Source organism: Telmatherina bonti (assembly GCF_933228915.1).
Source record: "Telmatherina bonti genome assembly, chromosome: 2".
NCBI lineage: Eukaryota > Metazoa > Chordata > Actinopteri > Atheriniformes > Telmatherinidae > Telmatherina > Telmatherina bonti.
In genome coordinates, this window is record NC_136620.1 from 7,156,878 (window position 1) to 7,228,305 (window position 71,428).

The 71,428-nt window shown below is 46.0% G+C and overlaps 3 protein-coding genes across 5 annotated transcripts in view; 1 reads left to right on the forward strand and 2 right to left on the reverse strand.

The window, feature by feature from the left end:
* Positions 1–5,191: 5,191 nt before the first annotated feature.
* On the reverse strand, positions 5,192–37,890 carry ckap5 (cytoskeleton associated protein 5). 2 transcript variants are annotated; one of them, XM_079252767.1, is made up of 43 exons: positions 37,787–37,890; positions 34,076–34,183; positions 32,916–33,109; positions 31,248–31,454; positions 30,940–31,111; positions 30,728–30,860; positions 30,553–30,653; positions 29,762–29,875; positions 29,537–29,641; positions 29,350–29,439; positions 27,731–27,895; positions 27,341–27,469; positions 27,085–27,258; positions 26,909–27,010; positions 26,511–26,621; positions 25,078–25,170; positions 24,688–24,873; positions 24,517–24,611; positions 24,224–24,407; positions 23,995–24,146; positions 23,748–23,922; positions 22,544–22,657; positions 22,341–22,469; positions 22,072–22,266; positions 21,712–21,996; positions 21,277–21,381; positions 20,818–20,940; positions 19,679–19,828; positions 19,406–19,609; positions 19,191–19,326; positions 18,598–18,791; positions 18,349–18,521; positions 14,128–14,301; positions 13,933–14,053; positions 13,049–13,228; positions 12,780–12,967; positions 10,146–10,221; positions 9,881–10,069; positions 8,361–8,498; positions 8,205–8,288; positions 7,974–8,133; positions 7,100–7,221; positions 5,192–7,015 (listed from the first exon to the last, which is right to left on the reverse strand). In XM_079252767.1, the coding sequence occupies exons 2-43, from the start codon at positions 34,130–34,132 to the stop codon at positions 6,764–6,766; spliced, it is 6,231 nt and encodes a 2,076-aa protein (XP_079108893.1). In that variant the 5' UTR covers positions 34,133–34,183; positions 37,787–37,890; the 3' UTR covers positions 5,192–6,763. The 2 variants fall into 2 exon arrangements, with proteins under 2 accessions (XP_079108893.1, XP_079108892.1); XM_079252766.1 differs by having other exon boundaries at positions 5,192–7,018.
* Positions 37,891–39,682: 1,792 nt separating this feature from the next.
* On the forward strand, positions 39,683–49,937 carry cstpp1 (centriolar satellite-associated tubulin polyglutamylase complex regulator 1; the record flags this gene model as incomplete). Of its 2 annotated transcripts, none has more annotated exons than XM_079259303.1 (9): positions 39,683–39,820; positions 39,990–40,092; positions 40,525–40,655; positions 42,798–42,882; positions 43,902–43,987; positions 44,660–44,867; positions 44,948–45,057; positions 45,946–46,009; positions 49,769–49,937. In XM_079259303.1, exons 1-9 carry the CDS (start codon positions 39,778–39,780, stop codon positions 49,935–49,937), a joined length of 999 nt encoding a protein of 332 aa, XP_079115429.1. In that variant the 5' UTR covers positions 39,683–39,777. The 2 variants fall into 2 exon arrangements, with proteins under 2 accessions (XP_079115429.1, XP_079115430.1); XM_079259304.1 differs by lacking the exon at positions 49,769–49,937 and adding an exon at positions 46,176–46,207.
* Positions 49,938–67,836: 17,899 nt separating this feature from the next.
* The window catches only part of mapk8ip1a (mitogen-activated protein kinase 8 interacting protein 1a), a gene marked incomplete at both ends in the record, with an annotated part of 30,709 nt that continues 27,117 nt past the window's right edge, over positions 67,837–71,428 (reverse strand). Inside the window, 3 exons of the mRNA XM_079259966.1 lie at positions 67,837–67,909; positions 69,358–69,456; positions 69,589–69,659. Of these exons, the coding sequence (XP_079116092.1) occupies positions 67,837–67,909; positions 69,358–69,456; positions 69,589–69,659 (243 nt within the window). The remainder of the gene's footprint in view (positions 67,910–69,357; positions 69,457–69,588; positions 69,660–71,428) is intronic.

Genomic DNA, 71,428 nt, shown 5'->3' on the forward strand with positions numbered 1-71,428 from the left:
TTAAGTCGGGTTAATGGAACTCATACAGAACCGGCATATCAAAGGTTACCATCCAACACTGGAACAAACTGGACAAACCAGCAGCTTCCCATGACCCAGCTGTACCAGGTCCTGACCTGCTGCTGCTTCTCTTAATGACCTCAATCTGCACTTCAAACCCTCTTGATCCGACACCAGATCCAGACCTACTGTAGGGGAACGATCCAGAGAACTACAGGTTGAACAGAGAAAAACTATCAGTTTTATCTTCTCCTGAACATCTGAAGGAAATACTGAATGTTGTCCTAGCAGAGAGGAGGCAGCATGAGGCCCTACTGGATGCCTGCCGACACCAGGAAGCAGCTACGCTAGCATGTATCACAACGGCTACGCTAGCATGTAGCACAGCAGCGATTCTAGCATGTACCACAGCAGCGATGCTAGCATGTAGCACACCGCCATTACGGGAGAAATTCTGCTCAAAGACTCGACCAAGCGGCATTCAAATTCATACTGTAATCGCTCCTAGAAGTACTGAACTTGTTCTTAGGAGTACTTTGGTTGTTTCTGGGAGTACTTTACTCGCTCCAAGGATTACTTTACTTGTTCTTAGGAGTACTTTACTCACCCTTCGGAGTACTTTGGTTGTTTCTGGGAGAACTTTGTTCGTTCCTAGGATAGCTTCACGTGTTGCTAGAAGTACTTGCTCATAGGAGTACTTTACTCGTTTCTAGGAATACATTACTCGTTCAAAGGAGTAATTTACTTGCAACTAGCAGTACTTTACTTGTTCCTAGAAGTACTTTAATTAATTCTAGGAAGACTTTACTCGTTCCTCAGTGTACTTTAGTTGTTCCAATGAGTACTTTACTCACCCTTAGGAGTACTTTGCACATTTGTAGGAGTACTTTACTCGGTCCTAGGGTACTTTACTCACTGTTAGAAGTACTTTGCTCGTTTCTAGATTTACTTTACTCATTCTTAGGAGTACTTTACTTGTTTCTACGAGTACTTTACTCATTCCTAGGAGTACTTTTCTTGTTTCTAAAATTATTTTACTCGCTGCTAGGATTACTTTACTCGTTCAAAAGAGTACTTTAGTTGTTCTTAGGTGTACTTTGCTGGTTCCTAGCATTGCTTTGCTTGCTCCAAGGAGTACTTGTTCACTCATTCCTAGAAGTAAATTACTCGTTTCTAGGAGTCCTTTACTCGCACCTAGGAGTACTTTATTTTTTCCAGGAGTACATTACTTAATTCTAGGATACTTTAATCGCTCGTAGGAATACTTCACTATCTCCTTCGATTACTTTACTTACCCTTAGGAGTACTTTGCTCGTTTCTAGGATTACATTCCTCAATCCTAGGAGTACTTTATTTGTTCCTAGAAGTTTTTTACTTGCTCATAGAACCACTTTCCTTGATTCTAGGAGTACTTTACTAATTCCAAAAGTACTTTACTTGCTCCCAGGAGTACTTTATTCATATTCCTAGGACTACATTTCTCGCTCCAAGGATTACTTTACTCATACTCCTAGGAAGGGGTCATATCTGAATTTTTTCATCGCTCTTCTGCCTTCTGGTTTTCTCTGTGAAGCTGGGTCGGACAGATTCATCTCCGCTCCATCAGGCTGATTCGGTAAAAGGTTTTATAAACCGCCTCCCTCTGAAACAAAGTTGAACTAAACCTTTACATCTGTGTTTAATGCATCACAATCTGTAAGTCCTCATGGTACAGAAATACAGTAATCTGCTCTGCAGTCAGGAACGATGGTGGATAAAATGTCTTTCAGCAAACGTGGCTCTCAGAGCAGATGTGAGGCAGAGTATGGAGTATGGACGTACAAACATAACTGGACGAACAACGACTCTAAGTGGAGAGGGTCTGGATCCAGTTTGTTCCTCCCTTTTCATGTAGATTATGTGTTGGTGATCTTTTGACCTCGGTGGTGGTCTGGAAACATTTTTGTTTTTACCTTGAACTAGGACTGTTACTTTTATTCATTGTCATTCTAGTTGGTTCCTGTGGCTGTTCTTTATTTTTCTCCTGTACTCACTTGTTTTTCATCAGAACCATCAGTTTGTTTTAACCTGGAAAACAAAATGCTACATAAAAAAAATCCCCATTTGACTCCAACTTAAACATCCATCATGTCACTTTACAACAGATCTGAAGGCTTTCAGATCCTTTAAATGTGATTCTCCTCAGATTTACGCTGCATGTGACAAACTGAACAGATTTATTCCGTTAGACGAAACCGAGGAGGATCTCACTGGTTAGTTTACTGGTTTCTGAGAACAGCTTCATCCTCTGTAATCTTCATTACAGAGGTGTGTTTCCTCAGAACGGCATCCCTTCATGGCCAGCGATGAAGATGAAGAGCTTGTCTGAGATGGGAATGTCGCCACCTGCTGCTCATTCGGCAGAAAGCAGCTTCTTCTGAAGACATTGTGAGGATTTTTCTCTTTAGGCTGCGACTTTCTCCTGGAGCGTGAACAGCTGGCAGGACAGCGATGCTTCCGTCTCATGATGGAGAAACACCTAAAAGAGCTGTATAAATAAAGTTAGACTGACATGAAAGTCTGCAGCCTCTGGCTTGCCGTAGACATCTGGAACACCTGGGGCCTCATTTACGAAGCTGTCGCACGCACAAAACTTGGCGTACGCCGATTATAGTCAATTTTGGGGATTTATCAAAACAGGACTTGGCGGTAAAACGTCCCGACCTCCACGCAAACTCTGACCCTGGCGTACGCACAAAATCTGCAAAAACGGGAAACGGCGACACCAAAGGCAGAAAATAAAACCAAAGAAATTGTGTGAAATTTAATACATTTGTTCAAAATCAAATATAAACCTTTATGCAGAATGCCGTACATTAACAGAATTTGCAAAAAAAAACAACAAAAAAAGCACATTTGATATTACTTCACCACGGAAAACATCAACCACTAAAATCTGTTCTGAAACGAAGCAGTTCTACGTGTTATAAAACCATTTCACACAGTTAAGCCATACAGAAGCAGCCATAATAACAAAAGTCTAAATGAATAATTGCATTAAAATGACGTGGTCGCCATGACAACAGCCCATCATCAGGCTGATCAGGTGTTTTCTCCACCTGCAGATACAAAACATGAAGTGATGGTTGGATATAAAATGCACCCAAATGCGTAAAGGCGCACAGTGGCTTATCTGTCCCTGCGGATGAACATGGCGCATGGAGACCCTGGATTCGAGCCGGCACCTTCCAAAGAGAAGTGACTGACGCGGCTGATCACTCCTTTTCCCAACCCAGAGCAGAGGAACAGAACTATGTTCTCCACAGCCAGACGTGGTGTAGCGGCCATCGGGCAGGTGGAGGCAGGTGGAGGAGCCTCCATGCCCAGGAGGAAACCTGTTGTACAGCTGCAGATGTCTGCAGATAGTGGAGACGCTACATAACATGCTACTAAATGACGTCAGCGCTTCACCTGCGTTCACCTGATCAATCATCCAATCTGAATGATTGTGTTGTCAATCATCCTCTCACGTTGGAACCAAACGCTGCTGCTTTACGTCTAGAAGTGATGCAACACATCAGAGGTGGAGAATTCTCATTTATTCACAAGTTTATCATTAGTGTGGTTTCTGTCAGGGTGGTGTTTATTCCTCTCCATCTCCTGCACCTCCTCCTTCATGGTGAATATTGGATTAGAAATTAGGAGGAGGTGGAACCACTGCCTCCCCTCTCTCCGACCACATCTGCAGCGCTGCAACCCAGCTGGGACACACAGGAACACCAGTATGTTCCCAGTAAATAAACTGGAATCAGAGACGTCTCATTTATGTCCGTTCATTTAATATGAAACATATAATCTGAAACCAAGGAATGAAGCACTTCCAGCATCATCTGGAGCATTTTGTTCCAGCGTATCTCTGGACTCCTTCATTTTCCCGCCAGCTTCTAATCTGTGGGAGTGTGCCACAGATTAGAAGTGGCAGATTATTGTCTGACCACTTTATTTGTCCTTTCTGGAAAAGTCCGGTGGTCTGATGAGACGCTGACAGCATCTGTCCCCTGCTGACCTCCTCTGTCTTTCTGGTGGTGCTGATGTCCATCCCGTCTCCACCAAATAAAATATTTTTTACATTTTACAACATTATCTATTAGAATTTCTTCCTCATTTTCCAAAAATTCCTCTTTTTGGCTTTTTTCCTGCGGAACCGTCATGGAAATGAGATGGATTAATATTAATCAGGGGTGTTCACCTGACCTCTTATGGCCAACACGTGGGCGTGACAAGATGTTCCCTCACGTGCGCAACATTTAGTGTTGATCCTGATTTATGAAGGAAACAGGCGTGGGACGTGCACGCACACCGCTTTGTAAATCGGGAAGTTTTTTTGCGCCATATTTCCTGTTTTCCGTTCGTACGCCGCCTGTAGTCAGCGTTGCTACGTACAGTTTGATAAATGATGCCCCTGATCCGGTTTTTAAGGCCTTTCCAGGATCCTCTGGCTCTGATGGCCGCTCGAGCTGAAACACATCTGTGTTTGTTAAATCAGCAGAAATAAAACTCAACTTAGTGATTTAAAGTAGAAAATGTCAGAAGAGGAGCGGACGTTCGGTTCTTGTCCAATAAAACACCAAGAAGAGATTTCCTGCATCAGAGATGATGTTAGAAAGGACACGACGGACGAACATGATCAGTTTTGATCATTATTAATATGTTAATGATCACCATGACAACAGCAATCACTATGACGACCACGACTGACCGTGATCACAGTGATTGCGGACGATCACAATGAGATCACCATGACAACACCAAGATGATGATTCGGTCCATAAGGAACAAACTCTTCATCAGGAAGCTTCATTCCCAGTCCAGTTACTGGGGAAACTGGAAACAATCTCCTGCAGGTGTTGGACAACCTGGAACCTGATTGATGAACGTATTGATGACTGGTATTGAGCTGCTGAAGGAGGAAGTCTGGAGGGAAACGTAACGACGCCAAATGTGAAGTTTTAACATTTTAACAATAAATCTCTTCAATCCGACTGTAAAAGCAGAAATGTTTTATTTTCTATACACAATATTCAGTTTCTTTGCTTATTTAGCAAACATGAAGCCATCTGGAGGAATCTCTTCTGGACCATCACACGTTAAACTGGTTGAACTGGTGTGAACAAACTGGTCAGTTTTATAAAAATCAACTGGGATGTAAAAAAACAGAAAGACAGACTTTATTGCCATTTCCACGATAGAATCTACACGGAGCCACAATCAGACTAAACGCAGCTTAAATACAAAAACAAAGATATTTTCACTCCACTTACAGACAGAAGGAGCCTTCCTCATCGTCATCGTCCTCTCAGACAACATACCATTAAAACGGTTTTATTAAAGCAAAACTTTATTTACATGAGAACAAAATAAAAACAAAGACTTCATGCTATGTTCTTCAGAAGGACAAACACCGTCGGGAGCCGCTGGAGGCAGAGGCCACGTTGGCGCTGGAGTCAGCCATGTTGGCTCCGCCTCCAGAGCGCCGGTCATGCGGGCTGTTTAACGGGCGAGGTGATGTGTTAAAGAGGACTGAGTACAGTATGTACAGCCTGGGCCTTCGGCGGACCTAAGCTTAGGTAAACCAGGTAACCCAGGTAAACCAGGAACCAGGTAAACCAGGTAACCCAGGAACCAAGTAAACCAGGTAACCCAGGAACCAAGTAACCCAGGTAAACCAGGTAACCCAGGAACCAAGTAACCCAGGTAAACCAGGTAAACCAGGAACCAGGTAAACCAGGTAAACCAGGTAACCCAGGTAAACCAGGTAACCCAGGAACCAAGTAACCCAGGTAACCCAGGAACCAAGTAACCCAGGTAAACCAGGTAACCCAGGTAAACCAGGAACCAAGTAAACCAGGTAACCCAGGAACCAAGTAACCCAGGTAAACCAGGTAACCCAGGAACCAAGTAACCCAGGTAACCCAGGTAAACCAGGAACCAGGTAAACCAGGAACCAGGTAACCCAGGAACCAAGTAACCCAGGTAAACCAGGTAACCCAGGTAAACCAGGAACCAGGTAAACCAGGAAACCCAGGAACCAAGTAAACCAGGTAACCCAGGTAAACCAGGAACCAGGTAACCCAGGTAAACCAGGAACCAGGTAAACCAGGAACCAGGTAACCCAGGAACCAAGTAAACCAGGTAACCCAGGTAAACCAGGAACCAGGTAAACCAGGTAAATCGTTTCTTCGCTTTCTAAAGCGGTGAAATTAGCGGAACGTTTAGCTCGATGTTAATAAAACAGATTTAATGTTTCAGTTGACAGAATTCAACATGAAGGGAGATGAAACGCGTGTTGGACGCCACAGTTCGGGTCAGAAGGAGGGATGTGATGATGCAGAGGGGCGGCTACAGCGTGCGGCGCTACAGCGTGCAGCCACCGGGGGCGCTGCCCTCCACATGGTCACTGCTACAATGGAAACAGGAAGAGCGATGATGTTTCCTGGTGGCGGCCGCCGTCACAGCAGGGAGGTTAGCAACCGACACGGGGTGGGGGGGCAGATAGATGATGATGGTGGTGGAACTCTGATCTTCATCGTCCAGGGTGTGCGCCTTCAGGAAGCCGCCGCCTACAATCTCAGCGTTTTATTTCTATGGATGTACAGGCACGGTGGGCGGAGTCTGGGAGGGGGAGGAGCTTCAGTGTCCATCAGTCTGCAGCAGAACGTGAAGATGGGGGGAGGGGATGTTAGAAGCGTTGGAAGCTGCGGCCGGACTCAATGCGCTCACCGCCTCACTGCCGGTTGCTCTTTATCCGCTCCAGCCGCTTCTTCAGGTCGTCCAGGTTGGCGGCGGGCGAGGCGGAGCGGGTGTGTGTCGGGGAGTGTGTGTTGTGCTCCTGCTGGTACAGCTCTCTGGACTCCTTGAGCTGCGACAGCTTGCTGTGGAGCATGTCTGTGGACGACGCCACCGACGGCTTGGCGGACAGCAGGGAGGAGATGGCGGGTCGCTGCTGCGGTTCGTCCTCGCTGCTCCCGACGCTCTGCTGCTGAGGAAGAGGAGGAAGATTACAGACCGAAGCATAAACGGAGCTGGAGAAGCCACGTTGCCATGACGACAGGGAACTCACTCTGGACGTGTTTTCCAGGCCTTGTCTCTGTCGGAGGATCTTCAGTCTCTCGTAGTAAACGGCTGGTTTCAGCTCCTCATGGCCGCCACCCAGGCTGGAGTCGCCGCCGTGCTGCGGGATCACTGCACACACACACACACACACACACAGAGCTGGTAACACACATACCTGACACCACACCCCACATTGTGATCAGACTGTGTGTAGATGCGGCGAGGCGGCAGCGACTTGTTCACGCCGTTCTCTGTAGTTTGTTCGTGTTTAAAAGGCAGAAAACAGAAGGAAGGCGCCATGACGGCGTTGTGCTGCATGTTAGGACCAAACTGGTCATGAAAACTACTGGAGTTTCAGACTGGTACCAGACCAGTTCCCAGCTGGGGAGCAAAGCAGCGTCCCAGTCAGACTGAATGGAAATGAGACTCCAGTTTCCCGGCAGCCCTGCATCGGACTGAGCGGTGAGCATCATGATCAAGTTTTCATCATGAACCTGAATTATCCGGACAGACTAAGAGAAACTTGTAGCAGAATAATAATGTTGTGAATCGTTTTCCGTAATTAAACTGTTTTCCACTCTGTGATTTCTGTAGAGTTGTTTTTCATTGTCATATTGAATATTTTATGTACATCCTATTGATCTGTTTTGTTTGTCAGTGTTCTGATTTATCCTGACGATGTCGACTCCAGGAAGAGCAGCAACTGCTACGTCAGGAGCTAAACAAACTTCCTGTTCCATTTCAGGCTTCAGGAGAAAACCTGGGAGTTTTTCAAACATCTCAAAGCCTGAAAGTTGGAATTAAAGACATTTTTACACTTTTAAAGACTCCCTGCAGACACACACATATCTGTGGGTTGTGCTGGCGGTGCGGCGGCCTACCTGCAGAGGGCTGGATGCGGGTCTTGCCCTCCCTCTCGGACTCGATGATGCGAAGGCCTCGCTCCACGTAGCTCTGGAAGAACTGCGAGGTGTTCTTCAGGAAGGGCTCCAGGTCCGCGTCCGAGTACTTCAGCTTGTATTCGTAGAGCTCCGTCAGACCCTGGGGGGGGGGGACCAGAGGAACTTAGCGGGGTTTCCGGGCCCTGCTGGGGCGGACAGAGACCAGCTCACCTCTTTAGTGTTCTCCTTGGAGCCAATCTTCTTGAAGATCTCAGACAAAATGTCGCTGACCTTTGCTTTGGACATGCGGTCGTCCTAAAAGCAGAGAAATCCTCCGTGAGACAGAAACATAAAACCAGGTCTGAGGAGGTCTGGCGGGACCCTCACCGCACGCAGTCCTGACTTCTCGTTGCCGCGGTCGCTCTTCATCCCCGACAGGTTCCCGGAGTGCTTCACCACCCGCCGCAGGTGGGCCTCCAAGTCTGACTCGTTACGGTTCTCGATCATGGACAGGTGGTCCAGGATCTGCTCAGACAGGAACAGAAATCAGGACCTGATCCTGCAGGGATCCGGACTCGCTTCCTGGAACTGGTTGAACTGGTTTCAGTCACTTAGATTACTGTGAAGGAGAATGTCCTGCTGGAGCGACGCGTCTTCCAGTTATCGGCAGCAACACGCCCCCCAATGCGGCTGAGCTACTTCCAGGTATCGGCAGCAACACGCCCCCAATGCGGCTGAGCTACTTCCAGGTATCGGCAGCAACACGCCCCCAACGCGACAGAGCTACTTCCAGGTATCGGCAGCAACACGCCCCCCAACGTGGCTGAGCTACTTCCAGGTATCGGCAGCAACACGCCCCCCAACGTGGCTGAGCTACTTCCAGGTATCGGCAGCAACACGCCCCCCAACGCGACTGAGCTACTTCCAGGTATCGGCAGCAACACGCCCCCAATGCGACTGAGCTACTTCCAGGTATCAGCAGCAACACGCCCCCCAACGTGGCTGAGCTACTTCCAGGTATTGGCAGCAACACGCCCCCAATGCGACTGAGCTACTTCCAGGTATTGGCAGCAACACGCCCCCAACGCGACAGAGCTACTTCCAGGTATTGGCAGCAACACGCCCCCAACGCGACAGAGCTACTTCCAGGTATCGGCAGCAACACGCCCCCCAACGTGGCTGAGCTACTTCCAGGTATCGGCAGCAACACGCCCCCCAACGCGACTGAGCTACTTCCAGGTATCGGCAGCAACACGCCCCCAACGCGACAGAGCTACTTCCAGGTATCGGCAGCAACACGCCCCCCAACGTGGCTGAGCTACTTCCAGGTATTGGCAGCAACACGCCCCCAATGCGACTGAGCTACTTCCATCCACCGTTGGGACACAGAGAAGCTAGCTGTAGCCGCCGCGCTGCTAGCAAGATGCCACAAACGCTGCTGATGTGCAGGTCACGTGATCCGCCATGACAGCGGTCTGTTCTAGCCAAGCTTCGCCGTGCGCACCAGTGTTTGACACCCTGTATGACAAACGTTTGGAACGCTAACTGGGATTTCATCGTAATTAAATGTTTTTCCTTCAGTCCAGAGAAAACAAAAAGTTTCTCTTTAAAACGTTTCTTTCCTGTAAAACTGTTTGTTGAATCGAGACGTGTTGAACAACTTTCCCACGTTCCGCTTCCCGATGGTCAGAGCGTGTTGAAGCCAGAGGCTGGGAACCGGGACGTTAGCGTGGTCGTGCATCACGGCCTCCGGAAGGAACAGATTTACGTACCATAAACTCTGATAAAAGTTGTTTCATGTTTAATTTTAAAGAATAAAAAATTAAGCATCATCTGCATGTTAAACTGTTGCTTTGCAGCAGGAACCATCTGGAAATGCAGCTGTGTGTGTGTGTGTGTGTTTTAACCTTGGCTCCAGTCAGCTTGCACAGCGTGTGCAGCAGGGTCTTGAGGGTCCGGTGTGGGACGTCACTCTTCAGCTGCTTGAGCTTCTCTTTGGGGAAAACCTTCATGAAGTTGTGGACGTCCAGCAGGATCCGATCCAGGTTGATGTTGTTGATGGTTTCTGGGAGGAAGCGGATTATCCTCCACAGACACTGAGGACATAAAAACCCACAGAGGGTCAGGACGGGGAGGGGAGGGGTCAGCAGAGGCGTCAGGTTCGGCCTTTACCTTCATCACCAGCTCGGAGACGCTGGGGGATCCGGCGGTGGAGACCAGGGTGTCCTGGAGGAGGACGAGCAGAGCGCTGCAGGAGGAAGGAAGCAGTCAAACCAGCGTACGTTACAGACACGTTTTATCCAGAGAGGAACTGCCGCTCCGCTGTGATGCTTTCATGTCGGGACGTCACGACTTAAACTCATCTTGTCTGATTGATGAATGGAGGTAAACAAAGCCTCCATGTGGGATATAGTATCTAAAGGCAGAAGGACAGCTCACACACCGCCTTTATACCAGGAATAAATAAAGTATCTAAAGGCAGAGCGACGGCTCACACACCGCCTTTATACCAGGAATAAATAAAGTATCTAAAGGCAGAGCGACGGCTCACACAGCACCTTTATACCAGGAATAAATAAAGTATCTAAAGGCAGAGCGACGGCTCACACAGCACCTTTATACCAGGAATAAATAAAGTATCTAAAGGCAGAGCGACGGCTCACACAGCACCTTTATACCAGGAATAAATAAAGTATCTAAAGGCAGAGCGACGGCTCACACAGCACCTTTATACCAGGAATAAATAAAGTATCTAAAGGCAGAGCGACGGCTCACACAGCACCTTTATACCAGGAATAAATAAAGTATCTAAAGGCAGAGCGACGGCTCACACAGCACCTTTATACTAGGAATAAATAAAGTATCTAAAGGCAGAGCGACGGCTCACACAGCACCTTTATACCAGGAATAAATAAAGTATCTAAAGGCAGAGGGACGGCTCACACAGCACCTTTATACCAGGAATAAATAAAGTATCTAAAGGCAGAGCGACGGCTCACACAGCACCTTTATACCAGGAATAAATAAAGTATCTAAAGGCAGAGCGACGGCTCACACAGCACCTTTATACCAGGAATAAATAAAGTATCTAAAGGCAGAGCGACGGCTCACACAGCACCTTTATACCAGGAATAAATAAAGTATCTAAAGGCAGAGCGACGGCTCACACAGCACCTTTATACCAGGAATAAATAAAGTATCTAAAGGCAGAGGGACGGCTCACACAGCACCTTTATACCAGGAATAAATAAAGTATCTAAAGGCAGAGCGACGGCTCACACAGCACCTTTATACCAGGAATAAATAAAGTATCTAAAGGCAGAGCGACGGCTCACACAGCACCTTTATACCAGGAATAAATAAAGTATCTAAAGGCAGAGCGACGGCTCACACAGCACCTTTATACCAGGAATAAATAAAGTATCTAAAGGCAGAGCGACGGCTCACACAGCACCTTTATACCAGGAATAAATAAAGTATCTAAAGGCAGAGCGACGGCTCACACAGCACCTTTATACCAGGAATAAATAAAGTATCTAAAGGCAGAGGGACGGCTCACACAGCACCTTTATACCAGGAATAAATAAAGTATCTAAAGGCAGAGCGACGGCTCACACAGCACCTTTATACCAGGAATAAATAAAGTATCTAAAGGCAGAGGGACGGCTCACACAGCACCTTTATACCAGGAATAAATAAAGTATCTAAAGGCAGAGCGACGGCTCACACAGCACCTTTATACCAGGAATAAATAAAGTATCTAAAGGCAGAGCGACGGCTCACACAGCACCTTTATACCAGGAATAAATAAAGTATCTAAAGGCAGAGGGACGGCTCACACAGCACCTTTATACCAGGAATAAATAAAGTATCTAAAGGCAGAGGGACGGCTCACACAGCACCTTTGTACCAGGAATAAATAAAGTATCTAAAGGCAGAGCGACGGCTCACACAGCACCTTTATACCAGGAATAAATAAAGTATCTAAAGGCAGAGCGACGGCTCACACAGCACCTTTATACCAGGAATAAATAAAGTATCTAAAGGCAGAGCGACGGCTCACACAGCGCCTTTATACCAGGAATAAATAAAGTATCTAAAGGCAGAGCGACGGCTCACACAGCGCCTTTATACCAGGAATAAATAAAGTATCTAAAGGCAGAGCGACGGCTCACACAGCACCTTTATACCAGGAATAAATAAAGTATCTAAAGGCAGAGCGACGGCTCACACAGCGCCTTTATACCAGGAATAAATAAAGTATCTAAAGGCAGAGCGACGGCTCACACAGCACCTTTATACCAGGAATAAATAAAGTATCTAAAGGCAGAGGGACGGCTCACACAGCACCTTTATACCAGGAATAAATAAAGTATCTAAAGGCATCTAAAGCGACAGCCGGATACGTAGAACGGATCATCTCCATGTGTAAATGGCGTCCATGTTTAAAAGGCAGAATAACGCGGCATTTTGCTGCTAACAGGGAAGCGGCTAACGTGGTTAGCCCGTTATGCCGTCTCCGTTTTGCTCTGTTCTGGTCTGAACGTCGATTTTTTTTCTTCAGTGAAGTTTCTAGCTTGACTAAAACAACAAACCAGAAGTCAGATTTTCTACATTTGACCGCCAGGAAACAGAACCTTCAGCGGTTCTGGACCTCCAAGGTCCCATTCGGTGTCAGATCAATGAGGACCCAGCTTCTCAGGGACCAGTTTGACGGCGTGTGTGTGTGTGTGTGTGTGTGTGTGTGTGTGCTCGCTCACGTGGACGTAAACCCGGGAAAAGACTGAACACACACTCCTTGCTGACCTGATGATGTTGGTCTGGTCCGAGTTCTCCAGGACCCGGATCACCAGCAGGTTGACGGATCTGATGACCTGCGTGCCATCCTCCACGTCCTCCATCCTGGTGTCCAGCATCAGCGTGATCAACCCGTGCATCAGATCCTTCAGCACGCCCATGGATGCCTCTCTGGCCAGAGCGTCCATGGAGAAGAGCTGCGCAAGACGAGACGAGGTTCAGGAGGACGTCGGTCCCTCTTCACCTGCTCACCTGTCCCGCCATCGGCGTGGACTCACCGACAGCATGTTCCCTATGATGCAGCTGTACAGCTTGATGATATCCTGCTTGTCCACGCGGTCGTCTGCCAGGTGCGTGCTGTTGATGAGCCTCAGCTGCATGATGGTGGCGATAAGCAGCTGGTCGATGTGACCCGACATCACGTCCGCCTTGTCCTCCTGCCGCAGAACCTCGTCAATCTGCGAGGTCAAAACACAGATGAAGAACGGTAGGTTGACGGTTCGCACGCCGACATCGCTCTGTCACTGTGACAGCGAACCATTCGGTCGGCTACGTGCTGCCGTCAACGTCGACTTAAAGACAAGATTTTTATCTTCGGATTTAGTTTAACATGAAACAGACGTGTCAAAGCAGAGAAACTATCCGTTAACATGATGTCACTTCCTGTCAGACTTTCCACCAATCAGACGGTCACAGTTGAGGCTGAAAACGTCGGGTCTCCGTGGAAACTTCGGGTCTGCATGCTGACTGGGATTAAAAGGCTTCAGCTTCTACGTGTAGCTATGCGACCTGTCCAGGTGTACCCGCCTCGCCTGGAGATTACTGGGAGAGACTCCAGTTTCCCTGCGACCCTTACTGGTCTGAATGAATGTAGTTTCACACAGTTAAAATTTCTCCCCAGTCTGAGTTGATCATTTCCAGTAGGAGCTACAGCTAAACATCACTCCTCTTAAAGCAATTCGTCATGGAAACTTGCTTTTCTAGTCATTTTATAAATGGTTAAACTGGTACGACGTGCAACCTTCTGGTGCTGCCTCTGGTCGGCTCGTCAGTGTCGATGAGAACGTGTTCTCAGCCCGGGTTAAATAAAGGTTAAAGCTGGACAGCGAGGAAACGCCGTCAGACCAACCACACGGTGACGGCGAGCGTCTGTCCAACGTACCTGAGCCAGCGCCTGGATGCTGGTGTTGATGTCGCCGCTCGCCACCTGCGAGATGACGAAGTTGATGGTGGAGGCAGTGCTGTTGTGAAGGTCGTCGAAGTGCGGCGAGACAGAGCGGATCCTTAGACAGGAAGAGATCAGTCAAATTGGTCATTCGTACGTTTGTGGGCGTGCGCGGGCGTAGGCGGAGCTTACTTGGGCTCGGGGATCATGATTGGCTCCAACAGCTCGTCCAGCTTGTGCTGGACCAGGTCAGGAAGCTCGCACACTCGGCTCTGGTCCTTCTCGATCATGTCCAGGTCCAACTGAAACTCCTTGGGGATGGATGGGTGGGAGGGCTCGCTGTGCTGCGCGTTCTGGCGGGCTTGACTGGACGGACAGGAGGAGGACAGGACACCAGTTAGCCCAGTATACCATGGATCAGTGCTGTTCATCGTGCTCCAGTCCCGACCAGACCAGCGCCTCTGTTTCAGTCTCCAGGTAGCTCAGAAAATTTGTGACATTTAGGAGTTTCCGCTACGTAAAATCGTTTTTGACTCGACACGCTGGGTGTGACCAAAGCCGAGGTGAACTGGTCTGAACTGGAGCTGATCGGCACTGATCCCATAACAACGCTTCATGTTTCTGTCCTCTGCAGAGACAGGAAGACGGCATGGAGACGGCGAGGCGGAACTGCATGAAGCGCCTGTTAGAGCTGAGAAACTCTGCGAGCGCTGGCGTTAGCTGCTTCAGCAGAAGGTTGATTAGTAATTTAGCCGATTGACACGAGGGATCGATCACGTTTCCAGAGTTCAGAACCACGGCTGAACTGGGACTTTGTTTCCTGAAGACATGGGAACCAACACCGGCTTGTCAGCATTCAGTCTGGCTCGTCGGTAAAGCGAAGACGCCATGTTGTGCTGGTGGTTGATGGGAGGCTGCAGCTAGAACCATCAACAGGTCTTTCTCTGTAGAAAGAGCGACTTTTCTTCTTCTGGTGCTCCTTCGGCTTGTGGAGTGCCACATGGGTCAGTACGTGGCCCACTGTTTAGCGTCCATGCTGCCTTTACTCGTCACCGAGGTGTCTTTTCAGCGCTTCGCTGATGATGTCCAGGTCAAGGTAAATCCTGACTTACTGGAGACTTCATCCTGCTGCTTGACGTGCTCACTACCACCAGCAAGCAGCTGCATCTTGTCTGAACGGTTACATCCTCAGCAATCAAACAGAGCAATTTATTTTACAGTATTCCTGAACACAAAACAATGATTTACAACAATGGTACGGGGATTTCCTACCAGTCAGGGTGGCTTATCTGTTTTTCCAGAAGGCTCCGGTGTTTAAAAGGCCCGATCCTGCAGTTTTTAGCTTCTATGCTTTGGAATCTTTGTGATAGTGTCAGGAAACGAAGACGTTAAAGATCTCCAGGAGCCGGTCAAAAACTGTTTTTTACTAAAAAGATCCTTAATGTTGCCGATGAACTGAAAGACTTTGCTGCTCTGGTTGGGGATCCCAGGTTTAGACTCTTTGTGGATGTGGTCTGAAGCGGTAAATTCTCCGACCACAGGAACTCTGGAGTCCCACATTCTCACTGGTTTCCTGAAGTCTTCACAAAGCCTCAGGGCCTAAACCCTGAAGACGGCTGAGGTAAACAATGTGGGCATTTCAGGCCACGTTTGAGGATCAATGAGATCCTGCAGAGTCTCTGGTCTGACTGGTGTTAAGCTGGAAACCACCAGGACAGCTGTAGAGGTCTTACAGCTACCATGTGCCTGTTCTGGATTTGTTCTGCAAGGGGGCGTGTTTCTTTGTCTTACCTGCCCCGGGAACACGGAAATTAGCATCCACACTATGTTGCGACTAAACTGTATACATTTAATAAAATTAACCTGGTTTTTCTCTTTAAATGCTGAAAAACACATTAAACGCCACATTTCACCTCATGTTTTAAATCAAATAATTAAATTAGCCTGACAGCCAATCAGCTGCCAGTTAATCCGATTCTCTGGTGATGTCATCATCTACAAGACTCACAAGTAAACGGGGGGGGGGGATGAGGAGGAGGATGGTGGGTGTTCTGAAGGTTAGCGAGGAGCTTCAGTTGCATCATGTGACTGCAGGGAGCCGATGTCACGGCGAGAAGCTCGGCTAAACCTCAAAAGACCTCGGGATGTTTCTCCATTAGTGTCAGGATGAGAGTTAAAACTTGGGAGTTTTACCAGAACGACACTTAGAGGAGGAGGAGGAAGAGGAGGAGTTGTACTCACATCCTATACGTGCGATACATTATTCTGCTCCGGCAAGGAAGGCAGGCAGAGCAGAGAGAGGGGGAGATCACACAGGAAGAAAGATGAAGGGTTAGGAAACAGCAGAGACGACCTGAAAGCAGCTGTGAGAGCAAGCCGACATGCCAGGACCAGATGGAGGACGGACGAGTCCAGAGCAAACATCACACACAGGAATGAAACGGCTGCAGGCGAGGAGACAGGCGAGGCGAAATGTTCATGTCCAGCTCTGAGGTCTGAGGTCGGGATGTCACCATTAATGGATTTCAGATTAAACTGCAGCATCGTTGTTCATAAAAATCTGGTCCATCCAGACCTCCCATGCGGATAGTGTGTAACCATGTGATCAGCTCAGGAAGGAAAACAACGCGTGTTTCTCCCATCGGTGTTCCCTCCAAGCTAACGGATGAACTCATCTTGCTGGGATTTCTCTGCTGTCACGGCGTTTCAGCGGCCCGTAAAGCAGGAGACCCGTCCAGAACGTTTCACCTCCAGCAGTAGAACCAGCGGCTTTGTGGGTAAAAAGTACGATCAGTAAACGTTCGTATTATCCAACTCTGATCATCTCATCTGGAATTTTATGGGATGTGCATGTCGGGACGTTTTTCCAACACTGAGGCTGTTTTCTCACGCCGTGGTGACAAATGACTCCATTTCCGTTCAGCCTCCATTAAGTCAAGTAACCAAACAAACTGATCGGCACCTTTTCTTTTTTTTTTTATGCACGTTGACCGATAAATAAATCCGACATATTTTCATTTAGTCTTTAAATGGCTACGTTTACATCGAGCTTTCCATTCAGAATGAAATAAGTGGATTCTCCTTCGGTTTACACAGAAATAGTGATTCTGAACAGAGGTTAAAAAGGTAAACACGTTTATTCACTTAAATCCACTTTGGATCGGTGGGTCAGGAAGGGTTCCGATTGGACGGATGGGACGTATTTACGTCTACCGGAAATAAACACGCCGCTTCCTGCTTCTCGTCTTCTGGGACATAACGTGGAAAACCACATAAAAAGAATTATTTTCACTTTGATTTAGATCATGTTTCACTTCACTGTTTTGAGCAGCTGAGGAGGAGAAGATGAAGCACCAGAGACAGAAGATGTCATCAGGACGGGATGAAGCAACGAACAGGACGACAGGAATTAACTTAATGCGGGATGAAAGATTACATGACGGGAATTAATCAGATTTAAAATGGGAATATACCAGTTATTCAGGTCACTTTCATTCTGGATTAGGTGTTTACATGGTCAGTTTTCATCTGTTTAAAGCAGATTTAACTCTTGTGTAAACGTGACTGATGTTCCCCTGGTATGGGAACCGTTTTGGGAACAGTCAGGAACAACCAGTTCCTCCAACTGGGCTGAACGGAGCAGCTGTCACGTGTTTGTAGAATCACTGTTGGATTTTATTTTGGCTCTAAACAGCTTCCGTATGCAGGAGGTCCCGTCCAGGTCTCGTCTGTTCTCATGTCCATAACAACCAGAATGTTTCCAAACGCTGCCTTCAGACCCGGTCAGTAAATCTCACGCTTAGTAGCTGTAGCTGCTAGGCTAACTGCTAGGCTAACTGCTAGGCCAGGGGTCACCAACTCCAGTCCTCGAGGGCTACCATCCTGCAGGTTTTAGTGTTTCCCTGGTACAACACATTTGATCCAAGTGAAAAGGTTCTCCAAGAACTTGTTGTCATCTTCTGCACCTGCCTGTTAATGAGCCATTGATTTGGGTCAGGTGTGTTGTACCTGGAAAACACTAAAACCTGCAGGACGGTAGCCCTCGAGGACTGGAGTTGGTGACTCCTGTGCTAGGCTAACTGCTAGCTTCCAGCTAGCTACGTTAACCGTCTGGACACTTTATGTCTCCTTACAAATGGTGACAGCCCGACTGAACTGGTATCAAGAGAAGATAGTCTCTTCTTCTGTGGTGGAAAATTATACAAAAGTCCCTCGTCTCTGCAGGCGATCAAACGCCTTCATTAGCATCATTGTCTCTTTGGGTGTAAAATGAAAGCAAAGTGAGGACATTAGAAACTAGCAGTGAGCTTCTCGGTCTTCATGCTGGGACTTGTTCCTCAGAGAGATTAAGGATCATGTGTTACTGGTTGTTCTGGTTGCTGCACTGGTTTCTGTTTGGCGTCAGGAACCTACTTGAGCTTGTTGGGGTCTTCCTGCGCCGGCTTGCGCAGGAAGGTGGCGTTGGGGTTGGTGGGGTGTTCCCTCTGAGACCGCTCGGCGGCGCTCGGCTTGGCTGGAGCAGCGGGCGCCTTCTTGGCCGAGCGTTTGATCCTCTCCTCCAGCATGCTCAGGTCCTTCTCAGAGAGCTGAAATCAGGAGGAAACGGCAGCGTTGCAGAGCAGCACTTTCCACGTCCACTCAACCACAAGATGCTTCTCTTACATTTCCTATCAGCTTGTAGACCTGGTCCCCGCACACGTTGTAGACGGCCACCACCGTGTTGAGCGCGGCGTTGCGGACGGACGTGTCTCTGTCGCCGATGTGGACGGCGATTTCCTTCAGAGACTTGGCCGGCGTCGGCTGGCAGACGTTCATCCCGTAGCCCTCGATCAAGCTGCCCAGCTCCTCCAGGCACTCTGAAACACAAAGAGGCTGGTTAGAAAAACCACCTGGCCCAGACCGGGCCCAGACCCAGCCTGGACTAAACTAATAATAAGCCTGGATTTAGCTTGGACTAAACCAGTACTGAAGGAGCTAAGTCTAAACTAAGCTACTGAGGAAGCTTGCTCCGAGAGTTGGTTTGACGCGCCGCTTCGCCGTGATAGACTTCCACTCAGATCGCTTGATTTCAGATTCATCCATCTTTATTTCTTTTGCAATAATCTTGTGGCATATACACGTTTAATCGCGCCCTGCGGTCAAAAACCTCCCCAACCAGTGATGCGTTCCCCCTATATGCGTCACCTGCCCAGGTAACAATACAACGCCCTCTAACAGCAGCCGGCTGAGGAGTTGCAGCTTCTGGGAACACCTACCTGCTCTCTGCTTGGAGTTCTTGGACTTCGTTCCTTCCATGAGGAAAGGAAAGACCTTGGACGCGGGGTAAACCTTGCACAGCATGCCGAGGATGGCCCGGACATCCTTGCGGACCACGTCCTTGGACTCGCCGACCTGAACGGAGGCGAAACAGAAACTGAGCGGCTGGCGAGAAGAGAAGCTCTACGGCTGCGGAGCGTGCACCGCCGCTCACCTTCAGGATGAGGTACGGGACAAAGGAGTTGGCCTCGTACTCCGTCAGGTGGTAGTTCTCCCTGTTCAGCATGGCGAACAGCAGCTTCAGGTACTCCAGAACCTTCATCAGAACCGTGGTATTGGTGTCAAAGAAGCGCAGGGTGAACCACTTCAGGATCAGGTCCAGACAGCCGATGGTGGCCTCGCTCTCGCTCTCCAACCTCTGTCAAGCACAAAGTTTAGAAGAGCGCTGAAACACACACGGACCTGCAGCGGCGGTGGCAGCCGGTACCTCCATCATGACGCCAATGGCCTTCACGTGTCTCTGGAAGTCGAAGTGGAAGAGTTCATCCTGCAGCCACCTGGCAAAGCAGCCGGACATCTGCGTCTTCAGCTGCTCCACGTACTCGTCCCGGGGACTGATGAAGTTCCACTTCAGGATCTGCAACACAAACACAGAGTTCACCTCTGCACCGGCACCAGACCGGTCCGGGACCCGCTTCGGGAGCTGGTCCGGGACCCGCTTCGGGAGCTGGTCTGGAGGCTCGCCGATTGGCCAGGGCTGAAAACAGCTGAGTCACAGCAGTAAACAACGACTCAGCAGTAAATGTATTCAGTCCGTTCCAGTTTTTACTCTGCAGCTCGACCCGAAGCGGTTTTCACCAGAGTCCGTCAGAATGAGCAGCAGGTTACATCACTTCCTGTCTTTGGCTCACTGTTTTTCTCTCTCGCCGTCGGTCCTCCTGGTGGCGGGCCGAGACTTCCAGAGTCCAAACAGACCGGTCTTACAGCAGAACCAGCAGCTGTGAGACTTTTAGCGTCCTGCCTCATGCTACAGCTGCATTTCTGTCATTTCATCGTCATAAGACACAAATGGAACGGACGGGCGAGCCGTCCATGTGGCTCCGCCTCTGGCCCGGCGGCTGCTGGCCTGGCCTCCAGCCTCCCGGCAACCCTGAACCAGATCAGCAGTCAGGAGAATCCACGTGTTGCATTGTGGATGGCGGACTCTTATTGGTCACGCTGCGCTTCAACATTCATGATGAATCTCAGAGTGATTTTGTTCTGCGTGACGACAAGACGTCTGCAGGTTGCGTTGCCGTGGAAATGCATTGTTGTCTGGACGACACGGATGTAAAACTAAAGACTAAAGACTTTTATCTCAGTCACATAAAACATTAAATAATTCTGAGTTCAGACAGAAGAAGCACGTTACAAACGTCTGCTTGCTCTCACCCTCTGAATCATATGATATTAAATATAAAAGTATAATAAATGTGACCAAACACTCGTCTTCCAGAGACCCTGGACACCTTTATGTCCACATCGGTGTTAAAATCACCACCACATCCTGAAGCAATATCGTTCTAAACTACCGTTATCTGAACGGTCTGCTACCAGCTGGTCATGCTTGAACCAGCCTTCACACACCTTCAGCTGCTTCTCCTCCTTGATCCTCTGCTCCTTGGCGTTGGGGATGAGGATGAAGATGGGCCCAGACTTATCTTCATCCTCCTTCAGGCCTTTGGCTGCAGGTTTCTTCCCTGCCGGGCCCTGAGGAAGAGGCGATCACAGTCACGGTGCTTTCTGAGACAACTTTACACGTTAGTCAGAAACTGCAGATCAGAGAGGAAACGGCGAGGGGAGAGGAGGTGTTACGCTGGAAAGACCCCAGCAGGTTCTTACACACACACACACACACACACACACACGCTGTGGAGGGACCCGAAGCAGACACGTGACCTCCCAGTGTCGCCTGTGAACATGCTGGACAGGCGACTGGTGTCAGGTTTCACCTCCCAGCTGGATTAATGGTGAGGAAACGGGGTTAGAGCGAGCGGAGAAGCAGGACAGAGGTCAACATCTGGCTGCTGAGGTTCACACATCTACCTGCTGACTGCCAGCTGCAGCCTTTCCTTTGCCGGGGGGCTTTTTACTACCGCTACTCTCCTTGTCCCTGGGGGGGGAGGGAGGATCCTCGGGAGGGGGGGGAGGCTGGATGAGCGGGAAAAACAAAAAAAACAACATCATGGTGGTGAAATGAGTCCGAACGAAGGCAGAGGACGATGATGAGCGGTATCCTGCCGATAACACAGTCCAGTTTCTCGGTTGAGATGAGTTTCTCGGTGTAGACCCCTTCCCCGCATGTTTTATACACCTTCCTCCCCAAAACATCACATGATTGGACTTCCGTTGCAGACTGTTTCATCCAGCTGTGTTCGAGTTGGGCTGCCTATAAAACCTGCAGGGCAGGCGGTTCTGATGACCTGGACTGAGAAACGCTGGAATGACCCAAGCCAGACGAGTCCATCCAGACAGATGTACCTTCTTAGCGGCTGGACCTCCTCTGACCTTCTTGACCTCCGGCTTACTGTCCGTGGTGTCCTCGTTGGCGGCTGCAGACAGAACAGAGAAATAACCGGCGTGAGCGTCTGGACCGCCTCTGCATCGGGAAGCAGCTGGAACCAGCTGGTCTTCACACCAACCTGGAGCCGATCTGCTTGGCGCGGCCGAGCCTTTCCCTCCCGCCTTGGCTGGCGCCGCAGGCTTAGCTGGCATCACCGCTCTGGCCTTCTCCAACATGGCTACCACCTGATCCTTGGAGGCGGGCTGGAGGGAGACGAGGACGTGAGCACATGGGCTGTCTGTCGTGGAAAAGGCAGAAGTCTGCGCGTCGGGGCGTACCTTGAGCTTGGCCGTTGCCTTGTTCATCTTGTCGTAGCCCAAATGCATCATGAAGGTGGGCAGGGCGTCCTGAGCCTTCTTCCTCACGTCTCCGTTCCGGTCCTCCAGGCAGGCATAGAGCTGCGGGACGCACAGCATCAGGTCGCCGGGGACCGTCCTCATGGTGCGCAGCTTCTCCGCCAACCAGCCGAGCACCTGGGGGACGAGAGGGAGGGGGTTACTGCTGCGCTGCGGCACCTGGATGTCGTCCAGAAGAAGAGTTTCTTCACCTCCTGTCGGAGGAAAGGGTTCTCCCTCTTCAGCTCCTCGGAGAGGTCTTCTCCTTCCAGCCACTCCTTCATCCCAGTCTGCTCCACCCAGGCCTGCAGCGTCGTCATGGCAGCCGTCCTCACGTTCAGCTGCAGGTGGACAGACACGTCTTTCCGTGTTCTTACTGGTGTGTTTTCATGCTAGCTAACTGGGAGTGTGTTACCTTGCTGTCTCCCAGTACGGTGATGACAGGCATGCCCAGCGCTTTAACGTGCTGCTTGAGTCCAGGTCCCATGGCCGTCGCCAGCTGCTGCAGGATGCTCAGAGTCTGCTGCACCTGCACAGCAACACGGTGTCAGCCACCTCACAATGGTTTCATGTTTAACCGCAGCTCTAAACGCTACAGAGAGAAAATCGCTAAGAGCCTAAAACACCGTCACGGCTCGGAGACGCTGCTTTTCATGCAGCCGTTATTCTCTTTATTCCAACCTGTCTGCAGGTTTTCACTCCTCCTGTCTGGAGAGGGTTAGGGCCGAAACGATGGCAACGTTTGACACGGAGATGACGTGAAGCGGTCTTTACAAACCGTTTGCTGCATCGTGGTTTTTTACTGTAGCATAAAGCGTGTTTAATCCCAGACATGTGCTTTTGTGTTTCTTTCCATTGTTCCAGGTTTATTAACGCGTCACACAGCAGCTGGAAGTCAAAGCGAGCCGCGTTTTCCTGCTTTCTACAGAAATGTTTAAAACAAGACGCCTTGAGGGTCAGCTGGACGGCGTGGAGCACAGCAGAGCAGATTGACAGGGAAGTTATTAGAGGAGGGAAAATAAAATAAAAAAAATTGGGATTTTTTTGCTTCATAATTTTAAAAATAAATTTTTTTGTTAAATAAATAAAAGTAATCTATTATAAAATTTGTAAAATTTTTATAGTTTTTATTGATCTTTTAACTTGTCTTCTTGGGCATTACAGCAGCAGAATGATGATCTGGCTGCTGGGTCGTTTTTTCCTCACTGAAATCAAGAAAAATGACGAGAAAAAAAAGTTTCATACATTTCTTATGTTTTTAATCTAAAGGGGAAAAAAAACAGCAACATCTAAGAATTGTGAGAATCGCAGTTTAAATTGAATCAGCACCTAAAAAATGGGAATGGAATTGGGACAAAAGCGCATCGTCAGCGCTACAAGTTACCGTCTTCACTCTAAAGGTGGATTTAGGAGCGATTTATCGGCCGCTTCATGACAACGATGTGAAACGATCAGCCGTCTCTGTTTGTCTCTTTGCCGTGTAGTGGCGAGCTTTACCGCTGCGGGGGTAAAGTTGTGCTAGCTTGTGCGAAGCGGCGGCGTGTCTCCAGTTTAAACCAGTGCAAATTCTCCGGAAAGCCCAGTCTGAGCTCCAGCTTGGCTCCTCCTGCACATCTCACCAGGATCTTGTTGGAGTCGTTGAGGCGTCCCTTCAGGGCAAGCGGCAGCTCTCCCACGTTGGCCGTGATGAATTTGGCCTCCGAGACGATGGACGCAGCCTCGTCCAGACCCTCCTTCCTGATCTTCCAGTTCTTGTCTCCGATTTTGGACACCAGGTCGGAGGTGATCTTGTCGCTGAAAGACGATCAGTTAATCGTTTACAGGAGAGGAGAAACTCAGCGTTTAGCGTTCAGAGCATTTAGCTACCTGATATCTGTCCTCGGCAGCAGGTCCATGATGTCCTGTCCCCCCCCTCCTCCTCCTCCATCTTCATCCTGCTCTTCTCCATCGTCTTCCTCCTCGTCTGCTGCCGTCTTCTTGGTGAATCTGACGGGAGCCGGAGGAGACTGACCCTGCATCTGTGAGGGACGTAAACGTCTTACAAACGCCGAGCGAAAGGCGGCGTCGGGATGCGGAGCCTCCCCGGACATCCTACCTTCTCGAACTCTGCGTCGATCTGGACGAGGAGAGCCGGTTTCTCGTCTTCGAAGAACATTCGCAGCGGCGCTCCCATGTACACATACATGACTCCCAGCAGGGTGATGGCCGCTGTCCGCACGGCGGGGTTGGAGGCGCCCAGCGCCGTCTTCACGTTGTTGATGAACGCCTTGACGTTTATCCTGAGAAAGCCAGACATTACGCAACGTCCGTTAAACACCGCCACTGATGCGTGCCGTTGCCGGGACAACCTGGCAGCATCTTTAGAAGGAAGTAAAAACAGGAAGTTACCCTGCGAATCCAAACTCCTTCATGGCGTTCGCCAACCAGTTCAGCGCCTCCGCCTGGTTCTTGGGGTTCTTCTGAGCAAACGCCATGGAAACAACCTGGGATAAAAACAGCAGGTTAACTCTGAACACATCGTAAAACTTGGGTTTGTTCCAGGTTTACGAGCTTCCAGACCTGCTCTGCCGTCCACGGCAGAGAACACGCCTCTCCGATCGCCGTCAGCGCCTCTTTGGCGTTTCCTCCACACTTCACGTCTCCAACCTTGTCCACCAGGCCGTCCAAAACCACCGAGGCCGACGTCTTGGAGAAGTGACCTCTCCGAGCGACCAGAGCCACGATGTGCAGCTTCATCTGCATCACCTACACAGGGTGACACGAGGGGGCAGCGTTACCAAGGCAACGCCCTGCCGGCCGCGTGAGGGGAGTGTTTCAGGCAACATCTGGATGCTGCAACAACTCCCAACAATTTCAGAACCCGGGGAAATAAATTCACCTAAACTTCGCCTCCAAATAAACAACTCATCCTTCGTCTCTGAAAACATCATCATCACCTAAAGCAGTTACCTGGAAGTTTGTCTCCTTCCAGCCGGGTTTCTTGGCCAACATCTTGACCAAAGCCTGGCAGGGCATCACAGTCTTGTCCATGGTCTCCACAGCCTGCAAACACACACACACACACACACACACACACACACACACACACACACACACACACACACACACACACACACACACACACACACACACACATCAGCATCGCCATGTTCCTGCCCGTCTGACAACAGATGGAACCTTTTCCACAACTCCAGCACCGTTTCTTCCTCCTGAAAACTCATTCTCTCCCGTCTGGGCTTTCAGGAGACAAAACACTGGCATTGCTACAAACAGCTACACATGTAAAGAGAATCCACCGACATATTTACACTTCCTGTCAACAGTTTCTGCTAAACGTGAAACTGGAGTTTAGATTAACACGTTTCTGCATCAGAAAACCAGGATTTCATTCAGATTAATAAATTATCCATGCCCCATTTTCCAACATTTTACTCCTACAGACACGTAGAGACACTTTTCCTCATCTTCAAGATTATTTCACTTTTTCATTATTTGATCTATTCTGGAAATATTTATAAACAATTCATTGTCATATTTATAGAACAGAAATATTCTATAAAAACTGTTTTCTTGTCCTGATCATCACCGAGGTAATTATGTGTTATCTATGTAGGAAACTTTACAGTTTATTCTTCAGTGTGTGGCAGTGTGTGTTGGTGACTTCATGTCCACTAAAGTGGAAAAATTGTATGTATTTTCCTCACTTATCCATATGCATGAAAACAGCCGTTACGAGGGCGTCGACTGTGGAGAAAGAAAATGTGGACCGAGTGCAGATCCCTGTGGGACACCTCTGGAAAACTCAAAAGATCATCTAACTTGAAACCTGTTAGCTCTGAAACACACACACACACACACACACAACATACACTGTTTCCATGTTTCCACACGTCTTCCTGCTACTATCTACCTGCTGTCCTCACTGCAGCACCTCCACCTCAGCTGCATCCCAAACGTCTTCTTGGCTTTATTCCAGCCATAGAGGATCATTATTTTCCTGCTTTTCTCATCACTTGTTGATCTTTGGCTGCTCCTGATTGGACGTTACCGTCAGTTTAAGCTCTCTGATTGGTGGAAAGTCTGACAGGAAGTGTCTTCATCATCACTTCTGAGGCCTCATAGAAATAAAAAAAGTAACAGTGGACCTTTTTTATGATGTAAATGTGATAAATAGTGGTGTTTCGATGGTTCATGTAGAGTCTGGACTGTAAACCTCCTGGGTGGAAAATGCTGGAGACCCTCCGGAGACCTGCTGAACGATGAGCTATTCACGACAATTTACCTCACAGAGTCGCAAACAACTGTTCTTGACTCAATTTGGGAGTTTTAAGGGTTAAAATTACTCAATTTATTGAGTTTCTAAACAAGCAGGAAGTCTTTACCCTCTGGAAGTCCTCCATACTGGCCAGTCTCTCCTTCCAGTTGGCCGAGTCCAGCTGCTGCAGACAGGAAGCAGGAAGCACGCCTGCCGCTACGTCCTCACAAGCTTCAGTCTGAAGAGACAAAGGATTTATGTGAGCAGGAAACCAGAACTGGTGACCAGTAGCCTGGCTGCTTACTGCTGGGACGCTCCCAGTCCCTGAAAAACTGACACCTAAATGCAGCTTCACTTGTTTGAATCAACCAGATATTTATTTAAACGCAGATCCTGATCAACATGATGTAGGAGGCCCAGACAACGCGGCGTGTTAGATGTTAGGTGAACATGTGACACCAGCAGGAAACAAACTGGTTTTTTCCCACTGCTGTGTGTTTGTGGTGGATTCTGATCTGTACTTACAGACAGTTCAGCCTCCGTCAGCTCTTTGCTATCAGACGTTTTCTTTGCTTTCCCTCCAGCTGCAGACGCCGCTTTGCCTTTTTTAGCCGGACCCGCCGACACCTGCAGAACCCAGGCGGGACGGTTCAGATCAGCTGGTGGCGAAACAAAACCCCTCAACAATCTGCTCCACTTACTTTGCCGACAGCAGCCGTCTGGCTCTTCTTAGCTGGAGCCGAGGATCTGGAGGGAGCTTCTGCAGGAGGAGCAGCTTTAGCAGCAGGTTTCTTTTCCCCCGCTCCTCCTCCTCCTCCTCCTCCTGCACCCTTCCTCCCTCCAGGGAGCTCCACTTTATCTGCACACTCCTTAATCTGTCAGGAAAAGAGCAACCATGGTGGGAAGTTCATGGCTAAGAACAGAAGCCTTCTTCTGTCCCATCATCCTGGTCCTCACCTTGTCCAGTTTGAGTTTATCCAGATCCGCCAGGAACGGGTTCACCGCCTTCTCCCCCACCACCTTCATGGCCATCCCCAGGGCTTCGAAGGCCGCGTCGCGGACCTCTAGGGCCGAGTCGTTCACTTGCTGGTTACAGAAGGAAAGACGGGAGGTTATACTGGATCTGCTGGAGCAGAGGTCTCCAACTGGGTCTGAAATCCAGCAGGTTTTCCAGGTATTCCTGCTTCAACACTCCTGAATCTAATTAAATGGATCTAAAAGCCAATAGGCTTCTGCAAAACAATCACATGGCATCAGCTGTTGGAGAAAGGACTCATGGAAGACCTGCTGGACAGGTAGGACCAGCTGGAGAAACCTGAAGCTGAAGACGAGTGCTGAGGCGAGTACCTTGATGAGTGCGGCGCAGAGAGGCTTGAGGACGCTTTTCGGCAGCGTGGCCTGCGTGCAGTGTCTGAAGGAGCGAGCCAGGAACAGAGAGGCCTGCTGCTTGATGGAAGGGTTCTTATTGTCCATCACAGCCAGGATGTCCTCCGACAGGTTCTGGAGAGTCGTCTGATGGAGACAAAGCAGACATCAGGAGGCCATTAGAGGAGCAGCATCGGCTGTCAGCTCAGGGACCAGACGTGGGGGTAAACCATTTCCATGATGCAGACGTACAAACGGTTCTGCATCGATGTAGCAACGCAGCATACGGAGTTATAATAATGTGATGCCTACATGCTGCCACGACTCAGCAGATAAAATAATCCCCCCGACAAGATCAGAGGCCGAATCTGTTTTGAAACCTTTACTTAGAAAAGCTACTGAGAAAGAATCTCATTGTCCCGGTGAAACCACACAAACTCCGCAAAGTTAGCTTAAGGCTAAGGCCAATGGAAAATTCCACTGGCAGGCTAGCAGTTAGCAAACCAAAATGATTCAAACTTTGTCCTTCAATGTTTACTGAAATGATATTCTATGTTTAATATAAATCAGCCACAATATTTACAGGAAAATGTTTTCTATCAAAGAAGAACACAAACGTTTGTCCACATGGACTACGGCAAGGCTGAAGGGCCAGAACCATAGACTGTATATAAAAGATGGGCGGAGCCTCCGTGACGTCACCCGTAGGTTTCTGAAGAGCTGAACTGAAGCTCGGTGGGCGGTTCCTACCATCACCATCATGGCAGGGGCATGCGTGTCGTCTCACCCAGAAAATATAAATATGGGCAAAGAGGTGGAGCTGAGAGGGGGGCTGTGAGCGTCATGGTGGATGATTGACATCGAGCGAACTCCGAGCTTTCTGTAGCTAAGAGCTAACCGAGCTAACGAAGGTAAGCGGGCTAAAGCTAAGTCACGTTGTTAACTGGCTAAAAACCACGGTTGTTCTACGTTCTTCTTACTTGAAGCGGGAGATCGGGTACCTGTCAATCAAAAGGACACGCCCCTAAACATGCCTAACTTCGAGATTAAATTACTTTAAAATGGGCGAGTTAGAAAAAAGTCTATGTGGATTTGCTCTGTTTTGCAGCCCCTAGTGGATGAGTGGGGAACTGCAGTTTTATGCACTTCCACATCGGCTTCACTTTTAACCGCTGGCTGCTCCGTCAATCTTTCATATACGGTCTGTGGTCAGAACACACTTCTTGTCTCACAACTGCAGAGCTGCATCGCTTTTTTCCAAAACAATGTCAGGTGTGGTCACAATGTTTATTGTTCCTTCTGGAAAATCAATAAAGTTAAAATTATTGTTTTGTATCAGGACATTAAGGTTGATTTCTGATATATTTTAGAAATACATAAGAAGTTAAACCATCCGACTGCTGGCATTGACTGACGAAGAAAGCAGCGATACAGCAGATACAACATGGTGCTGCATCGTTGAACCGAGTCATTGACCCGATAATCGTAACTAAAAGGAATCCTGAGACACGCAGCCCTGCTGGAATGTACATAAAACCCGGCTCTTCATCTTCATCTTCATCACAACAGCTTGTTTCAGATCTGAGCGGGACTTTACTCACGGTGAGGAAGATGGCATCGATGGCCTCCTGCAGAGCCTGGACCACCTGAGGCTTCTTCTCCTTGAACTTCTCTAGAATAGTTGGAACAACCTAAAACACATGCAAGGAGGATTTGGTTCTTCTGTAGACGATACAGAAACAAACATGCTGCTGTTGAACTAATCGTACGACAAGGAGCTGAACTGACTTGTCCTGCATATGTCCCGAACTTCTTCCTGAGGCCAGCGGCCAGTCCAGCCAGACATTTAGCTGCCATCGACACCAGCATGACGTTGGCATCCTTCCCCACCACCTGGAACACAGACGCAGCAGAATCACCTCAGTAACTCCTCCCAACACCAGCAGCTCAACACCAGCAGCTCATTCTCAGTCCGGGGCAGAGCCAGATCGCCGCCTGTCCACCGTTCTCTACCTTCTTCAGGGCCCGGACCAGGTCTCCGTAGTCTCCGTTCTCCAACTTGGGGTTCTTGGTCAGAGCTTCAACTGCTTCCAGAGCTTCTTTCCTTTCCTGCCACTTTTTAGCTTCCTGCAGACGGCGGAAGGAAAGAGAGAAGCATCAGTCCACCAGTTTCCTGCTCATTTCTTAGTAAAATAATCTGATTTATCTGATGAAACAAGAGGAAAACATGAACCACATGGAAGGAACAGAAAAACAGTAAAAGCCAAAGTAAAACGCTCAGACAGGAGGAAAACCCAGTAAGGACAGGTTTTTTATTTTTCTATGTCCAAAAATACTAACATTGCACCGTTTCAGGATTGTGACAATTCTGCAGCACCCGCTGGTGGTTCTCAACCTTGAGACGACTGACAGACCGTTGGACCGACAGACCAATGGACGGACAAACGAGACAACCGATGGACTGGCAAACTGACCGATGGACTGACGGACCGACCGATGGACTGACGGACAGCCCGATGGACGGAACGATGGACTGACGGACTGATGGACCGACCGATGGACGGAACGATGGATCGACGGACTGATGGACTGACCGACCGACGGACCAATGCACAGACTTATGGACTGACCGACGGCCCTCTGGTAGCTGAATGAAGGGGGTCCTGGGGGAAAACGGGTTAGAAAGCTCTGGTCGGCAGTGAGAACACATAAAAGCATCGGTTCAGCTCCGCGCTCGCTGCAGTGAGAAAAGAACATGTGATCTCCAGGCGGCGCCGTCTTCCACGGCTTCGTGACAAACTCACAATTTTCTCGTAGAAGTCTTTGGGCATCTTGGACAGAATCTCTACAGGCTCCAGCAGCTCGTAAGGATCCACAGCTGCTGCCGTTTCCTCCTCGTCCTCGCCTGCAGGAGGAACATAGAGGAGGTGACTCCTCAGTGGGACAGGAAGCAGCGAAGCTGATGGCGCTCCGACCTACCGTCAGACTGCTCTCCGCCTTGCGCTTGTTGCTGCTCGAACTTCGCCTTCAGGTCTTGCTGGGAGCGCAGGAAGCGGGTCTGCTTGGGAGGGGACGAAGGCAGCTTCACCCACTCCTCCTCCAGCTCTTTCAGCTGTGGAGACAGAGGAAAGACACGGCTGGTTGGCTGAAAGCTCAACCCTGAAGCTGGAGGTTACGGCGGTGCGTCCCACCTGCACAGAGTTGATGCCCTGCAGCGGCGGCCTCAGAGCGTCTCGGATCCATTTGTAGATTTCCACAGCCAGCAGCTTGGCTTCATCTCTCACCGCTTTCTCTCTGGATTCAAACTGCTTGGCTAAGACTTTCACAACCGGCTTCAACGGCACGATTTTGGACCCAAACTCGCTGTGAGAACATGACAAAGATGTGAGTTAGGCTGCATTTTCCTGGGTTTGCATGCAACGAGGACATCCTGCTCCAAACAGCAGAATCGGCTCATCTTCACTTGGATAAAAGACGTTTAACATGAAAGCAAACGGACCTCAGAGCCTTGCGGAGCGTCTCGATGCACGCCACCACGATCTTGGGGTTCTTGTTGTCCAGACCTTTCAGCAGCTCGTCCTGAACCACCTCCGCCTTCTCGATCTCGATGTACATGAGGCAGATGTCCATGCCCAGCTCCTTGGCTCGCGCCTTCGGCTGGTTGAACACTTTGGTCACGACGCCTGACACCACTTCCCCCGTCGTCCTGAAGCAAAGAAAATGGCATCAGATCCTGAACGCACATGAAGCGCCGTCCGCTTCATGTGCGCAGGAACCCCATGGGGGGAGGGAGAACTTGTCATCACTGGTAAAACTTGATGGTTTTACTGGTGATGTCAAAATCAAACCATGAATGCAGACACTGAATGAAGTCAAGAGGTGGTGGGACGCGGTATGAAACTGCCACAGCTACGCTGGTAGCTCCGCGCCTCAGAATGCTGAGAACGAGATTGTTTCACCTGAAAACATGTGTTAGATCTTCACTGCCGCCTCCAGAAGCGCCGCAGCGGCAGGAGACTCTGCCGCCCGACATCTGCACATGAACGTAGCATGCAGAGTGCAGCGACAGGAAGGGGGGGAGGGGTGATGGTTAAACTTTAGTTGCTTATTACGTGTGGAGTCCAGCGTGAGGACAGACGGGTACTGAGAAGTTGACTTTCCGATAAAGATATTATAGCAAACGCGATGCTAATGCTACTGTGGGCTAATGACGTTGACACTGGTTAGCTTAAACGACGCAGCGAGACGTATTAACCAGTAGGACTGCGACGACATGCTTTTGTCCCGATTCAATTTGATTCCGATTTTTTGGGTGTCGATTGAATTTAATTTGCGATTCTCACAATTCTTCAATGTTGCTGATTTTTGTAGATTAAAAACAAAAAATGAACGAAACTTTTTTTTGCTCGTCATTTTTCTTGATTTAAACGAGGAGAAAACAACCCAGCAGCCAGACCATCATTCTGCTGCTATAACGCCCAAAAAAAAAGTAAAAAGATCAATAAAAACAATAAAAGTTTATGTAACCAGTGTGTCGGCCGCTCGGCGAGCTCCTCCTCCTAGATGGACCACTGGAAACACCAGGACTGCTGAACTTAAGCGTGTACCTGAACCACAGTGCGTGATGTTCCACGTCACACTGGAGTCGCGTTACATGATGGAACAACATGCAGGTAAAAATTAAGTCTGAATCGGACCAAAGAAGTGGACTGGGCCCGCCTCCAAACACAGACCTCAAACTGTGGGTTCAGCAGTGGTTTCAGAGGCTGTAGAAGTAAAACCGACCTGCGGATCCTGGTACAGTTCTGCAAGGTTTGGATGTTTCCCTGCTGCAACACGCCTGATCTGAAGGAATGAGTTGCAGAGGGTCGAACATTTCAGCAGGAAACATGTAAAACCTGCAGGACTCTGGTTGTCTCGGTGCTGCGGAGCTTCATCTAGTTTAGTTCCATCATGGACCAGTGGATGTGAAGCCTGTATAAACCCCAGGAAACGTTGGTGTTTCTGCTAAGAGGAGCTACAGCAGCATTTAGAGCAAAGCTGCTGCTGCTGGGAACCAGGCATCATGTCGTCCTGCTCCGTTCCAGACGTCCCTCCACCACAACCTCTTCCAGCCTTGTTTAGAGTCTCCTGACATGCAACCAGTTTAACCACCAGCAGAACTCACTTTCCAGCCACGTGTGCGTTCTCGATGAAGGCCAGCGCCGCCTCCAGGCCTTTCAGCTGAGCCACGGCGTTGGAGTCGGTGACAAACTTCTTCACCAGTCCCAGATACTTCCCCCACTCCGGACTCTTCTCATCCTCGATCCTCTGGAACAACTTCAGAGCTTCCTCGTAGCCGTTCAGCCGGGCTTTCCACACCTGCAACACACACAAGGTTCAAAGCTGCCTCAGGAGGAGGAGGACGACCCGTCCTTCTCCTGAGATGTGACCGTTTCCAAACAGCCAGCGACCCGGTGCTGCGGTGTTATTACACATGAACAGGATGATGCGACGGTGTTGTCACAGGATGATGCGACGGTGTTGTCACAGGATGATGCGACGGTGTTATTACAGGATGATGCGACGGTGTTATTACAGGATGATGCGACGGTGTTATTACAGGATGATGCGACAGTGTTATTACAGTGTTATTAATCCTGAATGTAAAACCTCGTAAGGATCTAAACAGCAAGTCTGAAGAGGCTAATCTGCAGAAACTCTGCTTTAATACCCGACGGCTGCAGCTTCAGGAAACATGGCTGCAGTCAATGGGACTCCCTTCACCGCCTGAAGGACCAGGTGAAGAGACTCTCCAGCGCGTGGCTTTGATTGACAGCCCACACACAGGCATGCTGGGTCATGTGACCTGCGCTACGGCTGCAGGCTGTTTACAGAAAGCTTGTTTAGCGTTTTGCCACGTCGTTCGTCAGTAACGCTGCTGCTGATGATGAGCTCATGATGATCCTAAAGCTTTATTAAACTGTAGTTTATCGTACAGAAGACAGATAACATTATGAATGTTGTTTATTTACTTATTTATTCTCTGCATCTTTTCTAAGTAAAATTATTCATTTCAGACTTTCAGACTTTATAAAACCTTAAAAACTTTCTTTGCACAGGTAGCATGAATGCTAACTGAAAGCTACGAGCCGAACCAGCAGGTCTGTTTGTGAAAACGCGCTGTGATTCGTTCTGGCAGCCCGACGCCGTGTGAATCTGCCACATCCTGCAGGAACCACCGCCTGTTGATGACCATCCAATAACTGCTTGTTCAGCCCGACAGCATGGAGATAAAACGCCGTGGTCATGGCTGCAGGTTGTCTGTGTGAGGGGGGTGGGGGTTACCTTATGTTCACATTTCTGGTCGATGGGAAGCTTCATCCACTCGCTGTCATCCCCCATGGTGCCTGCTGGGGGGGGGGGGGGGGGTTGGGCTTCCCCAAAGGAGCTTAGCTAGAAAAACACAAAACAATTATTTCATCAGTTTTCTGAAGGAACTGTGGAGATTTTTAGGCACAGACGCCTGAAAGCACCACGAACCGACGCCCCCACTGGGACCTGAAAGCACCACGAACCGACGCCCCCACCGGGACCTGAAAGCACCACGAACCGACGCCCCCACTGGGACCTGAAAGCACCACGAACCGACGCCCCCACCGGGACCTGAAAGCACCACGAACCGACGCCTCCACCAGGACCTGAAAGCACCAGGAACCGACACCCCCACCGGGACCTGAAAGCACCAGGAACCGACACCCCCACCGGGACCTGAAAGCACCAGGAACCGACACCCCCACCGGGACCTGAAAGCACCAGGAACCGACGCCCCCACCGGGACCTGAAAGCACCAGGAACCGACGCCCCCACCGGGACCTGAAAGCACCAGGAACCGACGCCTCCACTAGGACCTGAAAGCACCAGGAACCGACACCCCCACCGGGACCTGAAAGCACCAGGAACCGACACCCCCACCGGGACCTGAAAGCACCAGGAACCGACACCCCCACCGGGACCTGAAAGCACCAGGAACCGACACCCCCACCGGGACCTGAAAGCACCAGGAACCGACGCCCCCACCGGGACCTGAAAGCACCAGGAACCGACGCCCCCACCGGGACCTGAAAGCACCAGGAACCGACGCCCCCACCGGGACCTGAAAGCACCAGGAACCGACGCCCCCACCGGGACCTGAAAGCACCAGGAACCGACGCCTCCACTAGGACCTGAAAGCACCAGGAACCGACGCCTCCACTAGGACCTGAAAGCACCAGGAACCGACGCCTCCACTAGGACCTGAAAGCACCAGGAACCGACGCCTCCACTAGGACCTGAAAGAACCATGAACCGACCCCCACCGGCACCTGAAAGTCCCATAAACCGACGCCCCCACCAGGACCTGCAGCCGCCAGGCCGGAAGTGAATAAAGGCTGTGAGGGAGGCAACATGGGAGTCGTGTCCTGATTGTGGACGTTCCACCGGACTCTGCTGTCACATGTGGATGGATTTCAGAGGACATACAATCAGGACCGGTCCCGTACTACAGGCCAGTGAGACCGAGCTGGAGTCGTTCTTTTAACTTACTGAAGGACATTATGTTGGGACTAACTGGGAATTAGGACATTCATATTTCGACTAATCGCCCAGCTATACCAATACTTATGTCCACACAGACCCAATGAATCCTCTTATCAGATCCGACCCCGACTGTCCAGAAGAGATGCCAAAAGCAAGACTCACTCTCAGCTGAAAGCATCTGCGAGCATGTGGCAGTCTAATGCACGTTAAGAGATGGGTTTGAATTTCCCATCGATCTGATCCAGTCTGGGAAACCGGCTGCAGGATGCTTTCAGCTGCTAAAAGCAAGAAGTTTCTTAAAAGATCTGCAACTTTCCCCCAACAGGAAGCCGAGTAGCTGGAGAGATCCCAGCATGCAGAGACTCCATGCAGAAAGGCCGCTGTGTAACACCCCACCCCCCCCAAGCCAAGACTCAAACCAGCTAACTTGTTCCTGTGAGGCCGCAGTACTAACCACTACACCACCGCACCGTCTGTGTGACCACGGTGTCATTATTTTAGATGTGTTTGATGAAAAGGGTTTGGACGACATAAGTCATCAACTTCTGCCAAAACCCTTTTCAAATCTCAGAAACTTGTTTTCTTTATTGTAACAAATTTTTACTTTTCGTTTTTTACTTTAAAATAAAGAATTATAAAACGTCTGATGTCTTCTGGTGAAATACAACCGGGGTGCTCTTCCTTTGAGGTGGACGCCCCTCGCAACCACATTCCTACCCTCGCCATGGTGGGACAAGCTGGAATGTGTGGGACAACAGCAGCCTTTAGAAACACACACAGAATACTAAGTCCCACCACTTTTAACACAACAGCCTTTAGAAGCTACAAGTATTCACCCCAACCATCCCAAAGACCAACGAAGGACAAATATAATTCATTACACAAGTTAATCAACTGATCCGTAAGTGGGAAAACGTGGACCAGTTTGGTTATGATGTGCAGACCTGCAGCGAGAGTTATCACACACTAATTTGGGCTTGTTCTGAAAGTCGTTGCTCATTTACCGCTGCAGTTTGTCCCTGCGTAGCAGAACCTGTCAAAGTCCTCCATCTTTGTAGGATGTTTGTCACCAAACAGAGCTGATAAACAACAGCTGAGAACTCAGATTACCTGCATTTTATTTGCATGTTTCTATTTTATGATGCCTTTTACTTCCGCTTCACCACATCTGAGACAAACAACTTCATAGTCCCTGAGGTAGGCCAAAGACTCGGCCCAGCAGCCAAGGTTGCATTCATAAAATAAACTAAAACCAAACACTTTATTTTAGCAGGTATTTTGCTGGAAGAAACAGAGATCTGCACATGGAGATCTATAAACTGACCTCTCTGTCGTTTTCACACAACAGCTGACAGGCTCACTTGTTGTTTTAATAACCTAGTCTCGTTTGAGCTGGTTTAATGGATCTAGTTTCCCATCACAATACCTGATCAGGCCCAGATGTGAGGAGGCTTCAGCTGCACATCACCAGCACCATGTTCACTTCAGATACAGCAAAATATTAGACTTTTATATCATTATAATCCTGCTGTGTCAACAGTAAACATCAGCACATCACCAGCACCATGTTCACTACAGATACAGCAAAATATTAGACTTTTATATCATTATAATCCTGCTGTGTCAACTGTAAACATCAGCACATCACCAGCACCATGTTCACTACAGATACAGCAAAATATTAGACTTTTATATCATTATAATCCTGCTGTGTCAACTGTAATCAGCACATCACCAGCACCATGTTCACTTCAGATACAGCAAAATATTAGACTTTTATATCATTATAATCCTGCTGTGTCAACTGTAAACATCAGCACATCAATGGAGCCTTAAACTGATGATTAACTTTAAGTTCTGCTTGTCAGCATCAGCTCGTTTACAGCAGATATTAAGCCTGTAAATATATATAAACTATATATACTTTTTAAAAAAAACCTGTGCACGTCCGCGTACACCGAGCCGCAGGCAGCTAGCCTGCATCCTGCATCAATACACCCTATCATTGATCAATTAGCAACCGATCAGAGCTGGCAACTTGCTGACAGACATGTCATCTTCAGATAGCTTAAACAAGGAGTGGTCGGCATCTTAACTAGCTGTCGACAGCTACGACTAGTCAGACTAGCGCCGTTAACTAGCTGTTAGCACGCTAGCCTAGCAACGGTTGCTAGACTAGCCTGCTAATTCTGGCCAAACCCGCTTTAACAAGTAACTTCTAATGTGTGGCTTTTAAACAAAATGAGGCTGGAAACGTCACATTCGGAAGAAATGCGCGTAAGGTCATCCCGCTGGTGGCCGGGGACCGCCGCCACCTGCTTGGAAACCGGGCTATGGGCTAACCGTCCATCTGCGCCAACGCACCCAGGCCTAACGACGCAGTTCCCCGCAACAGCTGAAGGAACATATCGGTCCGGCCAGCACTGTCTGGGTTCAGCGCTATATTTGACCAGAACCAGAAAATAAAGTAAAACAATGTACCTTTTTGTTTCTCTGGGAGACAATGTGATGCTGGCAGGGGATGCGGGAGATAATGAGATCACCGCCGTGCAGCCCGGGCGAGCTTTATACAAGTTCAGCCGTTTCCACGCAGAAGACTCGGTCTCACTTCCGGTACAAAATAAAGCCAGCAGTTCTGACGGTCTCCCATTTCATCTAACATGCACAATTTCCTTTAATATATCACGACTTGAAACGGAAATAAAACGTATATGGGTAAATAATACAGGTTTGAGTGTGTAAATGACTTGTTGCCTAATTTAAAAGTGTTGCGTACTTATTTTGAAGATAAACTTCCGGTTTTGTAGCTGCAAAATAAAATGAAGTGACAAATTCATTTTTTAAAAAAAGCTGTCTGTTAGGTTTTTTAAACGACTCCAAGGGCGGAGAGACAGAGGAGGGTGGAGATTATGGAGAGCAGTTTGAGACTAAATCATACAAATTAAATAAATACTGACTTTAGTTAATATGCCCGTGAAATAAATTTTTACTTTTCAGTGGACATTTTTAATTTAGTATTTTTTTACAACCTTGTGATTATGTCTGAAAATGATATTTTTTTCCTCTCTTGTTTTTGATATGAACATTTTTTATAAAATATTTGTTTGAAAAAACTTTAATTTGTGCATTAAATACATAAAGGGTCAGAAAACCAGAGTGAACCATAATAAAAGTGTGATTGTTCCTGCACAAAAAGATAAAGTGGCCCTCAAGTGCAAACCACATCTGCACGTTTAAAAAACATATTTACAAAACACGACCAATGGAAAAAGCACATTGACAAATTGACAACAATTTAAAACTATTCCACAACTTGAAAAACACACACACAAAAAAATAAATAAATAAAATAAAAAATAAAAAATAACAGCAAATTTTAAAAAGCACAAATACATGTACCAACTAGGGGCCTCATTCATAAAACTGTGCATAGTAACGGTGACAACAGGTGGCGTTTGTACGGAAAACAGGAAATGCAGTTTAGAATCTCATTAAACGACCAGACTTATCCAGAAAGTGAAAATAAAGTGGTCACACAATAACCTGTAGGGACAGCCGGTCAGAGTTGGTGTGGACGTAGGGACATTTTACCGCCAAGTGGTGTTTTGGTTAATCCCAAAGGTTTTACCAAAACCTTTGGTAAGGTTTGTGTTCATATATATATATATATATATATATATATATATATATATATATATATATATATATATATATATATATATATATATATATATATATTTAAAAAATATATATATATATTTAAAATTTGAGTGAAATCTGCTTCCATAGAAGGGAACCACCCTGGATCGCTTATCAGTCTTACAACCCAAGGAATCCGCAGTACAACAGTGAAAAATATACACATATTTACTACAGAATATAAAACTGAAACAATATAATTGAAATAAAATTATCCAAAAAAAGGCCTTGAGATCCTGCAAATTCACATTTCTTTCATTTACGTTCATTCTGATGGTTTTCCTTGTCTTTGTAAAAACAAAGACATTTATTGGTTACATTTGAACTGCGCTCCGCCCACAATGTACAAATACTCGTTGCCAATTGGCCTAAAAATTTTTCGTCATACTTAAAAGAGATCGGATTGGCTGATGCTATGCCATTATACTAAGTCAATCTGGTTCTTTGGATAAGTAGCCTTTAATCGTCATGTTTTTAAAATAATAATAATAATAATAATAATAATAATAATAATAATAATAATAATAATAATAATAATAATAATAATAATAACAATAAAACAAATAATAAAACAAAAGGGAACCTTTGTTAGCAGTCTTCTGGGGGACTTTAATTAACGTAGCTCACAACATCCGGCTGTTTCCATGGCAATCCGCCATGTCAGGGAAGCAGTTAGCATGATAGCAGAAATAAGGTTACAGCAGAGGAAGCATTAAAAAAGTTACACACATCTTTTTTTTTCTGAGCATCTGTTTGTGGATCGGAGCAGCAGAATGAGCCGTCTGAGTCCCGCTGTCCCAGCCGAACAGTACCTCGGTAGGTTCCGAGTTAGCAGCCGCTTCTCATCTCACACAGCCCGGTTCTGTTCTGACACAGCCCGGTTCTGTTAACCTCACACAGTTCTGTTCATCTCACACGGCCCGGTTCTGTTCTGACACGGTCCGGTTCTGTTCTGACACGGCCCGGTTCTGTCTGTGTCTTCCAGCGGACAGCCGTGTCCTGTTCTACCTGAGCGATGCCGTGACCCAGCTGCTGGAGCATAAGGAGGAGTACACCCAGTTCGGCCTGATCCGATACTTCGCTGAATAGTACGGTACCGTCGGTCACATGGTTTCTTACTGGTCCAGATCCAGAACAACTGGTCAAGTTCTGTAGATCTGAAGGCTGGATTTACCATTATGGTTCTGTGATGTCTGGTGGTGTGTTCAGTATGGATGTCTAAGCAGTTCAACATGATGGTGAAGACCTTCATAGTGCTATATAACAGACGAGGGGGTTCTGGACCAGTCTGGACCGGTCCATCTGCAGTTCTGACTCGTCCCCCATAGAGGATGATGGAGGATTTAGAAACATCCTCTACCCTGTATGACGTGCCTCATCAGATTGTATAGTTGATGTCAGACCCGGTTTATGATCCGGACCGTGTATTGTCTGCCTTTCTGGGCCAGAACTCAGGAGGACCCGGATGTGTGTGTACACCTGTAAGCTCCACCCACAGGTGCTGTTTGGTGTGTTTGTAGTTTCAGCAGCGTGAAGAACGGCAACCACGTCCTCTTCAGGGAGTTTAACTACATCCGAGCGACTCCTCACAACCGGGCGTCCTTCATCCGAGTCTTCTGGAGATGCTTCCGACAGGTCGGGAAGAGGAGAGGTAACCATGGCAACGTAGTTATTCCTGATTAATCACTAAATAGTCTGTTGAGTGATAAATGTTCTCATTTATCTGAAGATTTTCAGAAAACAGATGAGTTCATGTTGAACCCTGAAACACCTAGAAACATTTAACCTGCTGATGTCATAGAAATTAGACGTCAGACTGGAATTATCAGAATCTACTGATCCGAGAAAGTCTTGATTGCAACCTGGAGAATGAGGCGGGGCTGGATGTCCAACTCCACCCCCTCAACATTTTGATTGGATTAACCCTAACCCCATGCCCATTTCACATCCAACCACGCCCAATATCCAGCCCCGCCCCATTCTCCAGGATGCAGCCGGGGTTTACCTACTAACCCTGACGTCCTTACAGCTCCCTTTACCACCAGGAGGCAGTGCAGAGTCCAGAGGTCTGACGTCAGTTTCATACAAACATGTTGACATGAAGGAGATGAGGATGACTTTTAGAGAGAAGTATAAAAGATGCAGCTCCGTAGATGGTGGAGGTTGGTGCTGCTATCAAACCATAGACTGTGGATAAAAGATGGACTCTCCGTGATGACACCCGTAGGTTTCTGAAGAGCTGAATTGAAGCTGGGTGGGCGGTTCCTATCATCGCCATCTTGGCAGGGGCATGTGTGTCGTCTCGTCCAGAAAATACAAATATTGGCAAAGAGGAGCGTCATGGCAGATGACTGACATTGAGGGAATTACGAGCTTTCTGTAGCTAAGAGCTAACCCGGAGATAACAGGAGCTAACCAGCTAACGGAGGTAAGCGGGCTAAAGCTAAGTCACGTTGTTAACCGACTAAAAACCGCGGTTGTTCTACGTTCTTCTGACTTGAAGCAGGAGATCGGTACCTATCAATCCAAAGGACACGCCCCTAAATATGCCGAACTTCAAGATTAAATTACTTTTAAACGGGCGAGTTGGAAAAAAATTCACTCCCCCCACAGTTGTCATGAAGGTAAACCTGACCTATTAAACCTAAAATGGATTTTTGAACCAGGCTATAAACATATTTATTTCTGCTGTAAACATGTTTAATTCTGCTGTGAAGTTGGTCTTTTTAACATGGGAGTCTATGGGGATTTGCTCTGTTTTGCAGCCCCTAGTGGATGAAGGGGGAACTGCAGTTTCATGTACTTTGACATAGGCTTCACTTTTACCCGCCGAAGGCTTCGTCCATCTTTCATATACGGTTTATGTATTAAGTATGTCACACAGCTTCTTTGTTCTAATTATACAGCCCAACTGTGCCCCCTTGTGGTGTCTGGTGGTACTTCACCATTCGCTCCGCTAGGCCCCAGGATGGATCAGGTTATGTAGTAAATTATGCAAAAGATAGCCAAAATGCTGCATATCTGTCTTGTGGACCCTTTACGATGGACGCAGAAGATGTAGACTGAGACAGTTTTATCTGCCTTCTGAGTTGGTTATGTTGCTTAATTTGGTCTGTTTTAAAAGAGCTAGCTGTCCTTCGCATGACGCACAAAAGGAAGCAATACCACCTGAAACGGCAGGGTACAGCCTTGGGTTGTGTAGCTGACACACAACCAGTGAAAGCAGAACCAGAGAAGAAGAAGATGACTCAGAAACAAACAAATAAAAAAAAAAACCTGAAGAATTCACGAGTGAACCCAAAACCTTTGTGGTTTTCTTCTTCTTCTGGGGTTTTTGGACAGTTGTAAACAACGTTATGGCGGTACATCACCGCTACCAACCGCTGTCAGAACTCTGAACTCAGCTGTGCCCCCTAGTGGACGAACAGACTTAGCAACCATGGCAACGTAAAGACACACGGAATATGAGGACGGCGACGTATGACAACGTTCGGAACGGATGTCTACGTTTACGTACATAACGAAGTATAATCAGCTTTAGAGTGTCACACTCCAGTCCTCTGTGTTTGCTGTTTCCCTGCCCCAACACACCTGATTCAAATCACATAGATCCAACTGCTGCTTGTCAACTTATTCATTCATTTTGGTCAGGTGTGTAGGGACGACATCTGGACCTGAGCTGGACACCCGGCGCGGAGCATAAACTCGTGGTGCTGAAGGAGCTTTTCATGTGTCAGGAAGTCGTATTAAACGTCAGGATCTGATCGGCGTTTTGGCTGTCTGTGTGTTGCAGACTTCCTGTCCGTGCTGGAGTACCGGTCTCTGCTGCAGCTGTTGTGTCCAGACTTCCCGCTGGAAGTGGTTCAGAGTGCCACCAGGTCAGCAACACCATCACCTCATCCGCCCAGCTTTCAGCGGCTCTCTGAGCCGTAGACGCAGCTGAGACGGGCTGCAACAGACCAGCAGCCGGTCTGGTTCAGGCTTAATGAGGGACCATGAGGACACCACACAGACAACATGAGTTCCATCACATTCAGCTGCAGCGTGTCAACCGGTTTAAACTGGTCACCAAATAGATCATGTTTTATTTTATTCAGATAAACTGAAAATGATCTAAAGCATTGTTTCAGTTTTACAGTGTGAGAGTTATAATTTACTGCCTTTTCAGAGCATTAGAGGACAAAAAGTCTTCTCACAAAAACTGCTACAAAACCTTCAAGGTTTCAGTTTTTCCTTCTTTTTTTAGTTCAGGTATTTAAATAAACCTGAACACTTAGAAATAAGTAATTATTCAAATTATTTTAACCATTTAAGTTCAACATGATGCAACTTAAATGGAAAGCAAGTTATTTTACACAAATTACAGTGTGTGTGTGTGTGTGTGTGTGTGAGTGTGGGGAGGGGGTATTGAAACATAATAAAAATGATGTTTCTGATTTCCAACCTTTTCGGAGCATTAGAGGACAGAAACATCCTCCAGTTGCTTCAGGCTAAACCAAAACAAGCAAATATTCACTATTTTCATTATTTGAACCCTTTAAGCACCAGTTTGATGACATGATGTGTCTGTTTTTAGGAAAACAACGATTATTGTCCATCTAATAGATGATAGTATGAGTCTTTATTTCCTCAGTTTGATCAGGAATGATGTTGATTTTGCAGTTTGAGAAAGTTATTTGGGGCGCTGTGGGACGGTTTCATGTCCTCTAAAGACTGGACCGGGAAGTTGATTTGTCTCTGGTGTCCTTTAAGGAAGCAGGAATTATCTTAAGGTTGTTGAAAAGAAACACTTTTTAGTAAAACTCTTCTCATAACAACCAGAAACATGAACAGAAGAAAAGTCCTACAAGGATTAAAAGTCATCTGGTTTACAGACTTTTATTTTCTCGTTCTGCAGAATTGTTCTGATGGACGACGCCACCGACTGTCTGATGTCCTTCTCTGACTTCATTTACGCTTTCCAGCTGCAGTTCTACTACCAAGGTACCGCATCCCGACGAGCCGTGCGGGGAGACGTAGACCGAGGCTGTTTGAGACGATAGTTATTTACAGTAAAAGTGAAAATATTGGCAAACTTGAAATGCCTTTAAGCATCACGTTTATTGGAGAAACAGCCTGTAGCTGATTTTATAATGTTATATTTTCTCACCATGTGACAGCAGGGACCCTGGTCGAAACGATGCGGTGAATAATACAGCAGCACCGACAGAGACTATTCACACTTTGAACGCTGTTCAGGCTTTATGCTGCAGAATTTGTGTCTTAGATATGTCTTAAGTTTTGAATCCTGCCTTTCTCTACAAGAAATCCGAAGGTTTCATGAAGTACTTCCTGAAGGAAAACAACTTGTAAACAACCGTTACTGCCCGGCAGTTCTCCCTGAGACGACGCTGCTTCTTACTGTTTGCAGGCGATAAACAGACGAGTGGAGGGATTATTGTTCAGCGTTATTAGACTCACAGTGACGTAGTCATGTTAAAGATTGTTAGACCGACTGGTTCTGACTCGGTTTCTATGTTTGGACATGTTTACGATAAATCACATGAACTGAAAGACGGGAAACGTTCAGAGTAAGAAGCTGCAACAGGAAGCAGATGAAGGAACAAAGGAACGGGTCAGAACCAGGTGAAGTGTAGCAGGAGCTTCTTTCTGCAGAGTTCTTGGACAGCGTTCTGCAGATCTACCAGGATCTGTTGGCAGGAAAGAGTCCCAACACCGTCATCGTCCCCACATCCTCCTCCATCGAGCAGCTCCACCCTGCGGCTGCAGAGGACAACGAGAAGATGGTGCAGCCGCTGGACGGGGTGGAGCCATCCATGCTGGCCGAGTGTGTGGACGCTCTCTGTGACCGCTTCAAGCACAGGTAAGCCCTTCATCACGCCTCATCGCACCTTATCACGCCTCATCACGTCCTACGTAACAGGCGTGTGTGTCTGTGTCCAGCCACCCGTCCAGGTCATGTATGAGGGAAATCCTGGAGCAGACCGAGAAGGTGTCGTACTACAGCTTCCTCATGAGTCTGTCCAAACTGGAGAGCATCAACCAGGCTGTTGGTAGGTAACACCACGCATCGCTGCTTCATCGCTCGCCTTTGTCCAAACGACGAGCGAACACTTTCTCTGAGTCTGAGAAACGTTTCATTAAACTGTCATTTACATCAGTCATCAGCTGCGTTTCCATCACAGTTTCTCACAAAATCAAAGAAATTTATTTAAATGTAAAAAAAGAAAAAAACACAGTTGTGATTTGAAGGCATTTTTATTTGTTCATATTGTGTTCATATTTATTCATACCCTTTCATTAAAGAAGGAAAAAACAGCTGCCTGTAAAATAAGCTGAAACTGACTAAAGTAATAATAATAAAAATTTGATGAAAATCATGACATTATTTTCTAATTCTGGTTCAATAGAAATATATTTTTTTTAAAAGCAAACAAATAAGATAATTTATTCCATATTCCATCAGTCATAAAGTAATATTTAGTTGAAGAATCCTTTAATGTTTCCGCTCCAGTCAGGTGTTTTCTGTTCCTCTCAGTCAGACTTCTGCACCTGTTGACAGGTATTTTGTCCCACTGTTCAACAGAAAAGTCTCTCATTTGTCCAGGACACATTTGTTTTTGGTTTTTTTTTTCTTTCTTCAACTCAATTAAATGAAAAAACAGTGTCTTATATTACTAAATTATATTTTTGCAAATTTTTATTTATTGTTCCTTTTTGTTGTAAAAAAGAACAAAGACTGTTGTAAATTCAGCTTTTCTTTAATGAAAGGGGATGAATACATATGAGCACAACTGTAGGTTTTAAATATGTCATATTTTGAGTGATGGAAACACGGCTAATGAAGCTAACGGGGGAACTTGGCTCTCAGTGAACCATCTGACCAGTTCTCGCAGCTCGCTGCAGCACCAGGCGTTTACAGCCTTCCTCTGTTCATGCAGGAGCGCTGCCCAGTAAGGCCGAGCTGCTCATCGACCCCGAGATGGACCAGGAACTGGATAAACTGTAAGAATAAACACTCTCTCAAACACACACACACTTCCAGAGCGCCGCTAAACTCAATCAGTTCATTTCAAAAAGTATGAAATTTAAAGAAGAGATGTAAATTCTTTTCCAGGTTCTGGTCTAAATTCTGGTAACTCTCTTCTTGTTTCTCTTCCTGATCATGAAGCTAGAGGTTCCCAGCCTGTGGCCCCGTACCCCTAACAGGGGCCCTAACATCACACAGCCGCTGTGTGAGGGCCTCAGACACAGATCTGGACATGTATGAAACCACATGTTGACCTGTGTGTGTCACGTCTACATGAATAAACGTGTTGCCATGTGATTGGCTGATCAGATATTAGTCTTAACTAACAGTTAAAGTGTGTATTGTCACATTATCCTGTTCAGGGTGGCTCGGGTCGACGTCAGCCACCCACTGGGGTGGACACCAGCCACCCTGAACCAGTCATCGGTCCCTTCAATTTGGCCCAGTCTGCAAGTCCGGCAGGTTGGAGGGACGTTGGGACAGATTAATGCAGCAGGACCCAAGTCCGGTCCTGGAGATCTACAGTCCAGCAACGTTTAATGACAATTTCCACCCGGCATATGTGTGATACCTTCCGGCTGCGCTGAAGCCTCCTATGTCTTTTTAGCAACACTAAGTCTTCTTCTCGGACCCATTCTGCTTGTTCCTGGAGTCCAGATGTTGGTCCATGTTTCAGCTCTCTTATTTTGGCCAGGTAAAACCACCCCCAGCTGCTGGTGGCGCTACACAATGTGAAGCGGTTCTCAACTCCAGCCCAGTAAAGAGTTGGTGCCAGGATAGAACCAGAGAGCCAGGAGTCGGTGCTTAGGTGGTCGAAAGAACCAGTGCGTAGTTTGGCCCTGGCCCCATACCAGCACTGGACCCAGCTCGGTGGAAAAGAGGCTACAGGGGCTACAGGGGCTACAGCGGCGCGTCCGAGGTGCCTCATCATGATTCTTTGCTAAAAATGCACCCCCGGTGTGTTTCTGATGGAGCACCTCTCCAGAATGTCTCAGTCTCAGCATTTCAGACAGAGCAGTGCAAAGCATGTGGTAAATTTCAAAATAAAAGCCTCTGTGCAGGTTTGAAATGGCTGAACTCTGTTAGCATTAGGTCTTCACCAGTAACACCAGTAACATGACATGCAGGTGAGAGAATCCAAACATTGGATTCAGGTGTGGAGGAGAAGAGATGTGTCTAAAAGCAGGATTGTATTTCCAGGACCGGAATCGGGCACCTCTGGATTAATGGTTGGGAACCACTGCAGGAGAAACAACAACCAGCAGTAAAAACAACAACCAGCAGTAACCCCTCCCTTCTTAATGTGGTGGTGTCAAACCTGCGGCCCAGGGGCCAAAACGGGCCCAACAGAAGGTCCAGCCTTGTCCGCAGGATGTAGAAAATGACATAAAAGATGCTGACTGTAACACTGGAGTAAATATAACTGTCATATTGTAGTTGAGTAATGTGAGGCGGAGGACATTGAGTCCGAATGGGCTGTGTTCCGTGCCTCTATTGCTGAGGCGGCCGGCCGGAGCTGTGGCTGCAAGGTCGTTGGTGCCTGTCGTGGCGGTAATCCCAGGACTTGTTGGTGGACACCAGCAGTGAGGGATGCCGTCAAGCTGAAGAAGGAGTCCTATCGGGCCTTCTTGGCCTGTGGGACTCTGGAGGCAGCTGATGGGTACCGGCGGGCTAAGCAGCATGCGGCTTCGGCTGTCGCCAAGGCAAAAACTCGGGGATGGGAGGAGTTCAGCGAGATCATGGAGAAAGACTTCCAGACGGCTTCGAGGAGATTCTGGTCCACCATCCGGCGGCTCAGGAGGGGGAAGCAGTGCTCCATCTCAGGATGTTGTGGGTCGGTGGAGGGAATACTTCGAAGACCTCCTCAATCCTACCAACACGTCTTCCGATGAGGAAGCAGAGCTGGTGGACTCAGGGGTGGACTCTCCTATCTCTGGGGCTGAAGTCGCTGAGGTGGTCAAAAAGCTCCTTGGCGGCAAGGCCCCGGGGGTGGATGAGATCCGCCCGGAGTTCCTTAAGGCTCTGGATGCTGTGGGGCTGTCCTGGCTGACACGCCTCTGCAGCATCACGTGGACATTGGGGACAGTACCGCTGGATTGGCAGACTGGGGTGGTGGTCCCCCTTTTTAAGAAGGGGGACCGGAGGGTGTGTTTTTATTTATTTTTACTTTAGTCAATTTCATCTTATTTTACAGGCAGCTGTTTTTTCCTTCTTTAATGAAAGGGGATGAATAAATATGAGCACAGCTGTATCCATATGTGTATTATAATTGTTGAACTTTGAATTTGTGATAAGAAAAAAAAATTATAGGGGAATCACACTCCTCAGCCTCCCTGGTAAGGTCTATTCAGGGGTCCTGGAGAGGAGGGTCCGCCGGATAGTCAAATCCCGGATTGAGGAGGAGCAGTGTGGTTTTCGTCCTGGTCGTGGAATAATGGACCAGCTCTATACCCTCTCTGGGGTCCTGGAGGGGGCATGGGAGTTTGACCAACCAGTATGTAGTAGGGGTTTGTTTCCGGTGAGGGTTGGACTCCGCCAAGGCTGCCCTTTATCATCGATTCTGTTCATAACTTATATGGACAGAATTTCTAGGCGCAGCCGAGGGGTTGAGGGGATCCGACTTGGTGGCCTCAGGATTGGATCCCTGCTTTTTGCAGATGACGTGGTCCTGTTGGCTTCCTCTGGTCGTGATCTCCAGCTCTCACTTGAGCGATTCGCGGCCGAGTGTGAAGCGGCTGGGATGGGAATCAGCACCTCCAAATCTGAGACCATGGTCCTCAGCCGGAATAGGGTGGATTGCCCTCTCCGGGTCGGGAGTCAGGTCCTGCCTCAAGTGGAGGAGTTTAAATATCTCGGGGTCTTGTTCACGAGTGAGGGAAGGATGGAGCGTGAGATCGACAGACGGATCGGTGCGGCATCTGCAGTAATGCGGACTCTGCGCCGGTCTGTCGTGGTGAAGAAGGAGCTGAGCCAGAAGGCGAAGCTCTCCATTTACCAGTCGATCTACGTTCCTACCCTCACCTATGGTCATGAGCTGTGGGTCGTGACCGAAAGAACGAGATCTCGTATACAGGCGGCTGAAATGAGTTTCCTCCGCAGGGTGGCCGGGCTCTCCCTTAGAGATAGAGTGAGGAGCTCGGTCATCCGGGAGGGGCTCAGAGTAGAGCCGCTGCTCCTCCGCATCGAGAGGAACCAGTTGAGGTGGCTCAAGCATCTGGTCAGGATGCCTCCTGGACCTCCCTGGTGAGGTGTTCCAGGCACGTCCCTCTGGGAGGAGACCCCGGGGAAGACCCAGGACACGCTGGAGGGATTATATCTCTCGGCTGGCCTGGGAACGCCTCGGGATCCCCCCCGCAGAGTTGGCAAATGTGGCTGGGGAGAGGGAAGTCTGGGCTTCCCTGCTTAGGCTGCTGCCCCCGCGACCTGACCCCGGAGATTTAAAAAAAAAAATTAAACTAAGATTTATCAGTTATGAAGATTTTAAACATTAAAAAGTATACAGTCTATTAAATTTGACTTGTCATGTCAATATATAAAATGAGAAAATCTAATTTTTTTTTTCATAAAGAATAATTCATTAGATATAAAAATCCTGCTAATATTGTTCTTGTCAGTAAAATAGTTTGAAAACTAAAGTTTCTTCCTGGTCTGGTTCAGTCCGGTCTGGTCCAATTGGAGACCAGGTTTTTCTGACTTTGACATCCAGGCCTCTCTGTCCTCCTCCTGCTCCCCAGAATCGCTCAGATCTCGGTGAGCCCCGGCAGCAACAGCAGCGGCAGCGCCGTGGGGGTGCTAAAGGAGGTGCAGAGGAGGGCGTCCCCCCGCAGGAACATCCACCACCGGAGGAGGATGGAGGTGGAGAGCGACGGCTCCACCGAAGAGACCGACTCTTCTGAAAACTGAGCTTCCTGCAGGATGGTGGGGGTGGGGGAGCTCTCCAGATGCATCTGTAATCCCTCTTTATTGGTCCAGTTGCAGCTGTAATCCCTCCTCATTGGTCCAGTTGCAGCTGTAATCCCTCCTCATTGGTCCAGTTGCAGCTGTAATCCCTCCTCATTGGTCCAGTTGCAGCTGTAATCCCTCCTCATTGGTCCAGTTGCAGCTGTAATCCCTCCTCATTTGTCCAGTTGCAGCTGTAATCCCTCCTCATTGGTCCAGTTGCAGCTGTAATCCCTCCTCATTGGTCCAGTTGCAGCTGTAATCCCTCCTCATTGGTCCAGTTGCAGCTGTAATCCCTCTTTATTGGTCCAGTTGCAGTTGTAATCCCTCCTCATTGGTCCAGTTGCAGTTGTAATCCCTCCTCATTGGTCCAGTTGCAGCTGTAATCCCTCTTTATTGGTCCAGTTGCAGTTGTAATCCCTCCTCATTGGTCCAGTTGCAGCTGTAATCCCTCCTCATTGGTCCAGTTGCAGCTGTAATCCCTCCTCATTGGTCCAGTTGCAGTTGTAATCCCTCCTCATTGGTCCAGTTGCAGCTGTAATCCCTCTTTATTGGTCCAGTTGCAGATGTAATCCCTCCTCATTGGTCCAGTTGCAGTTGTAATCCCTCTTTATTGGTCCAGTTGCAGTTGTAATCCCTCTTTATTGGTCCAGTTGCAGTTGTAATCCCTCTTTATTGGTCCAGTTGCAGATGTAATCCCTCCTCATTGGTCCAGTTGCAGATGTAATCCCTCTTTATTGGTCCAGTTGCAGATGTAATCCCTCCTCATTGGTCCAGTTGCAGCTGTAATCCCTCCTCATTGGTCCAGTTGCAGCTGTAATCCCTCCTCATTTGTCCAGTTGCAGCTGTAATCCCTCCTCATTGGTCCAGTTGCAGCTGTAATCCCTCCTCATTGGTCCAGTTGCAGCTGTAATCCCTCCTCATTGGTCCAGTTGCAGCTGTAATCCCTCTTTATTGGTCCAGTTGCAGTTGTAATCCCTCCTCATTGGTCCAGTTGCAGTTGTAATCCCTCCTCATTGGTCCAGTTGCAGCTGTAATCCCTCTTTATTGGTCCAGTTGCAGTTGTAATCCCTCCTCATTGGTCCAGTTGCAGCTGTAATCCCTCCTCATTGGTCCAGTTGCAGCTGTAATCCCTCCTCATTGGTCCAGTTGCAGTTGTAATCCCTCCTCATTGGTCCAGTTGCAGCTGTAATCCCTCTTTATTGGTCCAGTTGCAGATGTAATCCCTCCTCATTGGTCCAGTTGCAGTTGTAATCCCTCTTTATTGGTCCAGTTGCAGTTGTAATCCCTCTTTATTGGTCCAGTTGCAGTTGTAATCCCTCTTTATTGGTCCAGTTGCAGATGTAATCCCTCCTCATTGGTCCAGTTGCAGATGTAATCCCTCTTTATTGGTCCAGTTCAGATGTAATCCCTCCTCATTGGTCCAGTTGCAGATGTAATCCCTCTTTATTGGTCCAGTTGCAGATGTAATCCCTCTTTATTGGTCCAGTTGCAGCTGTAATCCCTCTTTATGGGTCCAGTTGCAGCTGTAATCCCTCTTTATTGGTCCAGTTGCAGCTGTAATCCCTCTTTATTGGTCCAGTTGCAGTTGTAATCCCTCTTTATTGGTCCAGTTGCAGATGTAATCCCTCTTTATGGGTCCAGTTGCAGCTGTAATCCCTCCTCATTGGTCCAGTTGCAGTTGTAATCCCTCTTTATTGGTCCAGTTGCAGTTGTAATCCCTCTTTATTGGTCCAGTTGCAGCTGTAATCCCTCTTTATGGGTCCAGTTGCAGCTGTAATCCCTCCTCATTGGTCCAGTTGCAGTTGTAATCCCTCTTTATTGGTCCAGTTGCAGTTGTAATCCCTCTTTATTGGTCCAGTTGCAGATGTAATCCCTCCTCATTGGTCCAGTTGCAGATGTAATCCCTCTTTATTGGTCCAGTTGCAGCTGTAATCCCTCTTTATTGGTCCAGTTGCAGATGTAATCCCTCCTCATTGGTCCAGTTGCAGTTGTAATCCCTCTTTATTGGTCCAGTTGCAGCTGTAATCCCTCTTTATGGGTCCAGTTGCAGCTGTAATCCCTCCTCATTGGTCCAGTTGCAGTTGTAATCCCTCTTTATTGGTCCAGTTGCAGTTGTAATCCCTCTTTATTGGTCCAGTTGCAGATGTAATCCCTCCTCATTGGTCCAGTTGCAGATGTAATCCCTCTTTATTGGTCCAGTTCAGATGTAATCCCTCCTCATTGGTCCAGTTGCAGATGTAATCCCTCCTCATTGGTCCAGTTGCAGATGTAATCCCTCTTTATTGGTCCAGTTGCAGCTGTAATCCCTCTTTATTGGTCCAGTTGCAGTTGTAATCCCTCTTTATTGGTCCAGTTGCAGTTGTAATCCCTCCTCATTGGTCCAGTTGCAGATGTAATCCCTCCTCATTGGTCCAGTTGCAGATGTAATCCCTCCTCATTGGTCCAGTTGCAGCTGTAATCCCTCCTCATTGGTCCAGTTGCAGCTGTAATCCCTCCTCATTGGTCCAGTTGCAGCTGTAATCCCTCTTTATTGGTCCAGTTGCAGTTGTAATCCCTCCTCATTGGTCCAGTTGCAGTTGTAATCCCTCCTCATTGGTCCAGTTGCAGCTGTAATCCCTCTTTATTGGTCCAGTTGCAGTTGTAATCCCTCCTCATTGGTCCAGTTGCAGCTGTAATCCCTCCTCATTGGTCCAGTTGCAGCTGTAATCCCTCCTCATTGGTCCAGTTGCAGTTGTAATCCCTCCTCATTGGTCCAGTTGCAGCTGTAATCCCTCTTTATTGGTCCAGTTGCAGATGTAATCCCTCTTTATTGGTCCAGTTGCAGTTGTAATCCCTCCTCATTGGTCCAGTTGCAGCTGTAATCCCTCCTCATTGGTCCAGTTGCAGCTGTAATCCCTCCTCATTGGTCCAGTTGCAGTTGTAATCCCTCCTCATTGGTCCAGTTGCAGCTGTAATCCCTCTTTATTGGTCCAGTTGCAGCTGTAATCCCTCCTCATTGGTCCAGTTGCAGTTGTAATCCCTCCTCATTGGTCCAGTTGCAGCTGTAATCCCTCTTTATTGGTCCAGTTGCAGCTGTAATCCCTCTTTATGGGTCCAGTTGCAGTTGTAATCCCTCTTTATTGGTCCAGTTGCAGTTGTAATCCCTCTTTATTGGTCCAGTTGCAGTTGTAATCCCTCTTTATTGGTCCAGTTGCAGATGTAATCCCTCCTCATTGGTCCAGTTGCAGATGTAATCCCTCTTTATTGGTCCAGTTCAGATGTAATCCCTCCTCATTGGTCCAGTTGCAGATGTAATCCCTCTTTATTGGTCCAGTTGCAGATGTAATCCCTCTTTATTGGTCCAGTTGCAGCTGTAATCCCTCTTTATGGGTCCAGTTGCAGCTGTAATCCCTCTTTATTGGTCCAGTTGCAGCTGTAATCCCTCTTTATTGGTCCAGTTGCAGTTGTAATCCCTCTTTATTGGTCCAGTTGCAGATGTAATCCCTCTTTATGGGTCCAGTTGCAGCTGTAATCCCTCCTCATTGGTCCAGTTGCAGTTGTAATCCCTCTTTATTGGTCCAGTTGCAGTTGTAATCCCTCTTTATTGGTCCAGTTGCAGCTGTAATCCCTCTTTATGGGTCCAGTTGCAGCTGTAATCCCTCCTCATTGGTCCAGTTGCAGTTGTAATCCCTCTTTATTGGTCCAGTTGCAGTTGTAATCCCTCTTTATTGGTCCAGTTGCAGATGTAATCCCTCCTCATTGGTCCAGTTGCAGATGTAATCCCTCTTTATTGGTCCAGTTGCAGCTGTAATCCCTCTTTATTGGTCCAGTTGCAGATGTAATCCCTCCTCATTGGTCCAGTTGCAGTTGTAATCCCTCTTTATTGGTCCAGTTGCAGCTGTAATCCCTCTTTATGGGTCCAGTTGCAGCTGTAATCCCTCCTCATTGGTCCAGTTGCAGTTGTAATCCCTCTTTATTGGTCCAGTTGCAGTTGTAATCCCTCTTTATTGGTCCAGTTGCAGATGTAATCCCTCCTCATTGGTCCAGTTGCAGATGTAATCCCTCTTTATTGGTCCAGTTCAGATGTAATCCCTCCTCATTGGTCCAGTTGCAGATGTAATCCCTCCTCATTGGTCCAGTTGCAGATGTAATCCCTCTTTATTGGTCCAGTTGCAGCTGTAATCCCTCTTTATTGGTCCAGTTGCAGTTGTAATCCCTCTTTATTGGTCCAGTTGCAGTTGTAATCCCTCCTCATTGGTCCAGTTGCAGATGTAATCCCTCCTCATTGGTCCAGTTGCAGATGTAATCCCTCCTCATTGGTCCAGTTGCAGATGTAATCCCTCTTTATTGGTCCAGTTGCAGCTGTAATCCCTCTTTATTGGTCCAGTTGCAGATGTAATCCCTCTTTATTGGTCCAGTTGCAGTTGTAATCCCTCTTTATTGGTCCAGTTGCAGTTGTAATCCCTCTTTATTGGTCCAGTTGCAGATGTAATCCCTCTTTATTGGTCCAGTTGCAGTTGTAATCCCTCTTTATTGGTCCAGTTGCAGTTGTAATCCCTCTTTATTGGTCCAGTTGCAGATGTAATCCCTCTTTATTGGTCCAGTTGCAGATGTAATCCCTCTTTATGGGTCCAGTTGCAGTTGTAATCCCTCTTTATTGGTCCAGTTGCAGATGTAATCCCTCTTTATTGGTCCAGTTGCAGCTGTAATCCCTCTTTATTGGTCCAGTTGCAGTTGTAATCCCTCTTTATTGGTCCAGTTGCAGCTGTAATCCCTCTTTATTGGTCCAGTTGCAGCTGTAATCCCTCTTTATTGGTCCAGTTGCAGTTGTAATCCCTCCTCATTGGTCCAGATGCATCTGCGCCAGGCGACAACTCAAAAAATATGCGTTTTAAATGTGAATCAGACGATGAGTGACACTTCGCTGCTCCTGGTTGTCGTGGTAACTACGTACCACACGCAGTAAACAGTCCCTTCAGGAATTAGAGATGTTGCAATTGTAAATAAAAACATAAATCCTCTTAATTCCTCGCAAGCTGCACGTCTCCATCTGATGCACGTTCGTCATCCTGTTCCTGATGATTAACCTGCAGACACGTGCAGGAGGAAGGAGTTGGGAGGATTTCGGCTCGCGTACAGAGACCACAGCTCCCTGAAGCAGCCGGACCGGGTTCGATTCCCGGCTGGAGGCCCGTTGCTGCATGTCACCTCGCTTTCGCTCTCCGGTAAATGTCCAGCCTGAAATGACCTTCTGATGTCAAACGTCATCGTTTCTTCCTCAGAACATCATTTTACACGTCCTCAGAGACGTGTAAAATGACCGGAATGAAGCCGGGTAGTTGGAACAACGGATGCAGCTTCAGCCGGAAAATGTTCCAGAATTTACTGGATTTATAACGAATGTTTTCCTTAAAGGGACATTGTGTCAGAATTTCTCCCATCTGATGCTGAATTCATGCATCCAAACCCCTAGTCCATTCTGAACAACAGCGGTGGCCACCGTGCATCAAAAAGCCTCGCCAACACCGTGTCGTCATCTACATCCTGAGCAGTTTCGTGACTCAGCAGAACAAATTCCTGACATGGAGACGACGTGTAGAAAACACGACTCCAGCCTCCGCTGCTGTCCGATAAGTTCCCATAAAACAAGACAGACAGAGAAATCTGGTGGAACTGGATGTTTCCATGGTTTCAGCAGAGTAAATCCGGACTAAACGGCGGTGGGAAGGCTTTACAAGCTGCCACTTTGAAAGCACGTAAACATCCTCTCCTGTAGCAACGAGGCTGGTGGATGTTAGCAGATCTGCTGCTACGCTAACGAGCAGCTCCGTCTCCCAAAACCCGGTGAAACAGTTCGCTTTAGGCTGATGCAGCCAGAACTGCTGACTGTGGAGGAGAAGGCTTTTAAAATCCTCCTCCTTCTCTGGGGAAGGTTAGCCTCATGCTGATCAGTCACCCTTTTCTCTTTCTCAGCGATGGCAAAACAGCTTTCCAACATGACCGTTGGTGCAGTTTGTCCCTTACCGGCACCTGTAGTTTCAATGGCAGACCGTCATGGTGCTGGTCCGCTGGCTCATTGGTCGTACGTAGAAACAACTCTAAAATGTTTGGCCCATGAGAATGTGTAATAATCATGAAACACCAATAATAACGTGTACAAGAGCAGGAAATGTTGCGCAATGTCATTTAAATTTCAGTGTTTTTGTAAAAAGACTTGAACATTGTTGGAGGGACTGATGTATGAAGTGGTTTCTGTAAATAATCTGCACCTTAATAACAAACTTTTATGATATTCCAGTTATGTTTCCTCATATTTCTCTGTTTCAGCTCAAATGTTTGAGGATTTTTGTTCTTTAATGACAAAAATCTTCCCAGTTTGAAGCCAAATGTTCAGAAACGGCGGATCAGTCATAGATTACGTTGTTTTTGGCGCTGGAGTTCGTACGGAATAAGGCTAGAGATGGATGGACGGGGAATAAGGGAAAAAATAATGAAATTGTTTTATTTGCACTTTTATTTATCTGTAAATATTTATTTATGAAGGGAATTTGAACACTTTCACTGTTTGCGTTGATTACAAAGTGAAGCTGGCATCTTTTATACGAAGCAGAGGTACGAAACAAAGACAAAATGATAAAAGATAAAACAGATATAAACAGAAAATTAAAACTGCATAAAAATGTAAACAAATATTAAAATGAAATGTTAATTTAACTAAAACCTTTTTCTGCTCAGTTCCTTCTTTCAGTGCAGAGATGAAACGAAGGTGAAAATAACCTGATGACTGTGAATAAACATGGAACTGAACCCGACGTGGAAGATTTCTGTTTACTGTCTCGACATTTTTAGGTAAATTTCCATCCAACAGGTTGAGAAACAGAATGAAGATCTTTTATTTGATTAGATAAAATAACCTTCTTATGGTGGTTTACGTGACTGTAAATAAAGTATGGAATTAATCAGGCTCAGGATCGTTGACCAAACTGGGAACTGAAGAAGGTCCAACATTTCCACTTATTTTTTCTGCCTCATGTTTGAAAATTTCATCTGCAAAATGAAGATCTGCATAACTAGAAGTTCTGTGTGTATGATCCTGAACTCTACAGGAAGCCGAGACTTGTCTAGGTCTAATAATAATAATAATATTAATAATAATAATAATAATAATAATAATAATAATCAGTATGCTGTTTCCTGGTTCCCCAACCAGAAGATGGTTTATTTGGTATGAGGAAGGTAACATGATGGGAACTGCTCTACACTAGGAGGTAAAAAAGTGGAGCTGAGCAGGTTTTTAATAGAGATGTTAGCAGCTAAATATTTCAGGAAGCCATCGGGCGATGATTATGATGATGGACACCTCTATCAATGGTCAGAGTCAGGAGAATCCAGGTAAGACCCCACACTCCCCTTGGAATCACCATGAGGGTCCAGAAAGACGTGAAGACCAACATAGTTTATGATGGGAAGAGAATACTTCACTGTAAACCACTTTCATCTCCATGGAAACTAGCAGGATCTTCTTCTCCATGGAAACCAGCCTTTTCAACAGCGTCATGTCAGAAACATCGGCCAAGTTTTTAGAGCTGGAATAAAACTTTTCACCACAAACCAGAGTTTCTGTCCCACGGAGACGAGACGGACGTCTTCCAGAGTTTCTGTCCCACGGAGACGAGACGGACGTCTTCCAGAGTTTCTGTCCCACGGAGACGAGACGGACGTCTTCCAGAGTTTCTGTCCCACGGAGACGAGACAGACGTCTTTAAACACAGCTGCTGCAAATCAAACTAATCATAAATATGACTAATAGACAAGCAGCGTTTTGATACAAGAGGCAGACTACAGCTGTAAATGTGATTTATTGACAAGAAAAACCACCATCAGCATCAGACTGAGCGTCTTGTCTTCATTTTACAACACTGATATCATGCGGAGTTACACCCAGCAACAGCATACAATAATACGTCCTATACAAACGTACATACATACAGGTTCTATACATATTATCTCTATGTGGGTGACTTATGTACAGGAGATGCTTGTGGTGTTCGAGTCACAGAAGTGGAACACGGAGAAAGGACACTTTCTGGAGGAGCAGCTAACAGTGGTGCAAGTCAGATGGTTGCCATGGAAACTAGTTTGTCCTCGTTGTATTTGACCCAACATTTAGTCATTATTTGAGTCATATGAATACATTTGTTTTAGCGTAATAAACTAGTAGATTAACAAAGAGCAAAAGCAAACTCGTCGGCCGAGAGTATCCACCTAAACACAGAGCATCGTTTGTGCATGAGATTAGGATTACACAAACTGCAGTGTGCTGGTAACCAGTAGAAGGAATTTAGGGATCAGTTTGACCAGATGTCAAACAAGGTCCCTAACAAGGTCAACAGTGGTAAAAGTGACCAAACACTGTCTGTTTATGGGCTTTACGCACCGTCAACGTTTGTCTAGTAGGGTAGCATGTTAATAGTGGTTAGGGTTAGATTCCAGATTAAAAAGGTTAAAAAAAAAAGAGATAAAACATGAATATATTATCCGAGTAGCTTTATTAATTTTTTCTTTGTAGGGGTTTTATGGTATTTTATCTCTCTTCTGTGGAAACTAAAAACGTGGCTAGCAAGGAAACATCTCAGCGAATCCTCAAACATCTAAACTTTTAATGATTTCGTCCAACTACATCCAGTTTATAATAAAGTTGCACTGGCCTCTAATAATATATAAACGTGTTTTTCTTATCATTTAAACAAGATGTTTTTAATGACCGATCAATGGAATGGTTTAAAGATTGATGATGCTACTGCTAGCTAACATGCTAATGATAACTAGCACATATTTTAGCTCTCAGTGGAAAATTTAGACTTTTTAATGGTTCGTAATGCTAGTTCTTCTAACCATGTTAGCAAGCTCATTCAACTCCAGAACTAATTGTGTGTTCCAGTTGTCTCTCTTTAACAAAGGAGATTTTTTCGTACAAATTGCCCGTTTGATTTCAGATTTCAAGATGGGTGCTCAGCACCATCGTCGTCCGGTGTTGTCTATTAAATTTCTTTCTCATATATTTGTGTCCATTCAGGTTTTTTAGTGTATAACTACATGACGGCGCCACTTCTCCACATCGGATGTGAATTAAAATGATTTCATGGTTATTTATGCCTCATAACTTGTTTATTGCACCTCTCCAACATTAATAGATGACCAGCTGACTGGGGTTTCTATGGCAACCATTTCAGATGCACAAGTCACGTCTTGCTACAGGAGCGCACGTCTGAACGAGACTGGCTGTATTTTCAAGTTCTGTGACTCTCAGGTCCGCTGATGGCTCAGGGGATGGTTACCATGACGAGACCAGAAAAAAAAAGATTAAATGAAATTAGGCACTGGTTGTCAAACACAAAACATGTCAGGCTTCGACTTCCCGGACTTCATCTGCTCAAAGCTGTCTAAACAAGTCTCCAGATACGCCGGACTCTGGAACTTAAAGCTGCATCAACAGATTTTTTGTTTTTGTCATTTGGCCACTAGGGGGCAGTGCTACAAACACATTTGAAAGACACAGTTGGACGACTGGACAACTTGTTAATACTGCGTTCTTCCCCCAAGGAGAGCTTGTCTGGGCCACCTCCTCCATATGTTTGTCATTTAGACACACAGGTAAATTAAAATAAATAAAATTAAACTGACTGGCACCATTTTTCATCATAAAAAAAATATATTTTTATGTTCTTTTTTTGTGAAGGAATGGATAAGTGTTATTTATCCCAAACGGTGCTCTAGCTCCTATCAAACAAAGCCATCCCTGCAGTTTGACAGCTTGTTTGTCCATTCAGAGACACCGTAGGAAAAAAATGGTGGCAGCTACCATGAGCGCGGACCCACAGTGAGCAGTTATAAATGGTTCTTTCTAAGAGAATTAAGACAAGTTATTTTAGTAAAGTTATTGGAAACCAATAACGAGCATTTTTAATGATAGATTTTACTGTCCTTTAATTTTCTTACGGACTATACCTTTAAAAAAAAAAAATCAACATAAAAACTACAAATATATTACTAAATAATTTAAATTAAATGGTAAAAATTAATTGATCATTTTTATACTGTTTAAATCGTGGTTTTATTGTGGTTGGAACACATTAATCCTAGTGTAATTCCTGCTGCAGGCTTTGTGCAGCAAACATGCTGAAGTTTAATGCTTTTCTTTAACCTCTTAACCAGCGAGGCGACCTCTGGGCTGTTTCAGATACAATGACACAGTCCTGTTTTCCTTTGTTTGTTTGGTTTCAAGTCCCACAAGGGAGGTCTCTCACAGCCCTTGTGAATAATAAACAGATACAGTTAATAGATATTATATCAGAAAAGCATTGACACCGTCATTAATACCATAGCATAACATTGACACCATATGTCCATACTATTGACAGGCCGCAGTAGTATTGAAACATGAAACATTTAACAGATTGTACAAGATTTTAATGCAATGGAAAAATGCGTTTTGCACGTTTGTATACTAATTAAACTGGTTCATTTGCTTAATTGTAATGTGTCTGTTGATGTTTTCTCTTTATTTTAATCCAAATAAACTGCACCAACCCATCTGCATAATTAAAAGTGCAAATTAAGAAATAATCAACTCCAGTAAGATGGAAAAAACCACAGCTAGTCACCAGTATGATGCAAGCAAGTTAAGTATGATTCACGCTGCGGCCAGCCTTTTGTGCTGCATCTCATTATTTCCATGAAACCGATACAACAATGTGCATAGCTGAGTAACGAGCAGCTCCAGGTCAGCAGTAAGATCCAGATCCAGATCCACATCCTGATCCTGATCCAGATCCAGATCCAGATCCTGATCCTGATCCTGATCCTGATCCTGATCCTGATCCAGATCCAGATCCTCAAGCGGACCAAACAGTTTTGGTGCATTTGATTTAAATAATCTAAAATCTCTAAAGCTGATATTTTTTCTGCAAACTCTCCGAAGCAGAGGCGTGGAAGCAAGCAACGCTGCATGGTCGGACTTTTATTGTCCATTTCTGCTTCCTAACGCACAGAAATGTGGACGTCTGTTATAAACGATGCAAAACGTCTCATACGAACTTCCATACAACTTTCACGTTGTCGTGGTTGTAAATTCAGTTTATCCACTAGGGGGCAGTGCGGAGTTCAGAGTTCTGACACTGGTTGGTAGCGGAAACGCACTGCTGTAAAGTTCTTTACAACAGTCCAAAAGCACCAGAAGAAGAAGAAAACCACGTTAATTTCTTTAGTGTCTTCTTTGGGTGTTTTTTTTTTTTTTATTTGGCAGTTTCTGGCATAGAATATGTCTATGGTTTCTGGGTCACTTTTTAGTTCTTCTTCTCTGGTTTGTTCCTTTCACTTGTTGTGTGTCAGCTGTACAACTCAACACTGCCTCTCGGTGGTTTCTGGTGGTATTGCGCTGTTTTCCGTGAAACTCTGAAAGTTACGCGTGTATTTGACGCAGGAAACGGATTAAACTGTCCATCCGTCCTCTGCGTCCATCATAAGTGGATCTTAAAGCTTAAGAATCAGAGTTTCTCTTCAGTACGGAAGCCCTGTGGGGACAAACCACCAACCAGGGACAACAGACAACAGCAAAACCAAGAGCACGTGAACAATTCAGAAAACAGCAATGAGAAAGAAACATCACCCGATATTTACAGGTTTTTCTTTTTGTGTTTTTTGAGTTTTATTTCATTTAGTTGTTTTTCCTGTGTTGTTGTGTTTTGCTCCTCAGGCTACCGTACGTAAGCTCTGAATTAGACGTTAAACAGCAAAGACGGATCAGTCCCCGTCTCTGCGCCAGACTGTGGTCGTGGACTTGAGCAGATGAACCGGAGGAAGCCTTGGCTGGAACATGAACACACATGATGCACAGTGAAACACCTCCTGCACGTCACACTACATATTGCACACCGTCGTCGGGGCCTTGTCGTCGCTCGGCCGGAGAAACTCCGCATCAAGCTTCAACGTCACATTTGGAAGAAAAAGGAAAGCAGCAGAAAAACAAATGAGGCACCTTCACTTTCAAACAAAAAAGATTGTCAACTCTGAGGGTGAGAAAATGTTTCAGGGAGCATCAGCCTCCTTGCAGGAGATTCAGCTTCTGTAGCCCACATGGGTTTCATGGCTCCGTTAAAACAGCGACAAACCCGATGCGAGTGGCCACTTCTGCTACGTTTCCCACCAAAAACTCATGCAGAAAGTTTCCTTCTTCACGCTTTCACAGACTGGGATTCAAGATCCTGAACTGGTTCCAGTGTGGTTCATTTAAAGGCTGAGGAAACCCAGATGTGGATTCCTCCTTCCAGGTCTTTATTACCACCTGATTAGTCATTAAACATGGCCAAGCTTCGTGGGAAATGTCAGGAACCGATCCAGAGAGATGAAGCGATGCAGGTTTTATGTAGTTTGTAGAAATATTCAGTTTTCCCCCTGAAAACGTTGGACGCTGTAAAGATGGTTTTTTTTTTTTTTTTAACAATTTCCAGATTAAAACCCATATTTATTCCCATTAGAAGATAAATCAGCTGCTGAAGCTGAGACGTTTCACCGTCTCGTGAGGAATACGAGCTGATGGAGAATCTGATGGCGGGAACGGGGTGAAGTTCACCATCCTGTAGCGCCTCTTCTTCCTCTACCTGTCTGGTAAGTGAGGAGACCAGTTCCTGGAGTTTTAGGGGCACCAAAGAACTGGTTGTGGACATGCAGAGGTCATGAGCTGGAACCCGCATGGAGCTAACCAGCAACGAGGTTCACTTCCCTGTCAGTTACCATGGTAACACACTCAGGAGAATGGTCTTTAGACTTCCTACATGATCCGGTTTTAGGACCGCCGGACTTCAGCAGGCGGTCCAGCACTCGGGCTTTGGTCCCGTTGGGATGGACGCAGGATGAAGTAGAAGAAGAGACGATGGCAGACATCATCCTGTTCCCAACATCAAATCCTAAACCAGCTCAGATGTTCCATGGAAAATGTCCATCATGTTCGTCTTCTATGGGGAAGAAAATTGGACTTTATTAGGTTTTCATTACATTTTACTGCTTCTGGAACCAGAACAAAAAAACTTAAAAAAGAAAGTTCCAGAAAAAGTTATTTTTCTCCTGCGACAGTAAAAGCTGCAGATTGTGTTTAATCTTCATGGCCGACGTTTGGCAGCCATGTTGCATTAATCGATGGGCGGAGCTTCATGAACGCTAAGAGGAGGATTGCAAATGGCTGCCGGTCATGTGACCACAGGGTTAGGAAACTTGCATCAGAGTAGTAACAGCCTTTTCTTACGGAAGCGTAGAGCTGTCATCCTCATGAAAAAAGGTTTGGGCCTTATTACGTTATAATGTGTGATCTTGTAAAAACGTGAAACGTATCACGTTATAACGTGATAAGTTTTCTTGTAAAAACTTGAAACTATCACGTTATAACGTGATAAGTTTTCTTGTAAAAACTTGAAACTATCACGTTATAACGTGATAAGTTTTCTTGTAAAAACTTGAAACTATCACGTTATAACGTGATAAGTTTTCTTGTAAAAACTTGAAACTATCACGTTATAACGTGATAAGTTTTATTGTAAAAACTTGAAACTATCATGTTATAACATGAGAGTTTTATTTAAAAACGTGAAACTATCTCATTATAACGTGATAGTTTTATTCTAAAAACCGCTTGAACGCCAGAGGGATTATATCTCTTTGGATGGCCTGGGAACGCCTCGGGATCTCCCCCGCAGAGTTGGCAAATGTGGCTGGGGAGAGGGAAGTCTGGGCTTCCCTGCTTAGGCTGCTGCCTCCGCGACCCCACCCCGGATACACGGTAAAAGATGGATGGCACTTGAATGCAGCTAGGATGATGTAGTTTTCAGTCATAGCGATTCTCGTGCCACTCAAGTTTCAATCAGAAATGATGCTACATTGAGAGGACTGGACCCAGACTCATTCTCCCTTCTGTACAGACCCATGCCAAAACTGTCCTTAAAGTACGCATACTTATTACAATTTCATCCAAAGTGTTCCAAAGGCCCATGATTTCACAATGTCTCAACTTAAGTATGAAGAAAAACTTTATCAAGTACTGTAAATGAGCCATTTGTGACCTCCTATCCACCCCACACACAATTTCCTCATCTAAAGTCGAAAATGACCAAGTTCACGTTTTTACAATAAACTTATCACGTTATAACATGATACGTTTCACGTTTTTACAATAAACTTATTATGTTGTAACGTGATACGTTTCACGTTTTTACAATAAACTTATTACATTATAACGTGATACGTTTCACGTTTTTACAATAAACTTATTACATTGTAAAATGATACGTTTCACGTTTTTACAATAAACTTATTACATTGTAACGTGATACGTTTCACGTTTTTACAATAAACTTATTACATTGTAACGTGATACGTTTCACGTTTTTACAATAAACTTATTACATTGTAACGTGATACGTTTCACGTTTTTACAATAAACTTATTACATTGTAACGTGATACGTTTCACGTTTTTACAATAAACTTATTACATTATAACGTGATACGTTTCATGTTTTTACAATAAACTTATTACATTGTAACGTGATACGTTTCACGTTTTTACAATAAACTTATTACGTTGTAACGTGATACGTTTCACGTTTTTACAATAAACTTATTACATTATAACGAGATACGTTTCACGTTTTTACAATAAACTTATTACATTATAACGAGATACGTTTCACGTTTTTACAATAAACTTATTACATTATAACGTGATATGTTTCACGTTTTTACAATAAACTTATTATGTTGTAACGTGATACGTTTCACGTTTTTACAATAAACTTATTACATTATAACGTGATACGTTTCACGTTTTTACAATAAACTTATTACATTGTAACGTGATACGTTTCACGTTTTTACAATAAACTTATTACATTTTAACGTGATACGTTTCACGTTTTTACAATAAACTTATTACATTATAACGTGATACGTTTCATGTTTTTACAATAAACTTATTACATTGTAACGTGATACGTTTCATGTTTTTACAATAAACTTATTACATTGTGACGTGATACGTTTCACGTTTTTACAATAAACTTATTACGTTGTAACGTGATACGTTTCACGTTTTTACAATAAACTTATTACATTATAACGAGATACGTTTCACGTTTTTACAATAAACTTATTACATTATAACGTGATATGTTTCACGTTTTTACAATAAACTTATTACGTTGTAACGTGATACGTTTCACGTTTTTACAATAAACTTATTACGTTGTAACGTGATACGTTTCACGTTTTTACAATAAACTTATTACATTGTAACGTGATACGTTTCACGTTTTTACAATAAACTTATTACATTGTAACGTGATACGTTTCACGTTTTTACAATAAACTTATTACATTGTAACGTGATACGTTTCACGTTTTTACAATAAACTTATTACATTATAACGTGATACGTTTCACGTTTTTACAATAAACTTATTACGTTGTAACGTGATACGTTTCACGTTTTTACAATAAACTTATTACGTTGTAACGTGATACGTTTCACGTTTTTACAATAAACTTATTACATTATAACGTGATACGTTTCACGTTTTTACAATAAACTTATTATGTTGTAACGTGATACGTTTCACGTTTTTACAATAAACTTATTACATTATAACGTGATACGTTTCACGTTTTTACAATAAACTTATCACGTTATAACATGATACGTTTCACGTTTTTACAATAAACTTATTATGTTGTAACGTGATACGTTTCACGTTTTTACAATAAACTTATTACATTATAACGTGATACGTTTCACGTTTTTACAATAAACTTATTACATTGTAACGTGATACGTTTCACGTTTTTACAATAAACTTATTACATTGTAACGTGATACGTTTCACGTTTTTACAATAAACTTATTACATTATAACGTGATACGTTTCATGTTTTTACAATAAACTTATTACATTGTAACGTGATACGTTTCACGTTTTTACAATAAACTTATTACGTTGTAACGTGATACGTTTCACGTTTTTACAATAAACTTATTACATTATAACGAGATACGTTTCACGTTTTTACAATAAACTTATTACATTATAACGAGATACGTTTCACGTTTTTACAATAAACTTATTACATTATAACGTGATATGTTTCACGTTTTTACAATAAACTTATTATGTTGTAACGTGATACGTTTCACGTTTTTACAATAAACTTATTACATTATAACGTGATACGTTTCACGTTTTTACAATAAACTTATTACATTGTAACGTGATACGTTTCACGTTTTTACAATAAACTTATTACATTGTAACGTGATACGTTTCACGTTTTTACAATAAACTTATTACATTATAACGTGATACGTTTCATGTTTTTACAATAAACTTATTACATTGTAACGTGATACGTTTCACGTTTTTACAATAAACTTATTACGTTGTAACGTGATACGTTTCACGTTTTTACAATAAACTTATTACATTATAACGAGATACGTTTCACGTTTTTACAATAAACTTATTACATTATAACGTGATATGTTTCACGTTTTTACAATAAACTTATTACATTGTAACGTGATACGTTTCACGTTTTTACAATAAACTTATTACGTTGTAACGTGATACGTTTCACGTTTTTACAATAAACTTATTACATTGTAACGTGATACGTTTCACGTTTTTACAATAAACTTATTACATTATAACGTGATACGTTTCACGTTTTTACAATAAACTTATTACGTTGTAACGTGATACGTTTCACGTTTTTACAATAAACTTATTACATTATAACGTGATACGTTTCACGTTTTTACAATAAACTTATTATGTTGTAACGTGATACGTTTCACGTTTTTACAATAAACTTATTACATTATAACGTGATACGTTTCACGTTTTTACAATAAACTTATTATGTTGTAACGTGATACGTTTCACGTTTTTACAATAAACTTATTACATTATAACGTGATACGTTTCACGTTTTTACAATAAACTTATTACGTTGTAACGTTATAAGGCCCAAACTTGTCTTTTGTTAGGATGACAGCTCTACGCTTCCGTATTTTCTGTTTTTGGTTTTTTTTGTGTCTTTGTTGACTTTGTGTCCCGATGTTCCTGACAAGTTTTGATCTTTTCTGAAGCAGTTTTGTCCTGATGATCAGATTTTCTCTTTGTGCTCATTTGTTTGTTTGTTTTTCATGATGTTTTTGTCGCTCTGGAGTTGTGTTCTTCACTTCTTTTAGCTTTTTAAATGAATTTTTTGTCCCTTCAGTTGTTTTGTTGCCAGTTTCGGCCTCTTTGCTCTTCCTGGAACCAGTTTTAAGGCTTTTTGTTGGCATATCTGTGATGATTGGACTGACTTAGACTGCACAACCTGCTAACATGGCTGAACGATTACATAATGTGACTATTATTTTGTCCGCCGCAGAAACAGACGGTTATCAATAATCTGTGATTATATTTGATTTAAAGGTGATTAAATAATCAATAATCATGTTAAAGTTTGGATCCTGACTCATGAAGCTCCTCTTTGCAGAGTCATAGAAAATATGCAGATATGGTAACATGGGAATAACTCCTGCACTGATATGAGATGTGTTTGTAATTGTTTGCATGTTTATGTCGTATGGATTGTGTCATGTGTCCCTGTCCATCCACACGCGTGTTTACTGTGTCATGGCCTCCTCCATGGAGGAGCTCGCCGTTCTCAGGATGCAGCCAAAAGGAAGAAATCCACCATGCAGAGGAGATATATCGGTGGTCCAGTCGGGGTGTAAGACCAGGCTTACATGCATGTTGTGAGTCTTCATGAAGACGAGGAAGAGGATGGGCTTATTCGATGAAGATGTCTTCGGTGGGACAGGAGTACCCGATGTTCTCCTTGTAGTACTGCTGGAACGCCCTCCTGCAAGAACATCACAGAACAAAACATTTACTTCCATCGTTCACGTCATTACTCCTCATTTCTCCAACTTCTAACCGACCTCGCTTAACCACTGGAACCGGGCCGGAACCATCCTCACTAAACTCACTAAACCACTGACCACCCAGAACTGGCATCGCTAAAACACTGGAACCGGACCGGAACCGGACCAAAGCCGACCACACTAAACCACTGGAACCGGACTGGAACCTTCATCACTTAACCACTGGAACTGGACCAGAACCCACTTCACTAAACCACTGGAACTGGACCGAGTCTGACATCACTAAACCACTGGAACCGGACTGGAACCTTCATCACTTAACCACTGGAACTGGACCAGAACCCACTTCACTAAACCACTGGAACTGGACCGAGTCTGACATCACTAAACCACTGGAACCGGACTGGAACCTTCATCACTTAACCACTGGAACTGGACCAGAACCCACTTCACTAAACCACTGGAACTGGACCGAGTCTGACATCACTAAACCACTGGAACCGGACTGGAACCGACATCACTTAACCACTGGAACTGGACCAGAACCGACTTCACTTAACCACTGGAACTGGACCGAGTCTGACATCACTAAACCACTGGAACCGACATCACTTAATCACTGGAACTGGACCAGGACCGACTTCACTTAACCACTGGAACTGGACCAGGACCGACTTCACTTAACCACTGGAACTGGACCAGAACCGACTTCACTTAACCACTGGAACTGGACCGAGTCTGACATCACAAAACTACTGGAACTGGACCGGAACCGACCTCGCTTAACCACAGGACCTGGACCGAGTCTGACATCACAAAACTACTGGAACTGGACCGGAACCGACCTCGCTTAACCACAGGACCTGGACCGGAATTGACCTCACTAAACCACTGGAACTGGACTGGAAACAACCTCACAAAACCACAGGACCTGGACCGGAACCAACTTTTTTATCCTGATTTGTTTTTATGTTTTGTTTTAGGGTCCAGTAAAGCCTCCAGAATTTTCTGGCCCGTCTTTCTTGAGCCGGGTTGAAGTGTAAACGTTCCGTGCAGAGTTTCCAGAAGTCTTTTTCCAGCCGTAGGTTCCACCAGGAGGTTTTATCAGGCAGAAGAGCAGGAATGTCCTCCTCTATGCAGACGACATGCAGCTCTACTTCTCCAAAGCCTGATGAAACCAACCAGCTGGTCAGATTACAAAGACGTCTGTCATGGAATTACATGGGATTAATTGGGCTTCCAGCAGTACAGCGAGGAAACTTGGACTGGACCAGAATCTGTTCTTTCACTCACATATAACACAGGTTTCTTTAGGACCGCTGTCTATCACCCACATAACACTGGCTAAACGAGGAACACCCAGTCTCAGGTGGGGAACGACTGGCCCGTGCACCTGTCCAGGTAGAAATAAGAAACGAGCTCTTACCCAACGGACTCAGCCAGAGGATGCAACGTCGTCTCTGACATCAGCACGTGGCAGGCGAAGCGCTGCTGGTCAGGATGTTTAGTGATGAATCCAAAATACCTGAAGCAAAAGGACGGATTCGCTGATCCCAAACTGCAGAAATCAGCAGCAACACACACACACACACACACACACACACACACACACACACACACACACACACACACACAAGACATTGCTCGCTGAACACACCTGTTGTGTTTCGGATGGCAGCCGCAGAAGGAGATGTTCTTCAACTGGAAGAAATGGGAACACTGGTCTCCCTGATGGAGACAGAAAGAAAAAGATGGAATTCTGGAGTTTTGATGCAAACAACATTCCAGATGAGCAATAAAAACGTCGGAAAAGGTTCCATCAAATGCGAGCTGATGTTGGTCTTTAAAACCAGGTCTATCAAGGTTCATTTGCTCGTGCAGCGTTTCGCTGGATGACAATGAAGAGTCTCAGGAAGACAAAGTCTTGTCCTGCTAACATATTTCTGTCTGTCTCAGTGTTGTCTCGTGCAGGCCCGGCGTCAGCAGAATGGACACAAAGGGGCGTGTCATACACAGTGTGGGCCAGGTTCATTGCTATAATAATAATAATAATAATAATAATAATAATAATAATAATAATAATAACAACAACAAAAACTTGTATTGATCTGATTTATTTTCAAGAAGTAGGCTACCATCACACACTCTGAGAAGAGTTGGTGTGCCATATTCAACTGTTAAATGCATGCATTTGCAACAATCACTGAATAAAATAAAATAAAAAAATCCATTTGAATGACGAAATTTTTTACTCTTTTAACTTGGACTCTGCAAACAAAATGGTTTATGTACTGACATGTTATACCAGAACAAAAAAGAAATCAGGTTGTAGTTCCAGACGTTTCTCTCTTTAAATTCGTTTACAGTTGCAGTCTTGGTTGACGAGTTAAATCTTCTGAGAAGAAGATCCTTCCACTCTGCTTTAAACTTTCTGGTTAGGTCCTTCTCAAAAGCAGCTTTATCAGGTGTGCTTTTCGCCTGTGTAGCATCGTGTGTCGGTGTTCAGAAAAAACGCTCCTCAGTGTGGAAAACGAGTTTTCACACATAGCTGTGGAGGTCCCAAATGTTAGGGCACGTTTTAATGCAGTTTGGACCACAGGCATAGTTTCCAAAACGCTGGAATAGGCTGAAAGAAGTTGATGTTTGATGTTTCAGCACACTGGACGGCACACAGACTTCCAAAAAACTGACGTGCAACGATAAAGTCCGAATCCGGGCTCTGTGTTGGTGGTAAGTTCTGTGGAGGATCCTGCCGTCTCTGTGTTGTCCAGAGCAGCTGGTTGGTCCAGCACAGAGCTTAAAGCTCCAAATCCACCTGACTTCCCTTAATCTCCCTTTCCCTTCCCTTTATCCACTTTCTGATGTCCATTTTATTTGAAAGCACACGGATCTAAGCCAAAAGCTAGCTTCTGAACCAACTTCAACCGGACCGGTTCTATGACTCGGTAGTTGGGTGGAACCAACCAATCAGTGAAAGTATTTGGGTGGTTTGAAATTTTAGCTCAATATTTGTACATATTGAATTATATTTATTTAATTATGTTTGGTTTTATAGTAAAATGTCAGAAGTGGTGGAAAATACAGACAATTTCCCTAATATTGAATATTATTGATTTTTTTTTAGGGGGCAATGCATTTAGTTTGAAGGGGCAGCGCCCTTGAATGCCCCGTCGTGACACCGGGCCTGGTATCAGGACGTCAAAACTTGTTTACTGAGATCGAGAGAAAACGGAACGGTTTGGGAAAATGATAGTTTCTGACAGGATGGTTTCTGACAGGATGGTTTCTGACAGGATGGTTTCTGACAGGATGGTTTCTGATGGTTTCTGACAGGATGGTTTCTGACAGGATGGTTTCTGACAGGATGGTTTCTGACAGGATGGTTTCTGATGGTTTCTGACAGGATGGTTTCTGATGGTTTCTGACAAGGATGGTTTCTGACAGGATGGTTTCTGATGGTTTCTGACAAGGATGGTTTCTGACAGGATGGTTTCTGA

What these genes read in the sequence shown, in the direction of transcription:
- ckap5 (XM_079252766.1), bottom strand. Translation starts at nt 34,132, where the DNA reads ATGGGGGATGACAGCGAGTGGATGAAGCTTCCCATCGACCAGAAATGT. An exon ending in TGACGGAGGCTGAACTGTCT is followed by an intron (nt 26,622 to 26,908) that starts GTAAGTACAGAT and finishes TTGTCTCTTCAG; the next exon opens with ACTGAAGCTTGTGAGGACGT. An exon ending in CTGCCGAGGACAGATATCAG is followed by an intron (nt 23,923 to 23,994) that starts GTAGCTAAATGC and finishes ATCGTCTTTCAG; the next exon opens with CGACAAGATCACCTCCGACC.